This window comes from Martes martes (assembly GCF_963455335.1).
Source record: "Martes martes genome assembly, chromosome: 13".
NCBI classification, from domain to species: Eukaryota; Metazoa; Chordata; class Mammalia; order Carnivora; family Mustelidae; genus Martes; species Martes martes.
Genome location: NC_137901.1, coordinates 93,294,123 through 93,363,016, shown reverse-complemented (window position 1 = coordinate 93,363,016; position 68,894 = coordinate 93,294,123). Strand labels below are relative to the sequence as shown.

General features: G+C 44.8%; 2 protein-coding genes across 3 annotated transcripts; both read right to left on the bottom strand.

The window, feature by feature from the left end:
• Positions 1 to 11,169: 11,169 nt before the first annotated feature.
• On the bottom strand, positions 11,170 to 46,114 carry ZNF268 (zinc finger protein 268). The gene is made up of 6 exons (XM_080821226.1): positions 45,867 to 46,114; positions 45,628 to 45,709; positions 31,559 to 31,759; positions 21,881 to 22,007; positions 21,478 to 21,570; positions 11,170 to 16,844 (listed from the first exon to the last, which is right to left on the bottom strand). Exons 2-6 carry the CDS (start codon positions 45,658 to 45,660, stop codon positions 14,407 to 14,409), a joined length of 2,892 nt encoding a protein of 963 aa, XP_080677352.1. The 5' UTR covers positions 45,661 to 45,709; positions 45,867 to 46,114; the 3' UTR covers positions 11,170 to 14,406.
• Positions 46,115 to 52,253: 6,139 nt separating this feature from the next.
• Positions 52,254 to 66,548, bottom strand: ZNF10 (zinc finger protein 10). 2 transcript variants are annotated; one of them, XM_080822294.1, is made up of 5 exons: positions 65,680 to 65,788; positions 64,832 to 64,921; positions 62,534 to 62,660; positions 62,077 to 62,172; positions 52,254 to 56,649 (listed from the first exon to the last, which is right to left on the bottom strand). In XM_080822294.1, exons 2-5 carry the CDS (start codon positions 64,862 to 64,864, stop codon positions 55,190 to 55,192), a joined length of 1,716 nt encoding a protein of 571 aa, XP_080678420.1. In that variant the 5' UTR covers positions 64,865 to 64,921; positions 65,680 to 65,788; the 3' UTR covers positions 52,254 to 55,189. The 2 variants fall into 2 exon arrangements, with proteins under 2 accessions (XP_080678420.1, XP_080678419.1); XM_080822293.1 differs by having other exon boundaries at positions 64,832 to 66,548.
• Positions 66,549 to 68,894: the final 2,346 nt, after the last annotated feature.

Genomic DNA, 68,894 nt, shown 5'->3' with positions numbered 1-68,894 from the left:
CAGGAGGCCCCAGATCCCGCGTCCCTCGAGGGGGCCCAGGTTCCGGGGCTTTGGTGGGGAGGGAGGGGGAGGGCTCCTGGCAGGACCCGGCTTCTTCCGGCGCAGCCCCCCCCACCCCGCCACCCCGGCCCCAGCACTGGCTCTAGGAAGAGAGGCCAGGCCGGAGGTTAAGAGCCAGGCTTCCGCGGGTGGGACCTTGGCGTTCAAGAACCAAGTGGCCTCTTGGGGGGGGATACCCAGGACACGGAGGGGCCCCAGGCAGGGATGGAGGAGACCCGGGGGAGGGTGGCTCTGCCGGTCGCCCTGCCCCCGGCACCCCCGGCCTGGCTTGGCCCACCCCCCGCTCCGGTACCTTTCGGGGTGCGCCGCTCCGCAGCAAAGCCCGAGATTCCTGCCCAGAGGCGCCCGCCCTGCCGCTCGCCGCGCCCCACTTCCGCGCTCGCCGCACGTGCTCTGCCCGCACCGCCGGGGAGGAGGCGCGGTGGCAACAAAGTATCGAGGCCGCGGCCAATCGGGCGAGGGCTCCGCCCGACGACCCGGGCCTCTGGGCCTGCGCCCCGGCGTACCCCTGCGCGGGGGAGGTCCGCCCGGTTTTACGCAGGTTCTGGGGAGACTGAGAAGCTCCGGGGGGGGGGGGTCGTGGGGGCTCTGGAGTAACCGGGAGTTTCTGGGGCTTTGGAGGCACAGTCGAGCCTCTGCGCATCCTCAGGTGCAAGAAGGAGTGGGGCCAGGGCCTGCGGGGTCGTGGGCTGCGCAGAGTCTGGTTGGCGGTGGAGGAGGAAGCACCACGACCCTCGTGCCCGCGGGGGCAGGAGAAAGCTGTGACCTTCGAGTGACCCCACACCACCTGCCCGGGTGCACAGCGGAGCCAAAGCCCAGCTGAGTTCACAGTTTCTGGGCAGACGTCCCCCTCCCGTGCTGAGATCCGCACCCCACCCTGCCCCCGCGGGAGGAGGGCACCTTTCAAATCCAAAAGCCCCCCCCAAGGAGGCAGGGTCTGAACAGAGGCCCCCGCAGAGGGCACAGGGGTCTGCGGTGCAGGTTCACCTACCCCCACCCCTAGAGCGGCCACCTGGGACAGCTCGGGCTGACCTCCACGCCATCCTGACGGCGTGTTCCACCCAGAGATCGGAGCCAGGGTGGCCCCGGGGCGGGTCCCGAGTTCTCACAGACCCGCTAAAAGATGGATGGAAGCCGCTCAACTGCCCACCTCCCGGCTTGGACACGGCCTAGCCTCTGCCCAGGTGGTGGTTAAGCTGTGCGTTCTGACACGCAAGTGCGCTCCATACATGAGGGACCAGGATGACTTCGAGGTGGTTTTTAACGGGCGGTCAAGGGTCCAGTTCTTCCTGGAAAGGTTCTCTGACGCCCCAGCTTACGTGCATAAGCTGATGCAGAAGACCTGGGCAGAAGGATCAACACTTCAGCGTTTGTTCAAGAGCAAATCTGGAAACAAGCCAAGCATCTGGGGAAAGATTTGTCCAATAAATCACACGTCCCAAAGAGGACGGGCTCCTGGGAGGTTATTGGTAATCATGCTTGGCAAGAACGCTGACCTGCCCGTGATCGTGACGCATTGTACAAAGAAAACGGCGTGTAACAAGAGTTTGAGTGATTTGAACCTGTTTGAAAAGTGCAGACGTAAAATATGTGCCACATTGTTAAACCCCGGTTGGACATAGGTGATAGAATTATTTTACTTCATTACTTTTCTTGGGCATTTTAATTTTCTTTTTGGCCTACCCATGTCTTTACTACTTTTTATAAAAAGAGGATTCTGGTTTTTTGTTTGTTTTAAAGATTTTATTTATTTATTTGACAGAGATCACAAGTAGAGAGAGAGAGAAGGGGAAGCAGGCTCCCCGCTGAGCAGAGAGCCTGATGCGGGGCTTGATCTCGGGACCCTGAGATCATGACCTGAGCCGGAGGCAGAGGCTTAACCCACTGAGCCACCCAGGTGCCCCAAAAAGAGGATTCTGTTTTTAAGTTTCTTTTCAAGGAGTGGAAAGAGAAAAGAACAGGGGTGTAGGGAGCAGCCCTGAACGACCAAGTACAGATGATCCTTGACCAACACGGGTTAGAACTGCATGGGGCCTTGGGCACTGGGTGGCTCAGTCCCTTCAGCGTCTGCCTTCGCTCAGGTCATGAGCAGGGAGTTGAGGCGACAGCCGCTTCTCCCTCTCCCTCCACCTGACGCTTCTTCTGCTTCTGTTCCCTCTCATTCTGTCAAATGAATAAATAAAGATGTTAAAAAAAAAACTACATGAGGGGCGCCTGGGTGGCTCAGTGGGTTAAAGCCTCTGCCTTCGGCTCAGGTCATGATCCCGGGGTCCTGGGATCGAGCCCCACATCGGGCTCTCTGCTCATCAGTGAGCCTGCTTCCTCCTCTCTCTCTCTGCCTGCCTCTCTGCCTACTTGTGATCTCTATCTGTCAAATAAATAAATAAAATCTTAAAAAAAAAACTACATGAGTTCCTTTATACCTGGACTTTTAAAAATAAATACAGTACATTAAATATATTTTCTCTTCCTTATGATTTCAGTAACATTTTCTCTTCTCTACCTTAATTTATTGTAAGAATACAATATAAAGGGGCGCCTGGATGGCTCAGTGGGTTAAGCCTCTGCTTTCAGCTCAGGTCATGGTCTCAGGGTCCTGGGATCAAGCCCCACATCGGGCTCTCTGCTCAGCAGGGAGCCTGCTTCACCCCCTCTCTCTCTGCCTGCCTCTCTGCCTACCTGTGATTTCTCTCTCTCTCTCTCTCTCTCAGAAATAAATAAAATCTTTTTAAAAATAAAATAAAAATAAGAGTACAATATAAAATACATGTAACATATAAAATACGTTATCAGTGAGGCTTCTAGTCAACAGTAGCCTATTAGCAGTTAAGATTTGGGGGAGTCAAAAGTTCTATGTGGATTCTGAACTCACAGGGTTGGCATCCCTAACTCCTGCATGTTCAAGAGTCAACTTCACAGTGAGGTTGCCGCAGCCCTAATTTGGGTGAACGGGGGAAATGAGACTTGCTGCATCACGCCCTCCCCTTTACGGCGAAGTCTTCCTGTCGGTGCAGTCTTGGCTCTTTCTCTGGGACACACTAGATCCTCAATCAAAACATCCCTGATTGCTCTCCAGTGAACTGAAAAGCTCGATGGAATCAGAGGAGCCCATGGTGATGAATGTAATTCCCTGGAGGGAAGAGGGGTTCAGGCTGAAACAGGGGTTCTTAGGAGGCTGATCTAGTTTGCCTCCCAGGCTTCTGTGGATCAGGGATTTAAAAAATGTATTCAGCTAGCGGGGGGAAATGTAAGAATCATCAGAAACTTTTACCCCTCGAAGTTACTTATTTTTAGTAATCTCTATACCCAATGTGGGAATCAAAACCATGACCCCAAGATCAAGAGTCACATGTTCCTCCAACTGAGCTGGTGAGGCGCCACCATCAGGTTTTTCTAAAGAGTAAATGTAATATGAATGAATCTACCTTACCAGATTTTAAATGTGTCACAAATAGTGTACAAATTGGACTGTGATATGGTGTTCAATGACTCATTAGTTGCATTCTACGCTTCAGTGTCCTCTTCTGTAAAATGTGGATGTCAACCTCACAGGACTGCTCTGAAGAGGAAATGTGACAATAAATTCGAGAACGTTTTGTCAGTGCTCTTTAAAAGAAAATAGTGTACTTGGGCGCCTGGGTGACTCAGTGGGTTGAGCCTCTGCCTTCGGCTCAGGTCATGATCTCAGGGTCCTGGGATCGAGTCCCACATTGGGCTCTCTGCTCCGCAGGGAGCCTGCTTCCTCCCCTCTCTCTGCCTGCCTCTCTGCCTACTTGTGATCTCTGTCAAATAAATAAATAAAATCTTTTAAAAAAAATAGTGTATTTAAGTAACGATGATTAAAATGAAGCACTTTTGGAGTATCAATGAACTGTGTCAGTCACAGGACTAGCAGGAGCCAGTCTCCCACGGAACACCCCAGGAAAGAGACCACTGACAGAGAGAATCTGGGGTGGGGGGCACCTGATGTTCTGGGTAAAGTTCTGTGAAGGACTAAGGGAACATAAACAAGAGGATGAGCGTGGTTCAGCCACCATTGCCCTCCTGAAAGTAGGCAGGAAACGGGAAAACAGGACCTTCATATTAAAGCACCTTCCCAGGGAACACTGGAAATGGCTCCTGGTTTTGCTGTGACAGAAATAGTTCAGACTAAGCCCTGCTAAAGGGGCGAAGACTTTTCTTTCAAAAACTCAGTAAGTGACGAGCTGCATCTCCAGCTGGGCATCTTCCAATGGGTCAAAGTGCTGCAGTGTCCTCTTCTGGGTCATGGTCCAGAAGCCCACCAGCGCCACCGAGGCATGCCTCCATGCTTGTGTCCTCTAGCTTCCTGCCTCCCCATGTCAGGGCAATGACACAGCAGATGGGGAGCCCACACTCCATGCAGTCTAGATCCTTCTAGACTAGTTCTAGTCTAGAAGCTACTATTAAGGTTCAGGCTGTGTTACAGAGCACTTTATTTTCCAAATAAGGCCAGGACCAGGGTGAGGCAAGTGAAGCATAAACAAATTCCATAATCAAGACAAACAATAATTTGATACAATATTTTAAAAATATAAGTTAACACTGGAGAATACACAATGAACAAATAACAAAATTGTTGAAAAAGACGAGATGGGTATTACTGAGTTTTCCTGTGCCTCAGGCTGAGGTGGCTGGGCAGTCGTGCTGTGCTCAATGAGGCCCCTTCACCTGCTACAAACCTTCCTGGCCTCTAGGGGTAGGTCAGGTGGAGCAGGGGTCAGGGACTGGGAGGGCCAGTACTAGCTACATTCCTAATGAGTCTGTCAGGTGGGCATTTTATTGTGGTGTAGACTTCTGTGGTTTCATTGTATCACAAATTGTCTATCCATTCGACTGTTGGAAATTTTAACTGTTTGCTCTTCATATATTATCAGTAAAAATGTCATGACTATTTTTTTAACATATAATGTATTATTTGTTTCGGGGTAAGGTCTGTGATTCATCAGTCTTACACAATTCATGGCACTCACCATAGCACATACTGTCCCCAGTGTCCATCACCCAACTACCGCATCCCGCTCACCCCCTTCCACTCCAGCAACCCTCAGTTTGTTTCCTGAGATTAAGAGTCTCTTACGATTTATCTTCCTCTCTGGTTTCATCTTGTTTCATTTTTCCCTCCCTTCCCCTATGATACTCTGTATTGTTTCTCTAATTCCTCGTATCAGTGAGATCGTATGATAATTGTCTTTCTCTGATTGAATTATTTTGCTTAACATGATACCCGACAGTTCAACCCACATCATTGCAAATGGCAAGATTTTTTTGATGGCTGCATAATATTCCATTGTGTGTTTATCTACCACATCTTTATCCATTCACCTGTTGATGGACATCTGGGCTCTTTCCATAGTTTGGCTATTGTGGACATTGCTGCTATAAATATTGGGGTGCACATGCCTTTTCGGATCATTACATTTTTATCTTTGGGGTAAATACTCAGTAGTGCAAATCACTGGGTCATAGGGTAGCTCTATTTTCAACTTTCTGAGGAACCGCCATACTGTTTCCCAGAGTGGCCGCACCGGCTTGCATTCCCACCAGCAGTGTAGGACGGTTCTGCTTTCTCCGCATCCTCGCCAGCATCTGTCATTTCCTGACTTGTTAATTTTAGCCATTCTGACTGGTGTGAGGTGGGATCTCACTGTAGTTTTGATTCGTATTTGCCTGATGCCGAGTGATGTTGAGCACTTTTCCATGTGTCTGTTGGCCAGCTGGATGTCTTCTTTACAGAAACGTGTGTTCATGTCTTCTGCCCGTTTCTTGGGGATTATTTGTTCTTTGGGTGTTGAGTTTGATAAGTTCTTTCTAGATTTTGGATACTAGCCCTTTATCTGATACGTAATTTGCAAATATCTTCTCCCATTCTGTCGGTTGTCTTTTGGTTTTGTTTACTGTTTCCTTTGTTGTGCAAAAGCTATTGATCTTGATGACGTCCCAATAGTTCAGTTTTTGCCCTTGCTTCCCATGCCTTTGGCGATGTTTCTAGGAAGAAGTTTCTGGGGCTCGGGTTGAAGAGGTTGCTGCCAGTGTTCTTCCTCAAGGATTTGGATGGATTCCTGTTCCACATTTAGGTCTTCCATCCATTTTGAGTCTATTTTTGTGCATGGTGTAAGGAAATGGTTCAGGAATTGGTCCAGGAAATGTTTTGTTCTTCTGCATGTGGCTGTCAAATTTTCCCAGCACCATTTGTTGAAGAGACTGTCTTTTTCCCATTGGATGTTCTTTCCTGCTTTGTCGAAGAGTAGTTGACCAGATTCGAGGGTCCATTTCTGGGCTCTCTATTCTGTTCTACTGATTTATATGTGCTTTTGTGCCAGTACCATGCTGTCTTGATGATGACAGCTTTGTAATAGAGCTTGAAGTCCGGAATTGTGATGCCACCAGCTTTGAGTTAGGGTTAGGTTTAGGGTTAGGTTGTAATTTGCTCCAATATACCTTCTGCTCCCCCCTCTCTTTCTTCTTGTGGGATCCCAATTATTCTCATATTGTTTCATCTTATGGTATCACTTAGCTCTCAAACGTTCCCCTCATGGTCCAGTAGTTGTTTGTCTCTCTTTTTCTCAGCTTCTTTACAGTCCACCATTTGCTCTTCTGTATCACTAATTCTCTCTCCTGCCTGACTTATCCTAGCAGTGAGAGCCTCCATTTTTTATTGCACCTCATTATTAGCTTTTTTTATTTCAACATGGTTGGATTTTACTTCTCTTATTTCTCCAGAAAGGGATTCTCTAGTATCTTCTATGTTTTTTTTCAAGCCCAGCTAGTATCCTTAGAATTGTCGTTCTGAACTCTAGTTCCGACATCTTATTAATGTCCATATTGATGAGGCCCCTGGCAGTTGGTACTGCTGCTTCTTTCTCTTGAGGTGAGCTTTTCCATTATGTCATTTTGTCCAGAGAAGAACAGATGAATAAGAGAACAAAATGCTAAAAGCATAGCAATGACCCCAGAAAAATATACACTAAACAAATCAGAAGAGACCCAAAACCAGGGGGAAAATTAAGGGGAAAAAGAGAGTATGATCATGTTGGTGAATAGAACAGAGCCACACATTAGATTTTGGGTGTATTTTGGTCTGTTAGAAGAAACTGCCTCCCAAATGCAAAAAAAAAAAAAAAAACTTTCATATATACAAAAATAAGAGCAAATATGATGAAAGGATGGAATATGACTGTAAAGATTGAAATTTTAAAAGATTTTTTAAAAAGAATTGATAACAAGTTGGTTGAAAAAGAAAGAAAATTAAAAAAAAATAGGAGAGAATGTGATCAGGCAAGAGACTAGAACAAAGCTGTACACTAGATTTAGGGTATATTTTGGTCTGTTGGAAGAAATTGTATCCCAAAATTTAAAGAAAGACTCATATACATACAAAAAAATAAGGGTAAATATAATTGATAGAATATGACTGTTAAAATGAAAATTAGAAAAGACACCTAAAAAGGAATTGATAAGATGTTGATTGAAAAGGGAAAGCCAAAAAAAAAAAAAAAAAGAAAGAAAGAAAAAAGAAAAAGAAAAGGGAAAGAAAAATTCAAAAAAAGTAGAAAAATAAAGAAAATTTTAAAAATTTAACTTTGAAAAACTAAATCATTGGAAATCATGGGAAAGAAGCCATGAATCCTATGTGTTGCTTTCCCCTAGCTCTGGAGTTCCGCAGTTCTCGTTGATCAGTGAACTTGGTCTCGGCTGGATGTTCTTGCTGATCTGGGGGAGAGGCCTGTTGCCCGTGATCCTCTAGTATCTTTGCCCAAGATGGAATTGCACTGCCCTTGCCAGGGGCCGGGTAAGTCATCTGCTCGTGTTTGCTCTCAGGACCTTTTGTTCCCTGAGCGCTCTCCGTAGGGCTCTGGAGGACGGGAATGAAGATGGGGGCTGCCCAGTCCCCCGGGAGGAGCCGAGAGCTCAGGGCCCCGCTCCCCTGTGCGCCCTCGGAGAAAAGCCGTCAGTACCTCCCGTCTCCCTGGTCTCCGGCTGCGCTCCGAGCTCACCCGGACTGTGACTAAGCATTTCTGTCCCTGGCGCATGGCCCCGGTTGGAGTCTCCGAACCCAGCAGATTCCTGCAGCATGTTCCTGCACTGTTCCTCCTTGAAGTCCGGAATTGTGATGTTGAAGTCTCCCAAGATCTGCCATTTGTGCGGTCCCTGCTCAAAGAGCAGTGGCGCAACTGTGCCTCAGATCACAGTTTAAGGTAAGCCCAAACTGAGAACCAACTCTTCGGCTCCGTCTCTGGAGCTGGCTTCCCCGCTCTGATACCCAGCGGGTCTGCCACCCTCAGACACCCCCGGTCTTTCGGTGACCCCGTGGGACCTAAGACCACACTGTCCCCGCAAGGGCTCCACACCCTGCTGAGCCACTGGAGCAACGTCCCTCAGTGGAGCTGACTCCAGAAGTTCTGATTCTGTGCTGCGCTGCTGTGACTTGCTGGAGTCAGCTGATGGAGGCCCCCTGCCCCAACCCCGCCCCCATGGTCTATCTTTCCATAGATTGCCACACATTCACTATTCCGCCTGTCCTGCCTTCCAGAAAGTGGTTGCTTTTCTGTTCATAGAATTGCTGCTCTTCCTTTCTTCAATCTCCTATTGAATCTGGAGGTGTTCAGAATGGTTTGATAACTATCTGGCTGAATTCCTGGGACCAGATGGAATTTAGGTCTCCTACCCCTCTACCATCTTGCTCCTCCCCCTGACATGAATATTCTTGTGACCTTTTAGAGTGAACACATGCTCTCAGTTCTCTTGGGTATACAGCTAGGAGAGGAAAAGCAGAGTTATAGTCCTATGTTTAGTTTTCAAAGCTGCCAGCTTTCAAAACTGTGTGAACTACCACCTTGACTCACTTGGAGCTGGACAGCTTCGTAGGTTGGTGAGGCCTCTTTGCGTTTCAATTCCTATCATTTCCAAACTCCCAGAGATGTTTCAGCGCTACTTCTAGTCTCTGGCTCATCTGAGGACAGTACCCCAGTCCTCTGGGAAGGTCTACAATGCTGTGGAGTCTCTCAGTTCTCCTGACCCTTCTCCCATCTTTTCTAATAGAATGATCTGAGTGCCTGTGATGGTTCTCTTATGGGGGGGGGGGCAGGGAAGGGAGAGTGTGTTCTCAATTCTCTATCCTTCCCTCAGCCAAAAGTCCAGAAAGCTTCTAAGGGATCTCCCTCAACTGTTGCCCTGTCCACCTTCCTGCCTTCAGTAGTATCCACCTTAGAGGAGGACCTGGCATCTTGACAAGATTTTTTTTAAAGCTTTCTCTACCAAAGGTTCCATGAAGACCCATGGCAAAGAATTGGCTACACACTTCTTCAGAGCTAGGGCTTTGGGATTCTTTTTTTTTTTTTTTCCCTCTTTTTTTAGGATTTTCTTTATTTGACAGCAAGGGGATTGGAGAGAGAACAAGCACGGGGAACAGCAGGCAGAGAGAAAGGGAGAAGTAGAACCCCCAATTAGCAAGGAGCCCGACGCGAGGCTCAATCCCAGGACCCTGGGATCACAATCCTGAGCCAAAGGCAGACGCCTAACCAACTGAGCCACCCAGGTGTTCCCAAGGGGCTTCAGAATTCTAATGTGTCACCCCAGTCCATAGTCAACCATCTGCATGTCTCACCCCCCGATGCCATGCTGGCCCTCTTCTCTTCCTGCATTTCACTGAGAATGAGAGCAGCAACTCTCCTTTTCTTACATAAAGTGTTCCCTACTCTCTACTGCTATGTTCATTTGGGCTTGGGTTCTGTTTTCTAGGGGGCTGTAGATTATGCAGTTTAACCAGAAGCTGAACATCACAACTGATTCTTGAAAACTGGGTATATGTCCAGTACAAGTCCTACTCTATTTGCAATTCTAAATATTTGCCTGAAACTTATTTTAGCTTTCCTATAGAGGCAACATCTCCAAACAATGGAACTTTTTTTCTCTGCCCTCATCTCCAATTCCTTACTTTCTTTTCACACATTGGCTAGAATGTTCATACACTGTTCAAAAAGTCATGAGCACCAGTGTAATTTTCTTAATATAAAGTGTGTGTACACACACACACACACACACACACACACACCATTAAGTGCAACATTTGTCAGTTTTTGGAACATACTCCTTGCAAAGGTAAAGGACTTAATTTCCATTCCTAATTTTTTTTAAAAGATTTTATTTATTTGACAGAGAGATCACAAGTAGGCAGAGCAGCAGGCAGAGAGAAGAGGGGGAAGCAGGCTCCCCCGCTGAGCAGAGAGCCCGATGTGGGGCTCAATCCCAGGACCCTGAGATCATGACCTGAGCCGAAGGCAGAGGCTTAACCCACTGAGCCACCCAGGTGCCCCTCCATTCCTAATTTAATATTTAAAAATAACCTATGGGTACTAAATTCCATCAAATGTGTTATCTACACACATTGAGATAATCATATGGCCATCTTTTTAAATCTGGAAGTGTGGATAATTTTATGGTAACATTTTCTATTATTAAATCCCCAAACATCATAATGTATTTTTATAGGGTCACATTCCACTGCATATAACAGAACCAACTCTCTTCCTACCCAACAAAAGGAGGATTAAACAAGACAGCTCATTTCCCCTTACATAGCAGATACGTCAGTGCTGGTGGTGTGGGGCTGGTATACCAGATAGCCCTGCAGCAGACGCCTTCTCTCTTCCCGACGCACCAGGCTCCACAGCGGTTGCTCAAGCTCCAAGCACCACGTGTGCTGGGTATTGAAGTGAGGAATGATTACAGGACACTGAGAGGCTTTCCCAGCTCTCTTCTTGACAACCTTCCCATTAGACACTGCCAGGAATCTCTAATTCATTACTCAGAATTTAGCAGTAAGATCATACTTTGCTACAAAGACAGTGGAGAAATGTGGCTTTTAGGCTGGGTGCACTGGCATTATGAAAAGTACAGTGATGGGGCGCCTGAGTGGCTCAGTTGGTTAAGCCTCTGCCTTCGGCTCAGGTCATGATCTCAGGATCCTGGGATCGAGCCTCACATTGGGCTCTCTGCTCGGCGGGGAGCCTGCTTCTCCCTCACCCTCTGCTCCTTGTGATCTCTGTCATATAAATAAATAAAATCTTGAAAAAAAAACAGTCTGCTACACTTACTATTGTCATGACTTTAGAAAAAGAAAACCTCCATGTTACTCATTTGTTTTGCTATAATAACATTTAGTTTATTTTCTGTGATGTCCATAAATATGAATTGCGTCATTTATCCCCCACACGTCAATTTTTGGGAAAACCTGTAAAATGCTAGTTATTGTTCCTTGACTTTTCCTGAGAATTACCGACTATTGCCAGACGTCTGTGGAATTTCTTTCTGTTCTGGCGCTGGGGCAGGGCTAGAAAGACTTGAGTAGATTTTCAAGCCAGGAACCAGCCAGGGATTCAACCTTTACTTTTCCTTTTTGTTCACTAGTCACAGGTCTATTCATTTTGTTAAATGTCAAACTTTTTTTCTTTTCTTTGCCAAGGCGGGGCTCAAACCCACAACCCTGAGATCAAGAGTTGCACACTCGAAAGACTGAGGCAGCCAGGTGCCCTAAATTTTCTTTTTCATTGCAGATTAAGACCTTAATGTTAGCATTAGCCTTTCCCACAATATTTCATTTCTGTCTTCAACATTACGTCACCATTTCTGGCACCTACTGGGTAACATGTCGCATGTGGATTTGCCTCACACAATCAGAAACCTTAAAAATCTAACTGACACGGGGTAGTAATACACTGAATGTAGACTTTCTCTGAGGTATTCACTCTTTATTATGTGTGAATCATCCTCAGAACATGTATGACAAAACACATACTCATGTTTTCCAGATTTGGGGGATATACTTTACAAATATCTGGCATTTCCTCTTTATACAACTTTCTCTTCCCTTCTGTGAACCATCCTTCTTCACCCCGCGTATCTTTAGACCGGATCTTGTATAATGAACTGAATATTATAAGGACCAGCCATTCAGAAATCACTAAATATCTCCTCCAAAGAAGCAACAGTTTCTTTGGGTAAAAGATGGGACTCCCTCCTGAAGTACAGAGAAGAAAGTGGAGGGTGTTTTCAGAAATACTTGCGGTTTGGAACAGTCCTATTCCTCCAAAACAGTCCCAAATGCTATGGTCCCAACTCTTTTCAGGTAAATGCTCTTTCATGTACACAAACTGGTGAGGAAAACGGACTTCGTAAGAAGGCAAGTGGCAGAATGACTTTTTACTACCCTGACTCTCCAGCTATACAAACAGGCATTAATTACCTTGGAGATACTGCAGGGCCATTCCAGACCACCACAATGAAGCAAATGAAGCAATAAACCGAGTCAAATGAATTTTTTTTTTTTGGTTACTCAATGCATGTAAGTTATGTTTACACTACACTGTAGTACTGTAGTGTATTAGGAGTGCAAAAGCATTATGTCTTTAAAAAAAAAAAAAGGAACGTACACACCCTATTTAGGAATATTGCTAAAACACGCTGAGCTTTCAGCAAATCACAAGCAGTAATGAGAGATCAACATAAGAATTAATGAAAAGTGAGGAAAATTGCCAGAATTACTACCATGTGACATAGAGGCATGAAGTAACAAATGCTGTGGGAAAACTAACCCACTGGCTCAATGCAGGGTTGCCAAAAGCCTTCACTTGGCGGGGAAAAAGAATTCCCTGCAAAGCACAGCCAGTAAAGTGTGCCTGCACACATCTCCGCGGCATCACGTACATGTCTGCCTAAGACACATACCGGGGACTCAAATAAAAAGACAAGTGTGCTAGAGTTGTAAAGTGACAATAACTAAAGCTACCATGGGTAGTCTGTATAAAAGTCTGTATAATTAATAATTGCAGGAAAATGTTACCAGAAAACAAAAGTTCAGTTTTCTTTCTGGTACTTACGGAGTCCATCAGAAATCTGAAATCTGGAATGAATATCTTAGCCTACCTTAATGATCATGCCGACTCCTCCGCAGGGCACCACGAGTGATGAGCCCACCATGACCTCCTACGCTCAGAGATTATCTTCAAGAAAATCAAGATGTTCTAACTGGTGGGGGCAGAACACATTCCAGCTACACAAGCACCTGATTTGGCACTATACCGACGTACGTAACTAAAGAAGTCATTGCCAGGCCCACTTACAAAGGCTACAAAGTAGTAGGGAAGGTTTGAAGTATTGAAGTGGATTTTTAATAAATCGTATCATTCTAGTAGCAAGTTGTATTTGTTAAAAACAATGTTGCTATGCAAAGTACAAGTCCCCAGACAATGGCATGTATCTACCTAACTTACCTCTCATATGTGACATTCACAGGTAAAATGCCAAACTACACAAAACTCACACAGTACCAAGGAAGATAACATCTAAATATCCCTGTAGGTCTTTCAATGTATTTCTGGTTATTGTGATTGCATTTATTTACTTGGAAAAATATATATATTCCATTTGGGGCATGCCTATCATTTATAGTTGAGGTTTTCTCCAACCTTTCCTAACAATTTGGAACATTTGGAACACAATTTCCCTCACATTAATTTGTAAAGGAAATTAATTTTCCAAATTAATCAAAATAACAGTAAGGGGAAGCTTTGTATTGAGACTTTTGTTACCAACACATATTATTAATTTTTTAATGGAAGTTTGTCTTTCCTCTATCAAGAACTTCCCTAATTGATAGTATAGTTTCTCCAAAGTATGAGCTTCTGATACATAAAGTATATGTGATTTTGATAATTCTGCCATTCGTTGGTTTCCATTTTTCTCATTAAAATACTGTTTTAAAAAATCCTCCTGTTTAATACGAATTTCAAAGCAGTGTGTTCCATATTCACTTGTTTTATGAAACTTCCTCTTTGCAAATTTATCACAGTAAAAAAATAACTTTCCAATATTCACTTCATTGTTATGGTTCCTCATCTGTACATGCTTTAAAAAGCGTATGACTTCGGGCGCCTGGGTGGCTCAGTGGGTTAAAGCCTCTGCCTTTGGGCTCAGGTCATGATCTTGGGGCCCTGGGATCGAGCCCTACATCAGGTTCTCTGCTCGGCGGGGAGCCTACTCCCCTCCCCCCCCCCGCCTACTTGTGATCTGTGTCAAATAAATAAAATCTTAAAAAAAAAAAAAAGGTATGACTTGCTGCTGAAAACTTCCATGGGGTTCACTGAATTCATAACATTCCTGTGTGTATTTACTGAGGGTGGGGGTGGGGAGGGTGTGTGTAAAAAGCAGCTTTCTGTGGGCGTCCCTGTCCATGCTGTGCATTCACAGGTTTCTATTCAGTGTTAGTTTCCTGGTGTACAATGAGATGATCTCACAGAGTTTCTCTTCTATATGATTTGCTGGCATTTCCTATGAGTTGACTTTTGGAAGAAAATTTCTTACATTTAACTCATCAACACGTTTTTCATCTGCATGAGTTCTCTGATGCATAATGAGCTGTGACTTCCAACAAAAGGCTTTCCCACATTCAGTGCATTTACAGGGTTTCTCTCCCGTGTGAGTCCTCTGATGCGCACTGAGGATAGACTTCTGCGAGAAGGTTTTCCCACATTCATCGCATCCATAGGGCTTCTCCCCTGAATGAGTTCTCTGATGTACAATGAGCTGAGATTTCCTAATGAAAGCCTTCTCACATTCACTGCATTCATAGGGTTTCTCTCTTGTGTGCATTCTCTGATGTACAATGAGCCGTAACTTTCCACTGAAGGATTTCTCACACTGGCTACATTTATAAGGGCTTTCCCCTGTGTGAGTTCGCTCATGTACAATGAGTAGTGACTTCCAAATGAAGGCCTTCCCACATTTGTTACATTCATACGGCTTCTCTCCTGAATGAGTTCGCATGTGTATAATGAGATAGGACTTGCTACTAAAGGCTTTCCCACAGTCACTGCATCCATAAGGTTTTTCCCCTGCATGAGTTCGCTGATGAGAAATGAGCTGATCTTTCCTGTTGAAGGCTTTTCCACACTCGCTGCATTCATAGGGATTTTCCCCTGTGTGGATCCTCTGATGCACAATGAGCTGTGAATTGAAACTGAAGGATTTCCCACATTCATTGCACTCATGTGGTTTCTCTCCTGTGTGAGTTCTCATATGGATAATGAGGTACGACTTGCTCCTGAAGGCTTTGCCACACTCACTGCATCCATAGGGTTTCACTCCAGTGTGACTTCTCTGATGCACAATGAGCTGCGACTTCAAACTGAAGGCTTTCCCACACTGATTACATCCATACGGTTTTACCCCAGTGTGTGCTCCCTGATGTACAATGAGCTGCGACTTGAAAGTGAAGGCTTTTCCACATTCACTACAACCATACGGTTTCTCCCCTGTATGGGTTCTCTGATGTACAATAAGGTTTGACTTTGTATTAAAGGCTTTGCTACAGTCGCTGCATTCAAAGGGTTTCTCTCCTGTGTGAGTTCTCTGATGTATAATGAGCTGTGACTTCAAACCGAAAGTCTTCCCACAGTCACTGCATTCATAGGGCTTCTCCCCAGCATGGGTTCTCTGGTGTGAAATGAGCTGGTACTTCCGACTGAAGGCTTTCCCACATTCATGGCACTCATACGGACTCTCTCCTGTGTGGATTCTCTGATGTATAACGAGTTGTGAATTGAAACTAAAGGCTTTCCCACAGTCACTGCACTCATGGAGTTTCTCTCCTGTGTGAGTTCTCATATGGATAATGAGGTACGACTTGCTCCTGAAGGCTTTGCCACATTCACTGCATACATAAGGTTTCATTCCTGTGTGACTTCTCTGATGCACAATGAGCTGCGACTTCAAGCTGAAGGCTTTCCCACACTGGACGCACCCGTAGGGCTTTACTCCTGTGTGAAGCCCCTGATGTACAATGAGCTGCGACTTGAAAGTGAAGGCTTTTCCACATTCACTACAACCATAGGGCTTCTCCCCTGTATGAGTCCTCTGATGTACCATAAGGTTTGACTTCGTATTAAAAGCTTTCTGACATTCGCTACATTCAAAGGGTTTCTCTCCTGTATGAATTCTCTGATGTATAATGAGCTGCGACTTCAAACCGAAAGTTTTCCCACATTCACTACAACCATAGGGTTTCTGTCCTGAATGAGTTCTCTGGTGTGAAACGAGCTGGTCTTTCCTACTGAATACTTTCCCACACTCGCAGCACTCATACGGACTCTCTCCGGTGTGGATTCTCTGATGTATAACGAGTTGTGAATTGAAACTGAACGCTTTCCCACAGTCACTGCACTCATGGAGTTTCTCTCCTGTGTGAGTTCTCTGATGGACAGTGAGGTAGGACTTGCTGCTGAAGTCTTTCCCACATCTCTCACATTTGTAGGGTTTCTCTTCTACATGAGTTCGTTGATGCACTGCAAGGTAGGACTTACTGCTGAAGGTCTTCCCACAAAAAGTGCATTCGAAAGGTTTTCCTCCTATGTACGTTTGTTGGCATACGAGTTGTGACTTCTTGTTGACAATTTTTCCAGATTCATTACTTTCACTGTATTTTATTCCAATAACAGTTTGCTCATGTTTAGAACGGTGGAATGATTCCCTATATGCATGAAACTCATTACGATTATTCTTTCCAGCATGATTACTATGGAAATCTGTATTATATTTAAAACTCATTCCACGTGTGACGTATTTATGAAGGTTTTGTCCTGAAGAAACATAATTTGTACTAAGAAGGCACAGTTTTCCAAATGTAGCACATTCGTAGCCTTTGGCCACACTTTCCAGCTTGCCTTGATTTTCCTGACGCCATTCCATACGATCAATTCCCCCGACTTTTTCTAGCAATGAAAACAGTTGTACGTTAAAAATAACATGAACCTCGCAGAGTATAAAATTACCTTTAAAATGCCATGTCAAGAGAGTATACTTTGAGTTTCATATATCGGCTCTGAATATAAGTAAAATCTCAAGTGTAAATGTGCCAAAACTCCTGGCCAGGGAGAACAAACAAAATGAAAAATGAAGATAGGCACAGAAAACTGACAATGACTAGGGATGGTTTTAAGTTTTAAAATGTTGGTAAAGAAGGTAAAATACGCACAAGTAAAAATAAGAAAGATATAAACCAGTTGGAAGGCACCTCGGCATTATATTCTTTCAACAAAAAATTGTTGAATCCCTATTATGTGCCAAACACTGTGTTGAACTCAGGAGAAACTCAGAAAACATGGCAAATCACTTTACAGTCCTCTTGGGAATGAAGTTCTACTGCATACCCAAATACATGAAAATAAACACCCAAGAAAAAAATCAGTGTGATGTTTCAGAACACTGAGGACAAGCAACAGGGAATAAAGTTTCCAGAGAAACAAAAAAAAACTGTTTGGTATAAAGGATCAAAGTGAGAACAGCATCTGTCTTTAATCTAATGCCATCAGCATCATTAGGGGACAAAACACAGAGCATTCAGGAGTAAAGCATAAACCTCTTCAGAGACACAGGTCTCAAATTTTATGTTACGTGCACTCTTTCACAGGAAGCTACTCAAAGAGGTGCTCCAACAAAACAAACCAAGAAAAAAGATAACACAGAAGAAATATGGAAAATAAAATCTAAAAGGAGACTCCAGGATAAAACACTGTAGTACAGCCTGGGTATGAGGTCAACTAGGGTCACGCTGAAGCACATCAAGAGACAATGAAGCGACCTCATCAGGAAGAGCCAGAATCATTAATGCGGCTGAACATAGCACAGGGGTTAATGATAAATACACAAATGTTAAGAAGAGAGAAAACTCAGCAGGCAAATAGAACAACTCAAAAGAAAAAACTGACGTGTGAACAAAAATTAGCCGTTGCATATCTGCATGATTCACCTGTGAATAGGAATGACATAGTTATAAAAATGTAAAACTGAAGACTGATCTAACAGGAGTCCCCACTCTGGGGGAGCAGCCACAGCGAATGCCCCACAGCAGGCACCGGCTCACAGCGGGCTGACACCTGGTTGCGCAAGGACTTCCTGCTGTGCCAGTGGCCTGGTAAGCCCTCGGTTCTGCTCTCTGAGCATAGTTCCCTTTCCCGTTGTCTTCTGCAGCTACACTCAAGATGGCTGTTTGGGGCGGGGAGGCGCCTGGGTGGCTTAGTGGGTTAAAGCCTCTGCCTCCTGCTCGGGTCATAATCTCAGGGTCCTGGGATCGAGCCCCGCATCGGGCTCTCTGCTCAGCGGGGAGCCTGCTTCCTCTCCTCTCCCTCTGCCTGCCTCTCTGCCTACTTGTGATCTCTGTCTGTCAAATAAGTAAATAAATAAATAAATAAAATCTTAAAAAAAAAAAAAAAGATGGTTGTTTGGGAGAATACTATTCTATAGCTTCAGAATCTGAATTCTGTCGGTACAAGTGGAGTTTCCAGGGATTACTTTTGAACCACAGCCAGTAATCATCTTCAATCATGGTTAAACAATATTTAAGTAAAGAAAATTCTGTCTTCCATTCATTGGCTTTGGTATCATTTCCTGATTTCTGGAATTCTCTGAAATTTCCCTTAAGATACCAACCATAATATCATTATCTGCCATTATTGTTGCAAAGAGAATGCTCAACAGAAAATGTGTTAAGGTTTCCTAGGAAATCAAGACGTCAGAGCTATGGCTAAGCAGGGAAGTAGGAGGGTTATGTTTCCAGCCACAGAAGGGTTACAGGGTAGAGTGTTAGGACAGATTTAGCGTCCATGAGCTCTGAAAGTCTACAGGATAAGACTACTAGCCAAACGCATGAGCAAATCTGATTCCCTGGCAAAGATTTATTGCTCTCTGGCCTATTTTCTTCTTGATGGAAACATTTCTGAGTTTAGAACCACAGAACAGCCAGTAACACTCCCTCTCAAGCTATGATGATAGTCCAAAGTTCCCAATGTTCATTTCTCAGAGCATCTAGGTGAAGTAACTCCCCCACTTGGGAACTGGTGCTTGGGAAAATACAATCTGGACGCTCTTTACAAAACGAAGAGGGATCAGACTTGAGAGGCAGGAAAACCTGGAATGAGGTATTAAGGTCCTCTGATCTGCCACCTCCAAGCCCGACTTGCGGCCAAGTTCTGTTCATGCTCTTTCCTATCTGTTGCCTTGGTCAGCACATTACTTGAGGACGTCTAGATCGGGTCCACCCAGTCTCTCCTGGTCAGCCCCCAAATACTTGACATTGTGCCTGAGGACTGAGTACTGTGTCTTGTTGCTGCTCTACTTTCTAATTCTGGCTTTTGGGTTTTGTCGTCAGCAGCATTCTGTTCACCCTGCCCCCCTCAGTGTTCTATTCCCGCAGGAAAAACCACCTTCATCCCCTTTAGCTCTTTTTTATGGTATCTGCTTCTGTATTTCAAAATAACCAGCTTATTCTACCGCACCTTGACTTCTCCCCCAGTGATGATTATTCAGAATAACAGTGCGGCGAGTTCATTCTCCTTCACCCCACTCCTTCACCTTCTTCCACACTCCCCAGCATATACACACTGTCTCTCCTTACACCCCAGTCACTCTACTGAAAGTTACTTCATTGGGGTTAGCTCAGTCTTCAGTTTTTTTCAGTGTTTTCTACACTACACGTGTCTCTCCCACTGTGGACTTGTCTGGCTGGTTGCACATAAATAACTAATCTTTAACTGCACGTTACCAGATGTTACCTGTGAACGAGGATCCAAGACTTCCGCTAATATAGCACAAAAGGAAAACCGGAATGGTGGAATATTTTTGAAAATGTACGGACTGGAAGAAGAGTCTGACGGGGAGCCGCCCGGCCGAAGAGGCAGATGAAGGCTGCCAGCGCCGCCTCCAGCGATCCTTCCTCCCCTGTCCCAACTGGCAGAAACCTGACTGTTCCTCCAAACCCATCCTTAAGGCCATGTGCCTCACTCGGGGAACTGGGGACCCTTCTCCATTGCTATCTCTACCCCCACCCCAGAAGATGAAGCACCACTTATCTGAGGCAACAGTGCCGGGCCCATTTCCCTTGCCAGAGTCTTCTGCAGACCGGGACCTGGGACAAAAACCTAGCCCACCAAGCACAAGTTTGCTGAGACTTCCTGGCATAGGCTTTACCACCTGATTAGAAAGAAAGAGCCGTGTGGGAAAAGCAGTTCTTCTTGCGCTCCTGGCCGCTGGTGTATCTGCAGGTGTTGGCTTGAATGGTAACAGCCATCAGTGACCACGAGGGGAGTGAACCTGAAGGAAATGCTGGGGTACTCGGAGTGGCAGGGCAGAGATGGACCTTTGGTGATTTACCGAATCACTCAGTCAACCCTACAGCTGCCCCACTTCAGGACTTTTTGTGATGTGTCGCAATAAATAACTTCTGTTTCATAGACTGATTTAGGATTAATCGGAAATGCAGCTGAAGCAATCCTAGCGACACAACGACTAACTGGGCCCATTATGGCATGCCTGTGACGGGGCGACCACGTCAGGGAAACCTACCCTACAGCAGTACCAAGATGAACAAAAGGAGGCAGATGTGTACGTTTGGTTAGTAACTAGAATGATCAAGAAATGAGATATTGGCCTTGTTCTGGGTGGGAACTGGGACCATGGGAGCCTTAAAAGACTTCTTCTTAGGAAATATCCTCATATTAAGAGATTTCAACAACCCTAGTGAAGAAAATTGTGTACAAAGGAGATTTACGCTGACTCTCCAGTGCCAAGAGAAAGAGCTAGAAGCAGAGCAGAAAGAATAAAGGATGAGAAAGGTGAGAAGAAAGTTCGATGTAGCTACTGAGCAATGCGACCAACAACTCCAGTTTCTGAAAATGAGACAAAGGAGTGGCACATGCAGGGAAGACACCCGGTGCCAAAGGCCGGATGAAACAGGGCCAGGCTGCCAATTGCCAAAAGAGAAAAATAGCTCAAAGCTTCAGAATGGATGTCTTCCAAGGTTACAATATATAGAAAAGTAGTGACTATGAAAAGTGCCTTTGGACTCAAAGGGGAGAACAAGAGAAGCCAGTAAAGCATGGAAAGAACAGCACTTGGTCAAGCTGTGTGTGAGGGGGTTCCGTGGGTGTCCCATGAGGGAGGCGAAGGGCTCGAGAGAGAGTAACTAATATCCAGGGGGCGGGAGTGCACTTGGAAGGGACAGTGATGACTTCGAGTAGATTTGAAGGACAGGGAAGGACATTGGGACTATGGTTGTTGATTGTAAGTGTAAAAGATTTTAAAAATGTAATTTAAAAGAAAGAAGGTAGAAGGAAAAGTGAAAGTCACACCAAGAGAGATACAGAGAAAAAGCCTGTTCGACTGCATAACAAGATGAGTCTACTCTCCTGGGAAAGTACGCAGGAAACAGAGAATGCCACAGGGAAAGAGATGAACTATGAAAGAATGGTTATGAACGAGACAAAAAGTACAAACACGAGGTGGATGTCATGTCAGAATTCACATCAATTCTGGAAAGGAAGAGAAGATCTAAATATCCTCATCACTCACCTGGATGGCCTTGACTAGGGATTTGGGCCGGCATCATCCACGGTTCTTCTTGCTCCAACTTGAAGATGATGTCGGGTTTGCTGTCTTGATACCCTATAAATGGAAAATCACAAACAACCTGGACCAAAACTACCTCGAACCCTGTTCACAAAGGGAGAAGAGTCACGAAGTTCACGAAGTGGGTAGAGTTTTGAGGCAGCATGATAAAGCTGCCCTTCTGCCCCATGGCAAAGTGAAGACCATTTTCAACTAGCACATTCTGATGCCAAAAGGAGACTAAGAAAATCTGGCCTTTAAATATAAATCCAAAATCACTAAGAACATTGCAAAAGCCACCCAGCTTTCAGCAACCAAGGGGAAGCCTGGAGATTAGACACAGTCCTTTCGGGGAGGGAGTTCCTACCCAGGGACACCAGGTTGCTGTAGTTCTCCAGCATCACACTCCGGTACAGGTGCTTCTGGGAGGGGTCCAGCAGCCGCCACTCTTCCCAGGTGAAGTCCACAAACACATCCACGAATGACAATGGTCCCTGAAAGAGCATATTCCTATTTAATCTTCAATTCTTTCCTGAGTTTCTGGGAAACAACAAGCTGCCTAGGATGCCCATTGTTTATATTCTACGTTGTGAAGAAAGCAAACATTTATTGAAAACATTCCATCGATGTATATTCAGTCAGTCAGCCTTTCACTGAACATGTGAGAAGAGCAGGCGCCAGATAGTCAGCGAGGTCCAGGGGACAGAACTTGAAGGAAGGGACATCTGGGTGGCTCAGTCATTTAAGTGTCCATCTCTTGATTTCACTCAGGGCATGATCTCGGGGTTCTGGGATCAAGCCTCGTGTCGGGCTTCACGCTCAGCGGGGAGTCTCTTGAGGATTCTCTCCCCCCATCTCCCTCTGCCCCTCCCCCTGCTTGTGCGCTCTGTCTCTCTCGCAAATAAAATAAATCCTTAAAAAAAAACTTGAATGAAACACAATCCTGTCCACAAGAAATGTTCACCACTGCACAGAAAAGCGAACTTAAACATCTGTGAATGCAACTGGGACTCAAAGAAGCTAAGACAAAAGAACGCACAGAGTCTAACAAGGGCACAAAGACGGAAGCAGCGATGCTACTCATTATAGAGACATCTTCGAATGTTTATCCTAGGAACCATCTACACACGGTAACCAACTGTCCCAGGTTACCCAGGACTAAGGGATTTCCCTAGACATGGGACCTTCGGTGCTAAAGGCAGGCCAGCTACAGGCCAACAGGAATGGTTGGTCACCCTCCTTCTGCAACACGGCCTTAGCTCCAGCTGCCCGGTATTCAAAAAGTGCAGGTGACATAAAAAAGGATGAAAGACACTCCTGCCCGAGAGAAGCGTTTAGCACTGCAGAAGAAAGAAAAGTTGAAAACATACAAACACAACAGGAGATCAGAGAAGCTAAGATGAACAACAGGGAGAGAAAGACGGGGGCACAAAGGAGGAAGCCAGCAACGCCATGGGACGTGCGAGGCTGAATCTGTGAAAGGGTTCCGCAGGAGCAGCCACTGTGAGAGAAGACGCGCCAAACCTTCAGTGGCACGAAAGCGCAGAAGCTCTAAGTAGCAGCCAATCTGTGGGGTGAATGATCTGAATAAGAAGATAAACAGATGGCAAATAAGCATATGAAAGACACTCAACATCATATACCATTAGAGAATTGCAAATGAATAACACCCCATTACATACTTATTAGAATGGCTAACATTGTAAAAATAGTAATACCGCCACCCAATTTTATGAAAGACATGAACATAAACATCCAAGAAGCTCAAAAGAATCCAACAAAGATGAACTCAAAGGAATCCATGCCAAGACCTATCAAATTTTCTACAAAAACAAAGAGACGATCTTGAAAGCATCAAAGAAACAATTAGTCACATACAAGGGATCCTCAGTCAGTTTATAATCAGATTTCTCATCAGAATCTTTGGATGCCTGAAGGCAATGGACCCTTATATTCAAAGAGCTAAAAGAAACAAAATTGTCACAGAAGTAGGGGGGAAATTAAGACATTCCCAGAAAAATAAATGGGAGTTTATTACCGCTAGGCTTGCCTGAAAGAAATGTTCAAGGGAGTCTTACAGGTGAAACAGAAGGACATTATAAAATAATTCAAAGCTGTATGAGGAAATAAAGATCTTAAGAAAGGTAGATACATGGACAATGATAAAAGGCAGTATTACTTTAACTTTGGTTTCTAACCCCACATTTTGTCTTCTTACATAATCATATGAGACTAACACATTTAAAATAATTTATTAGTTTGTGTTTAGGGGCATGCAATGTACAAAGATGTAATTTTGTGACATCAGTAACCAAAATGGGTGGGGACAGAACTGTAGAGGAGCAGAATCTTTGTAGAGTAACAAAGTTAAGCTGGTATAATTTCAAATAAGAATGCTCTAACTTCAGGAAGCTGAACGTAATCCCTGATAACCACAAAGAAAATATCTATATAATTTACACAAAAGGAAATAAGAAAGGAATTTAGATATTTAACTACAAAAAAGAAATTAAACACAAAAGAAGACAGTAATATAGGGACTGAGACCAAAAAAAGCTATAAGGTATATAGAATTCAGATAGAATGAAAGAAATAAGTCCCTCCTTATCAGTAATTACTTTTTAAGTGTAAATTGATTAAACTCTCATATCAAATACAGAGATTGGCAGAATGCCTTAAAAACCATGACCCAACTGTAAGTTGTCTAAAAGAGACTCACTTCAGATCCAAAGATAAAAACAGATTGAAAGTGAAAGAATGGATAAAGATACTCCACGCAAATAGTAACGAAAAGAGAGCAGGGAGGATAATACCACCATCAGAAACAAGAGACTTCAAATCAGAAAAGGTTATAAGAGGGGGTGCCTGGGTGGCTCAGTTGGTGAAGCATCTGCCTTGCACTCGGGTCATGATCCCAAAGTCCCAGGATCGAGCCCCACACTGGAATCCCTGGTCAGCAGGGAGTCTGCCTCTCCCTCTTCCCCTCACCCCATTGTATCCTCTCTTACACGCTCTCTCTCAAATAAATAAAATCTTGGGGAAAAAAAAAAAAAGGTTATGAGACCAAAAGAGACATTATATATTATTAAAGATTTAACACCACAAGAAGCTATAACAATTATAAAGTTATACATGTAATAACAGATTATTGAATTATATGAAGCAAAAACTGACATAATTGAAGGGAGAAAGTTTTATAATGATAACTGGAAATGTCAATATCCCACTCTCAATAATGGATAGAACAATTAGACAGAAGACAAGAAAACAAAACACTTAAACACAGCAACTAGATCTAAGAGACATATACAAAATATTCTACCCAACAAGAGCATACACATATTCTTCAAGTGCACATGGGACATTGTACAGGATAGACTATGTGTCAGCCCATAAATTAAGTCCCAACAGATATTAAAGGCTAAAGATCAGGGCACCTAAGTGTCTCAGTCAGTTAAGCATCTGACTCTTGACTTTGGCTTAGGTCATGATCTCAGGATTGTGCAGCTGAGAGCCCTGTGTTGGGTCCATGTTGGGCACGGAGCCTGCTTAACATTCTCTCTTCCACTTCCTCTGCCCTTCCCTTACCACTCATGTGCGCTCACTCTTTCATACAAAAAAAAAAAAAAAAAAAAAAAGATAAAGATCATACAAAGTATTTTCTCTGACCAAGTAAGATAAAGTTAGAAATCAGTAACAGAAGGGAAAACATTGAAAAATCACAAAATCAGAGAAATTAAACAACATATCTTAACCAACAGATCAAGGAAGAAATCAAAAGGTAAATTAGTAAATACTTAGACCTGAATGAAAACAAAACCCAACATACCAAAATTCACAGGATCCAACAAAAAGCAGTTTAATTAAGGAGAAATTTTACTAGATGAATAAAGAGTACACTAGAGGAAGCAAAAAACAGATCAGTGATCTGGAGGACAGAGTAATGGAAATCAAGCTGAACAGCAAAGAGAAAAAAGAATAACGCAAAATGAAAAAAGACAGGGAACTCAGCAATACCATCAAGAGTAGTTAACATTTGCATTATATGGATCCCAGAAGGAAAACAGGGAGAAAAGGGAGCAGAAAATTTATCTGAAGAAATAATAGCTGAAAACTTCCTGAATCTGGAGAAAGGAACAGAAATCCAGATCCAGGAGGCACAGAGAACCCCCAACAAAATCAACCCAAAGAGGTCCATACCAAGACGTGTAGTAACTAAAATGGCAAAAAAGCAGTAGTAAAGAGAGAATTTTAAAGCAGCAGGAGAAAAGAAAGCAGTTAAATACAAGGGAAACCCATTAGGCTATCAGCTGATTTTTCAGCAGAAACTTGGCAGACTAGAAGAGAGTGCCATGATGGGCACCTGGGTGGCTCAGTGGGCTGAGCCCCTGCCTTCAGCTCAGGTCATGATCTCAGGGTCCTGGGATTGAGCCCCACATTGGGCTCTCCACTCAGCAGGGACACTGCTTCCCCCTCTCTCTGCCTGCCTCTCTGCCTACTTGTGATCTCTGTCAAATAAATAAATAAAATCTTAAAAAAAAAAAAAAAAGGAGAGAGAGAGTGCCATGGTATATTCAAAGTGGTGAAAGAAAAACACCTCTAGCCAAGAATATTCTATCCAGCAACGCTATCATTCAAAAAAAGAAAGATGAGTTTTCCAAACAAAAGTTAAAGGAATTCATATGACCACTAAACCAGCCCTACAAGAAATACTAAAGAGGACAACTGAGTGGAAAGGAAAGACCTAAGAAGGAGTAAGAAAAGCAGGAAGCAAAAAAGCAGTATAAATGAGTATCTCTATAAAATCTTTGAAGGAACTCACAAAATAAAAGGATGTGAAGTATGACACCATATACCTAAAATGTGTGGACGGGGGGAGGGAAGAATGGGTTCAAACTTAAGCAACCATCAACTTAATACAGACTGCCATATGCATAAGATGTTATATTCAAACCTAATGGTAACCACAAATCAAAAACCACTAATACAAAAAAATAATAATAATAAAGAGAAAGAAATCCAAGCACATCACTAAAGAAAGCCAATAAGCCATGAGAGAAGAGAGCAAGAGAAGGAACAGAAAAGAACTACAAAACAAGCGTAAAACAAGTAAGAAATGATGGTAAGTACAAATCTATCAATAATTACTTTCAATGTAAACAAACTAAATGCTTGAATCCAAAGACACAGAGTGACGAAATGGATAAAAAAGCAATACCCATCTATATGCTGCCAATAAGAGGCTCATTTTTTTTAAAGATTTTATTTATTTATTTCACAGACAGAGATCACAAGTAGGCAGAGAGGCAGGCAGAGAGAGAGGGAGAAGCAGGCTCCCTGCCGAGCAGAGAGCCCGAAGCGGGGCTCGATCCCTGGACTCCGAGATCATGACCTGAGCCGAAGGCAGAGGCTTTTAACCCACGGAGCCACCCAGGCGCCCCAAGAGGCTCATTTTTAACCTGAAGGCACAGATTGAAAGGGAAGGGTTGTAAAAGCATTTCTCATGCAAACGGACATCAAAAGGCCAGGGTACCAATACTTATATGCAGACAAAACAGATTTTAAAACAAAGACAATAATTAAAAAAAAAAAAAAAGAATGACCGCATATAAGCACAAAGGGAACAACCCAATAGGAAGATGTAGCTATTGTAAATATGCACACAGCAGAGTAGCACCCAAATGCACACAGCCGCGAAAAGCAAACAAGAGGAAGTCATCAACAGTAACACGGTAACAGGAGGAGGTAACTTGCATCAACAGACAGAATATCCAACAAAAAATCAACAAGGAAACAGTGGCTTTGAATGACATGTTGGATCACACGGATCTAACAGATATATTCAGAACATTCCATCATAAAACAGCAGAAAACACATTCTTTTCAAATACACATGGAACATTCCTCAGATAGGTAACATATAAGGCCACAAAACAAATCTCAACAAATTAAAAAAGATCAAAGTCATACCATGCATCTCTTCTTTTCCTTTCTTTTCTTTTTTCTTTTTTTCTTGAGAGAGAGAGCACAAGAGTGCATGAGCAAGGAGGGGCAGAGGGAGACAGAGACTCTTAAACAGGCTCTATACCCAGCACACAAGCCCAATGTGGGACTCAATCTCATGACCCTGAGATCAAGACCTGAGCCAAAATCAGGAGCTGAACACTCCACTGACTGAGCCACCCAGGCACCCCATTAAGCATCTTTTCTGACCATAATGCTATGAGACTAAAGATCAACCACAAGAAAAAAATCTGGAAAAAAAAAAAGATACATGGATGTGAAATAACATACTAGTATGCAATGAACGTGTCATCCAAGAAATCAAAGAGAAAATTTAAAAATACATGGAGAAAAATGAAAGTGAAAACACAATGGTCCAAAATCTTTGGATGTACCAGTGCTGTTCTAAGAGGGAAGTTTATATCAATACAGGCCCCACAAGAAACAAGAAAAATCTCAAATAAGCAATCAAACCTTACACAGAACAGAACTAGAAAAAGAAAAAACAAAATCCAAAACCAGTAGAAGACGGAAAGTAATAGATTACAGCAGAAATAAATGAAACAGAAACTAAAAGAGAAAGAGAGAGGACTCAAATAAAATAAGAAAAGAAAAAGAAAAATGATAACCAACACCACGGAAATACAAAGGATTGTAAGAGAATATTATGAAAGACTATATGCCAACAAACTGGACAACCTAGAAGAAATGTGTGAATGAATAGAAGTGGTGAAAGCCAGCATTCCTGCCGTGTTTCTTATCTTAGAGGAAAAGCTTTCAGTCTTTGACCATTGAGAATGACATTTGACTTTTGTTTCTTGGGAGTTTTTTGTTCAAGTTTTCTATTTCTTCCTGATTCAGTTTTGGAAGGTTATATGTCTCTAGGAATTTAAAACCACAATGAAATACCACCCCACACGTACTAGTATGACAAGCTTTACAGACCTGACAATACCAAGCACTGGCCAGGACGAGAAGCGGCAGGAACCCTCATTCACTGCTGCTAAGAGCGCAGAATCGCACAGCCACTTGGGCAGACAGTTTTTTACAAAGATAATACACTGTTACCATACAGCCCAGCAATCATGCTCGTAGGTATTTACCCAGCTGGTGGGAAAACTCATGTTTACATAAAAACCCATATGACGGACACTGGGGAGGGCATGTGCTACAGTGAGTGCTGTGAAGGGTGTAAGCCGGATGACTCACAGACCCGCACCCCGGGGCAAATAACACATTCTATGTTAATAAAAATAATTTTTAAAATAATAAAATTTTAAAAACCCATAGATGAATGTTGACAGCATTTGTAATCACCAAAAACTGGAAGCATGTGGATATCAAGACTTACTATAAATAAAGACAGTGTGAGGCCGGCACAAGGCCAGAAAAGCAGACCACGTGTGGAGAGCACGGCGGGATCGCTCGTGTCCAGTGGCAACACAAGCAGACAAGGGCACTGCCGGGAAGACCGGTTGTCACGGAAACCAGCGTCCAGAACCGAAAACCAGCAGAACAAGAAGAGGCCTGCAGAGGTCTAAGGCTGATTAAACTCCTTTAACGATTCATAATACATATTTGAGAGAGAGCGCGAACACGGAGTAGAGGGAGGGGCGCGGGAGGGAGAGAGAATCTCGAGCAGCTTCCCCACTGAGTGTGGAGCCTGATGCAGGGCTCGATCCCACCACCCTGAGATTGTGACCTGAGCCAAACCTGAGTCGCTTAACCTGCTGAGCCACCCGGGTGCCCCTGATTAAACTGCTTTAACAAGGGAAGATTTTGCTACACACCGTCAGACTCCTCAGATGCTGACTCGTTCGTGTCCGAAAATATCAGGAAGGCAACTGCCGCCGCAGGCTCTGCCCAAGCGACCTCTGGGCAGAACAGCTTCTCCACAGCTTAAAACAGCCAGAAGCATGTGGCAAGAGCGACCAGACCGACCGTGTCCTCAGCCCAACTCATGGACACTCGTGGACAGACTTCGCATTTGGTTTGTTCAGCTCTTACCCCTTGCTACCTCTTGTCTGCTGCAGGACTTTGTACGATGCTCTGCTCTGTGTGATGTGTCCGAAGCCACATTAAGTGAAATGTCATTGACTTTGAAATCCTGAACCGCTTCGCGATTTTGTTAACCTTGTTTTGTAACTGAACAAACCAGACACAGCGCGTGTGCACCTTCACAGCATGCTCGTGACACCGCCGGAACGGAAGAAAGAGTTGGGAAACCAAACCACACATATGGACACCTGACACATGACAGAGGCGGCATTGCTGGGCCAGAGGCAGAAACCCATCGCTTCACTGAATCAGGACCACTGGACAGCTCTGTGAAAAAAACAAATCTTGACTTCTACCCACACCAACGTACAAATTCGTTCTAGATATATTATAAATCTCGACGTGAAAGGTAAAATAATAACAAAGAAAAACATCTTCCTGAGCTTCAGATAAGAGAAAAAGCACTGAAATTGGACACGAAAAGCACAAGCAATAAAAAAATGTAGAAATCAGAATAAGTTAAAATGAGAAATATCTGTTCATCAAAAGACAGCACTAACAGAATGAAAAGGGAAGCAAAACCAAGAAATATTCAACAAGAGTTAATGCTATTCATACTGAAATATTTAGACAAAGCATGATGATACCTGAAATACGTTAAGAAATGCACCAAAAGTAAGATGGCTTAAAGGATGCAAAGAGAGACAGAGACAAAGGCAGATACTGTGATAGCGCAAGTACAGGAAAATGTTAATGGCAAATTCTGGGTGACGGGTACACAGAGGTCCACCAACATCCTTTCAACCTTGCCCTGTTTGAAAATTTTTGTAACACAGTATTAGAGGTAAAAGAAGAACCCCACGTAAAATTTGAAAGTGGATTTGGTATCAAGTAAGTTTTGAACTTTCATGTGCATGAATCACTGAATCCTGTGAAAATGAAGAGTCAATTATAACAGGATTGAGGTGGGACATGGTATTCTGCATTTCTTTCTTTTTTTTTTTTTTTAAAGATTTTATTTATTTATTTGACAGACAGAGACACAGGGAGAGGGAACACAAGCAGGGGAATTGGGAGAGGGGGAAGCAGGCTTCCCAAGGAGCAGGGAGCCCGATGCGGGGCTGGATCCCAGGACCCTGGGATCACGACCTGAGCCATACCCAGCCGCTTACTGACTGAGCCACGCAGGCGCCCCGATATTCTGCCTTTCTAACAAACTTCCAGAACACAAAAAATCCATGTAAACCAGTAAGAAAAAAGACAGAAAAACCAAAGGCAACTAGATGTCAAATAAAAATGACAAAAGGTATTCATTCCCTTTAGCTAGCAGGAAATGCAAATTAAACCCATAAAGAGACACCACCATAACCATGGCTCAAATGCAAAAGACTAACAATAGAAATTGTTGGCCAAGAACTTAAAGCAAAGGGAACAGGCAAACACTGCTGTCCCAGCATGAGTCTTAAATAGAAGAGGATGGGTATTTAATGAAACAAAGTGCTGACTGAGAAACAGAAACAGTAAACCAGGACAAACCTGCCACACCTGGGTGGCTCTGCAGGTTAAGTGTTTGCCTTTGGCTCAGCTCATGATCCCGGGGTCCTGGGACAGAGCCAGAGAGCCTGCTTCTCCCTCTGCTGCTCCCCCTGCTTGTGTTCTCTCTCTCTGACAAATAAATAAATAAAATCTTAAAAAAAAAAAAAAAAGATACAGGTGTCACACCATTAACATAAACTAAAAATGCATATATAGCAATAACAATACGTATTTTGTGAACACATACACACAAAAGAAATCCATGGAAAACAAAGTAATCGGGGTGGGGGGGGATTGAAATTGACTATGGGAAATCAGAAAATGTGTAAATAAAGACAGATAGGGACCTTACACAGACCGTGATGATAAACAGACTACGAACTAAAAAGTGATTAACCTAGCCCTCTGGCGTAAGGAACCCCATCCCTCCCCAACCAAAAAAAAAAAAAAAAAAAAAAAGAGAGAGAACTAAAGATAAGAAGCAGGAATAAAGAAGCAAACAACTCACCCGAGACTGGGTGGTTCTGGGCTGCTCCTGGGAAATAAACAGCCACTCTAGAACCTGCTCTGTCCTGTGATTCTTGTGTCTTTGCCAGGGTCCTCCAGGGAGAGGCCGGTGGTCAGGGGTCCCTTGACCCAGGACGGCTTCCTGACCTTGCGGCTCTCCGGCTCTGAGGCGTGAACTCTCTCGTTCCTGGAGAGGTGGGACCTGCGGGCACAAGAGCAAACTCACGTTAACGACCAGAATTCCCCTAGGCCCCAACCTCAGTCTCCTGTGCTGGAGAACACACTCGCAGGCGGCCGGGCTGGATGTTCTGCCCGCTGTGCTCAGCGTCACTGTGGGGCAGACCCCAGTGCAGTGACGACAGTCCCCGCCCAACTTCTGCGCACAACCACCCTAGGAGTTGAACAACCGCAGGCGGTCACTCAAATAGAGAGCGACGACGGCGCTTAGGCCGGGCGTATGCAAGCCACAGATTTCGAATGGGCCACACTGCGTTAGAGTCTCTTCCCTCGTTATCTAAATGCCCATCAACAAGTCACTTCGTCTCTCGCGCGGAGTCTTACTTTTTGCTGCGGTGAGAACATTGGCACAGGGTGGCATGAGGTAGCAGTGCAGTTTTTTATTCTTCCGAAAATTCCCAATGAATGCAGACGAGCCCAATCACAATGGTAGAAGAAAAAGCCCATAGATGTCCACACCAAACCAACACAGTCTAGGTGACAAAGTCTCCTCACAAACATCAAGATAGAGGCAGAGGTGAGCTCAGAGCACAGGACAGATCCCAGGAGAGAAGAGTGAACGATGAGGGAATATTCTGATGGGCCACACACTGCAGATCCCCAAAGTAACCAATAATGTGTGCCCCCAATCAGAAGACAATCCCGAAGTCACTAAGTGACCTGATAGCGCTGTAGCCACCTAAGCACACGGGAATTTGAAAAATAACTGGCCAACAGTCCTTTCCAGACACAAAGATCTTCGCTCTGAGGGAAAAGTGCTAAAAATCATGCCCAAATTGCTCAACACAGAAGATTAAGGTAGTGAGAGGAATGACAGAGAGACAGAGACAGAAGAGGGGAGGGGAGAGGAGCAAAGAGGGCGGGAGGGGAGAAGAGAGGAGAGGTCCAAACAACTAGAGGGAAAAGACAGAGAAGGGAGAAAGGCTACCAGACAGTAAGAGGGAAGCATTCAGGTCTTATTCCAGAAATTAACCACAAAATACGTAAATGTGAAAGAAATGCATTAGAAGACAAGGCATGCTGAAGGAAGCCGAGGGCTAGAGGCCAAATAAAGGGCTTCCTGATAAGGCGTAGCACTGAAGTATGAGTCTGTTTCTGTCTGCAAAAGAATCACTGAGAAGATGAACTAGGAACAGTAAAAATGGTGACTTCTGCAGGAGGGACGGAACGGGGCAGACGGAATGGAAGCAAAGTCAGTTTCCACTTTTGAATCATGTATAAATATCTTACATAATCGAAAAGAGGGAGGGCAATCCTTAAAGCTGCAAGTAAGTGTCAACAAATATGTATTTATCAAACTGAAAACAAAACTACAAAAGAATAATTTTTCTAACTGATCTTTAGATAAAATGAGCTACCAAGACAAACTGAACTTCATTTAGCATCCCTGTTAGTAAAAACAAATTATAATTTTAAAACCATTCTATGGACATTGTAGGATATGACAGTTCTATTACCATTATTTTTTTTTAAGATTTTATTTATTTATTTGACAGACGGAGATCACAAATAGGCAGAGAAGCAGGCAGAGAGAGAAGAGGAAGCAGGCTCCCCGCTGAGCAGAGAGCCCGATGCGGGGCTCGATCCCAGGACCCTGGGATCATGACCTGAGCCGAAGGCAGAGGCTTTAACCCACTGAGCCACCCAGTCGCCCCTCTATTACCATTATTAAGAATGAAGATATCTGAATTTAACAGATACATTCATCACATTCCATCATAAAACAGCGGAATACACACTCTTTTCATATACACATGGAACAGTCTCCCGAGCAGATCACACAGTAGGCCGTAAAACAAATCTCAACAAACTCAAAAAGACTGAAGTCATTCCAAGCATCTTTTCTGACCACAATGCTATCAACCAAGAAAAAAATCTGGAAAAAACACAAATATATGGAGGTTAAGTAACGTATTACCAAACAATGAATATGTCATCCAGGAAATCAAAGAGAAAATCAAGAAAACACATGGAGAGAAAAAGGAAAATGAAAACACGGCAGTCCCAAATGTCTGGAATGTTCTAAGAGGAATGTTCATAGCAATAGAGGCCCACCTCAAGAAACAAGAAAAACCTCAACCAACCAACCATACACCTAAAGGAACCAGAAAAAGAACAAACAAAATCCAAAACCAGGAGAAGGAAGGAAATAATAAAGACTAGAGCTGAAATAAATGTAAGAGAAACTAAAATTAACCACTGGAACGGACCAGTGAGACAAGGAGCTGGTTCTTTGAAAAGATCAACCAAACTGATGAACTTTTCACTAGACTCATAAAGAGAGACAGAGAGAGACAGAGAGAGGCCTCAAATAAAATTAGAAAAGAAAGAAATAATAAGTAATACTACAGAAATAAAAAGGCTGATAAGAGAATTATAAGAGAATACTATGAATATGTGAATATGAACATATGCCAACAAACTGGACAACCTGGAAGAAATGGATAAAATCCTAGAGACATACAACCTCCCAAAACTGAATCAGGAAGACACAGAGAATTTGAACAGACTGATTACCGGCGATGACACTGAATCAGTAAGCAAAAAACTCCCAACGAACAGAAGTCACCTCACAGGCAGCGTCACGGGTTAAGTTCTACCAAACATTTGCAGGAGAGTTAATATCTATTCTTCTCAAAGTATTCCAAAAAAGAGAAGGAAAAGTTCCAAATTCATCCTATGAGGGCTGCATTACCCTGACCCCAAAACCAAATAAAGACACTACAAAATAACAGGAACTTGGGGCACCTGGGTGGCTCAGCCTGTTAAGCCTCTGCCTTCGGCTCAGGTCATGATCCCACGGTCCTGGGATCGAGCCCCGTATCGGGCTCTCTGCTCAGCAGGGAGCCTGCTTCCCTTGCTCTCTCTCTCTGCCTGCCTCTCTGCCTACTTGTGATCTCTGGCTGTCAAATAAATAAATAAAATCTTAAAAAAAAAAGAATATGCAATGGAAAAAGAAACTCTTTGACAAACGGTATTGGGAAGACTGGAGAGCAACATGCAGAAGAATGAAACTGAACCACTTTCTTACACCACACACAAAAATAAACGCAAAATGGATGAGCGGCCTAAATGTGCACCTGAAACCTCAAAAATCCTAGAAGAGAACACAGGCAGTAATTTCTCTAACATCAGCCAGAGCAACATTTTTCTAATATGTCTATCGAAGCAAGAAAAACAAGCAAAAACAGACTGCTGGGACGTCAGCAGAATAAAAAGCTTCTGCACAGTGAAGGAAACAGTCACAAAATAAAAGACAACCTGCGAAATGGGACAAGATATTTGCAAATGACATATCCAGTAAAGGGTTAGTACCCAAATATATAAGGAACTGATACAACTCAACACCCAAAAACAAATAATGCAATCAAAAAATGGGCAGAAGACATGAACAGACATTTTTCCAAAGAAGACAAGTGGATGGCCAGCAGAGACAGGAAAACATGTTCAACAGCGCTCGTCAGTAGGGAAATGAAAGCCAAAACCACAATGAGAGATCACCTCACACCTGTCCGAATGCCTAAAATCAACACAAGAAATAACAGGTGTCAGCAAGGATGCGTGCAGTAATTACACCACTAGGTATCTACCCAAAGAATACGAAACCACTAATTTGAAAGGATACATGCACCCCTAAATTTATAGTAGCATTATCTATAATAGTCAAAGTATGGAAACAGCCCAAGTGGCCATCAACTGATGAATGGATAAAGATACGGTGTACACACACACACACACATACACACACACGCACACATGAATATTAATCAGCCATCAAAAAGAATGAAATCAGGCGCCTGGATGGCTCAGTGGGCTAAGCCTCTGCCTTCAGCTCAGGTCATGATCTCGGGGTCCTGGGATCAAGCCCCGCATCAGGCTCTCTGCTCAGCGGGGAGCCTGCTTCCCCCTCTCTCTCTGCCTGCCTCTCTGCCTACTTGTGATCTATCTCTGTCAGATAAATAAGTAAAATCTTAAAAAAAATAAAAATAAAAAATGAAATCTTGCCATTTGCAATGACAAGGATGGAGCTGGAGAGTATTATGCTAAGTGAAATAAGGCAGTCAGAGAAAGACAAATACCATATGATTTCTGTCATATGTGGAATTTAAGAAACAAAACAAAGGAAGAAAAAAAAGAGACAAGCCAAGAAAGAGTGTCTTAGCTACAGAGAGCACATGGTCAGCAGAGGGGGCGGTGAAGCAGGTCAGGGGACCAGGCGTACACTTCCACGAGGAGCGTGGAGTGATGTGTGGGAGTGTTGAATCACCACCCCGCACGCCCGAAACCAACACAACATTGCACGTTAATACACTGGAATTAAAACGGTAACTTCATAAAATAAAAACAAGATACCTAGCACGTGACAAAAAAGATTCAACAGTAAGTTAAACACTTGTACACAAATGTTTGTAGCAGTAGCTCATTATTGGAAACAACCCAGATGTCCATCAATGGATGATCGGATAAACGAAATGCGGCCTATCCAGCAGAGGCTACTGAGCCATGCCGAGGAATTAAGTACTGATAAATGGTACCACAGGGATGAATCCTTGGAGAGGAAGCGCCCAGCAATTAGCTTTTTTTGACGGTAATTTAAGTGTCTGAGGCAAGCTTTATATTGTCAAGCCATCCAGTTTGAAGACACTCATCTTGGACCAACACATCGCCGGCTACACCAAAAGACGAAAAACCGGGCTGCGCCCCCCCAATGGCGTCCCCCTTTTGGAAAGCGCTGGGTGACCTAGATAACTGCTCGATTGAGTGATCCTGGTTGTCCCTTTCTGTGCTCTAATTCCCACCCTTAAATTTTTAAATTCACCAATAAAAAGTGAACCTGCAAAACACAAGGCACCCCACCCTCAACCCCAATAAAGGCACAAGCCCAGGCCTGAGTGCACACTTCCCCGCCCCACGACCTCGCTGTGTGGCATACCACGCGCCCTCCAGGGCTTATGAAGCTCCAGAACTTATAAACCTCGTTTTTCCGACATGCCCTGACGGTTGCTGACGAAGCGCATCTTGCCATCATAGGACGAACCTCAAACGCCAGTCCAGCCGCAACTCCGCCTCCGGTCGGAAATGTCTGGATGCTCACACGGGCCCAGGGGAGTGCCGCAGGCCTTCCTACTCGCTAGCATCCCGACTGACGGGTGGAAACCAACGCAAAGCAACCCTTAAAAACATCATGCCCCAAGAGGCCAGAGAGTAAAGGCCACATACGGTACAACTCTATGAAATTGGTAAATTCAGAAAAACACAAAGTAGATTAATGGTTGCCAAGGAAAAGGGGGAAGAGGGAAGAGGGAGGGACTGCAGATGGGGACAGTTTCTTATTGGAGTGACAATAATGTTTAGAATTAGACAGCGGTGACGTGTACAACTCTAAATACTAAAGATGACCAAGTTGTACATTTTTTTTTAAGATTTTATTTATTTATTTGACAGACAGAGATCACAAGTAGGCAGAGAGTCGGGACGCCTGGGTGGCTCAGTTGGTTGAGCCGCTGCCTTTGGCTCGGGTCATGATCCCACGGTCCTGGGATCGAGTCCCGCATCGGGTTCCTTGCTCAGCGGGGAGCCTGCTTCTCTCGCTGCCTCTGCCTGCCTCTCTGCCTGCTTGTGTGTACTCTCTCTCTCTCTCTGGCAAATAAATAAAATCTTAAAAAAAAAAAAACAAGTAGGCAGAGAGGCAGGCAGAGAGAGAGGAGGAAGCAGGCTCCCCGCTGAGCAGAGAGCCTGATACGGGGCTTGATCCCAGGTCCTGGGATCATGACCTGAGCCGAAGGCAGAGGCTTTAACCCACTGAGCCACTCAGGCACCCCGACCAAGTTGTACATTTTAAGAGTGAATTTTCCAGTACATAAATTATGCTGCAACGAAACTTTTATAAAGAGAGAGTATGTAACTTCAGTGACTTTTATTAAATTGAAGGCCTTGCGGGAACCCTCTCTGTCCAGGCTGGCGCCGACGCCGCCCTGGATACTCTGCGCGCTCCCCTGAAGCCGCCTTTGGCTCCCACGCGGCTCTCGCCCCGCTTCTGTGTCTAAGGAACTGCCTCTCCTGGCGGCTCCTATAAATGGGGCCATACCCTGTACTGTGTCTGGCTTGTTTCACTTAGTAGAATGCCTTTGAGGGTTATTGTTGTCCTAACACAGACCCAGTGTCCCCTTTCCTGCTAACAGTAGCCCATTTGGCTATGCATTCCCCAGTGACTCAACACGGACAGTTTTGAGCTACTAAGAATACTCCTGCTACGTACATTCACCTACAAGTCTTCACATAAACATCTCTTCCTTTATCTTGGATAAATTCCTAGAGGTCAAATGGCTGCACCGTATGACAGATTTGTGGATCACGTTTTCAAGAAATTGCCAAAATCTTTTCAAAGTGACTCAACCACTTTATATTCCCACCAAGTCTATAAAGACCCCAATTTCTCTACTTTCGCTGCCGGCCTTTCATCTGAAAGCCATTCCAGTGGGTACAGATGGCACCTCGTTATGATGAAATCTGTATTTCCCTGATAACTAAGGGTGGTAAATATCTTTTCATGTCTTATTTACCATCTACAGATCTTTGGTGAAGTGTCTTTTCTGATCCTTTGGCCGTTTTTACTGAGTTGTAAGTGTTCTTTATATATTTTGAATACAGTCCTGTACTGGATAGACGATTTGCACATATTATCTCAGAGTCTGTGAATTGCCTTTTCATTTTCTGAATGAAATGACTTTGAAGCACAAAAGTTTTTATTTTGATGTAATAGTCCAATTCACAACTTCAAAAGCAGAATCTACATACAAGCTTTCTTTTTATTTTTTTTTTTTTTTTGGAGACTGATGGTATTGGAGGTATACCTAAGAACTTTGGCTTAACCCAAAGTCACAAATATTTTCCCATATGTTTTCTTCCAGAAGTGTTATAGCTTTAGCTCTTAAATTTTAAGTCTATGTTCCATTCTGAGTTCATTTTTTTGTACTGTGTGAGGTAAGAGTCAAAGCTCATCTTTTTGAAAAATTTTTAATTTTGGTAAAATACACATAACATAAAACTTATCTTAAGCATTTTTAAATGTACAGCTCAGTGGAATTAAATACATTCACAGTGTTACAGCATCATAACCACCTCCTACCTCCAGAAGACTTTTCATGTGTAAAACTGCATCTTCTGGGCAATAAACCCTCATTGTCCCCTCCCCCCACCCCCATCTCTGACAACATCACTCTACTTTCTATGAATCTGACAACACTGAAAAACTCCTATCAGTAGAATATCTGTCCTTTTGTCACTAGCTCATTGCACCAAAGATAATGTCCTCAAGGTTCATCCATGCTGCGGTACATAGCAGAATTTCTTTTTAAGGCTGAATCGTATGTCGTGCATATCCGTATCAGCACACATAGAGACACATTTTATTTATCCATTCATCTTTCAGTGAACACTGGGTTACTTCCACCAAAAAATAGTAATTTTAGAACAGTGAAAACTCCGTAATTTGAATTGGAAATACCAATATGAGCCATACTTTTTTTCCTTTCAAAGATTCCTAGGTCTGCCTGGTGAAACTGCCTAGAAGCAACGACATTCTGGTCTTCATTGTGGTCTTTGAGCACGTTAACCTACGAAAAGGGATCAGATTCCCAGGAGGAAAAGCTGATTCCAGATTTGGGACAGGAAATACTCAGATGAACCTAGAATATCTTGTTTGGCCCAAAAGCCAGGAAGCCAGGAAGCCAGGAAGCCAGCTAAGCCTGACAGAGTCACCTCAAGAGAGCTCAGGACCGTGTGGAAGAGGCTCCTCCGGCCACAGCCGGGACACCGGAAGCCTCTGGAAGAAAAAGGGCTGCAAATGGCTGAAACGAACGGAACACCACAAGATTTAGGAATTTCTTAATCATACTCAAGTTAAAAAAAGAAAAAATCCAATAAAAAACTCATTGCTGTCCAGCGGAGGTAACTAAGGCACCAGCTCCCTGGTGGCCCCTGGCGCTTAATGGGGAGGCGTTGAGCACGCATCCTGCCGGCCCGACACGGGTTCACGTGTAAGCCAGCCTCTGGCCGTCCTGCAGCCGGGGCTCACATCCAACCCCTACAAGGGGAACATCTGTCCTCAGCCGTACTCAAAAGCAGATGGGAAAAAAGCAAAACTATATGCACATCTAGAGTAAAATACCTTCATCCTAGGCCTTAACTTTTTCCTTCAAAGAAATTGTTTCTTCTTTTTTTACTTTTCAAGACAGAGCGTGTGTACATGTGTGAGCAGGGGAAGGGGCAGAGGGAGAGAGAGAATCTCAAGCGGACTCCAGACCCCAGACTCTGCCCAGCGCAGAGTCCCACGCGGGGCTCAATCTCGAGACCCTGACATCATGCACTGACCCAAAATCCAGAGTCAGTCGCTTAACTGACTGAGCCACCCAGGCGCCCCGCTTGAGAATTTCCAAGTACAGTGACCAGCACCAAGATAATGAAACTTTGAGAAAACAAGAGGACATAAACAAAATTAATGAAAGTCAACACATAACAGAGAGAATCCCTCAAAGACAACAGCCAATGAACGGGCTCCATGACCACTGATCATAAAGCACCTTATTATAGTCAAAATGAAGGCAAACTTCATCATTTGGCCTAGAATTAGACAAATGACTTAGCAAGCATCCTTTTTCAAATAGAAAAAGGAAAAGAATTAATAGAATTAATAGAAATTAATAGAAATTAATAGAATTAATTAAAAGAATTAATTAAAAGAATTAATAGAAATGGATGGGGCGCCTGGCTGGCTCAGCCGGTTAAGCGTCCCTTGATTTCTGCTCAGGTCATGCTCTCAGGGTCCTGAGACGGAAGCTGCGCGCGGGGCTCCACGCTCAGCAGGCGGCTGGAGAGTGTCTCCCTCTCTCCCTCTGTCCCTCCCTCGCCGTGCGGATGCACACTCGCTCTCTCTAATAAATAAATCTTAAAAAAAAAAAAAGGAAAAAACTTTTAACCAAAATATTTTTAATAGCATGTTAGAAATAATTAATTAAAAGACAAATTATAGGAAATAATCCAGAAAGCACCCATTAAATTTTAAAAAATGTTAAAGCAATAAAGAATGTGTATCATGGCCAAACCTCTGTGAAAGAAAAAACACAAAGGCAAGAGCGGAGAAGAAAAAACAAACACAAAACCCCAGATCAAGTACAGCAGACAGAAAGCACACAGTGAGGAGGCAGATTTAAACGCAGACATATCGGTAACTGCACCAACCATAAACGAAGTGCATCACTTAAAATAAAAGGACTGACTGATGAAAAACTTAGGCTGTTTAAAGAAGGCACATCCAAAATGCAAAGACTGAAAAGATACAAAAGCGAAAGACAAAACCAGCAATTCACCAAAAGGAAGCTCCCACAGCTTATGAACATAAAGTAGACTCGACGGCAGAAGAGCATCCCTGGAAATCAAGGCGGACGCCACAATCACTAAAGGCTCGACTGGTCAGGAAAACGCGATCTTAAACTTGTCTGGAGGACGAGCCGCCCGCCCGGCCGGCCGCGGAGGCAGCTGAACCGCACAGTAGCCGCCAGAGACGCCGTCGGCCTCCCCGAGCCGCGGACCCCGGGGCACAGCCACGGGCGCTGCTTGCGTCATCTGCTGGGTCCAGAGAGCTGAGAAGTGACCCGTCCCGGGTCGGTAATGACCCCCCGTAGGGCCCAGGACGCCGGAATCTGTGCGCTGAGGACTCCCAGCCACGTCCCGAGGCGGCGGGGGACACGGACCGGCGGACGCGCGGGAGGCCACGCCCCCCGACCCGCTCCCGACTCGGCCCGACGGGGGCGCCTCGGCTCCTAAGCGGCGTCGGCGCGAGGCCCCGCACGCACCCTCCGCGCCGCGAGCGCTAGGGCCGGCGTCCGCGTGGCGGGGTGAGGACCGCGGACGCCCGCAGCCCGCAGCCCGCTCGGACACGGCATCTGGCGGCATGAGGCGTCCGCGCTCCCGGAGGGACGACTCTGCTTTCGGATGGCCCCGGTCTGCCCGGTTTCTCCACTTCGACCGCCCGAGAGAAGCCCCGCCCCTGCCGTCGCGGCCCTGCCGTCGCGGCCCTGCCGTCGCGGCCCTGCCGTCGCGGCCCTGCCGTCGCGGCCCTGCCGTCGCGGCCCTGCCGTCGCGGCCCTGCCGTCGCGGCCCTGCCGTCGCGGCCCTGCCGTCGCGGCCCTGCCGTCGCGGCCCTGCCGTCGCGGCCCTGCCGTCGCGGCCCTGCCGTCGCGGCCCTGCCGCCGCCTCCTCGGCCGCCCCCGCCCGCGCACCACCACGCCCGACGCGGCGGCCGCGCGGGGCCTCGGACCACCCTCGGGGGGCCGCCGTCCCCGTCTCGACAGCTTCCCAGCCCGCCCGGCCGCCGGCCGCCCTGGCTCTGCTCCCCTCCGCCGTCCCCGCAGCCACGCGGGCGGCCTCCCCGCCGTCCCCGAAGCGCCCGGCTCTTCCACCCCACGGCCCCGGCGACGGCCGTCCCCGCGCTGCGCTCCCAGGCCGGCCTCCCCCTGCAAGTCAGACCTCGGCGGACCCCTCCGGCCTCCTGCTCTCACCGGCCTCCAGCGCTCTCTGCTGTCGTCCTCGGGGTAACTCAACTCTGACCTTCTCTTTCCGCCTGAGGCGCTTCCTCACCATCATCTGTCGCGTCCGCCCCGACGGCAGGCAGACGGGCCAGAGCGCGGATTCGGCCGCTCGCCCCGCCGCGCATGCGCGGGACCTGGAGGGGACCCGGGGGGGACCTGGGAGGGGCCCTGGTGCGCGGCGGGTGCGCCATAAATGCCTGGAGAGTGAGAAAACGGGCAAACACTCCCAAAGCCAAAGCGTACGGCTCCCGTCTCATCGGACGTGCTTCCTCGGGCGACGGTGAACACCGTCACGTTAGAGCCCGGAGCCGGGAGCCGACGCGCGTGGCCGTGAGTTCCGTCTCCGGCCCGGCGAGCGCCCGGCGCCTTGGGTCGAGCGCTGTGCTCTGTCCCTGGCCCACTTTCCTCTTCTTTCAAAAGGGACCAACACCGGCGCCTGCCTCCTGGGGCCGCGTGGGGAGTAAGGCCGGTGAGGCACGGGTTCTCCCTCACGGCCACCCACGGCTCGGCTCCCGTGTAACTGTCAACTACACTACTGGCGCCGGAAAGCTCTCTCCATTTTTTTTTAAGATTTTTATTGACTTATGTGAGAGAGAGTAAGAGACATCAGAGGGAGGGGGAGAAACATCACGGAGAGCGAGCGGGCGGGAGAAGCAGATCTGCCGCTGAGCAGGGAGTCCGACGTGCGGCTCGATCCCAGGACCCCAAGATCATGACCTGAGCCGAAGGCAGACGCTTAACGGACAGAACCACCCCAGCGGCCCTGGAAAGCTCTCTTTATAGAAGTCCTCCACATTTTTCTAGGTTTATAGCAATTTTATTTAACTTATTGCCATTGCAAATAGGATACTTTCTTTCATGGAATTTCCTAAGCAGATTAACCATTTGTAAGTAGGAAACCTATTGATTTCTAGACCGATTTTGTACCAAGATACCTTACTGGATTCTCCTCAAACTCTTCCCACTGCAACAGAACAACTTCCTTAATTCTCCATCACGGTCCTCCTGCCTCATTCCCATTTCTGCAGCCGACTGCTGTTCCCATCGCTCCACTCTTCATCTTCCTTCCCTCCCTAACACACATACACACCCACACTCTGTTCTGGAAGTGTTAGCAGTAACACCCACCACCACCGTCATCACTAAATCCAATTTCAACTTTTTTTTTTTTTTTCAGATTTTTTTTATTTATTTGACAGACAGAGATCACAAGTAGGCAGAGAGGCAGGCAGAGAGAGAGGGGGAAGCAGGCTCCCTATTGAGCATGGAACCCGATGCAGGGCTCGATCCCAGGACCCCGGGATCATGACCTGAGTTGAAGGCAGAGGCTTAACCCACTGAGCCACCCAGGCGCCCCCCAATTTCAACTTCTATGACCTAATATTACTTGACCTCTGTGGCACATCTCACATGGCAACTGGTTTGAGGTTCCTTTTTCTTGAACTCTGGAACACAAGACTCTTCTTTACTCTCATCTCTACTGGGCTCTCAGTATTCAGCCCCTCTTCTGCGGCCTTCCCTTGCCAAATCTCTGAGAACTATCCCCAGTCCTCTCCTCATTCTACACACTCTCCTAGCTCTTCCGTCTCCCTCACAAACAGCACCCAACTAGTTACCAAATCCAGTTGCTTCTGCCCCCCACCCTTTTTTAAATTAATGTTTTCTATATATTTGACTACCTTATTCACTTATCTTATTAAGGTACAGTTGATTGCCAATGTTCCATTAATTTCAGGAGTACAACACAGGGGTCTATTATGTCATGCTCACCATAAGCCCAGCTACCATCTGTCACCTTACAACATTATTACAATACCACCGAGAACATTCCCTATGCTGTACCTTTCATCCCGGCGACTTGCTCCTGCCTCTTTACCTTCTCTCCTTTCTCAAAACTACTAGTTTATTTAAACCCTCGTCTTCTCTTGCCCACTGCAGACTATTCCAACCAGAAGTCCTTCGGGAAATCACTTCAATAAATCTCTCTTCCCTAGAGAATAAAATTCAAGTTTCTTTTTAAGATTTTATTTATTTGTTTATTTGACAGAGAGATCACAAGTAAGCAGAGAGGCAGGCAGGGGGAGAGGGGGAAGCAGGCTCCTGGCCGAGCAGAGAACCCCCTGTGCAACTCGATCCCAGGACCCTGGGATCTTGACCTGAGCCGAAGGCAGAGGCTTTAACCCACTGAGCCACCCAGGCACCCCTAAAATCCAAGTTTTTTTGTTTGTTTGTTTTTTAAAGATTTTATTTATTTGACAGGCAGAGACCACAAGTAGGCAGAGAGGCAGGCAGAGAGAGAGAGGAGGAGGAAGCAGGCTCCCCGCTGAGCAGAGAGCCCGACGCGGGGCTCGATCCCAGGACCCTGGGATCATGACCTGAACCGAAGGCAGAGGCTTTAACCCACTGAGCCATCCAGGTGTCCCTAAAATCCAAGTTTTTAAGGTAATCCTCAAACCCCTCTATGACCTGGTCAGCCTGTGGCTCTGGCCTCCTTTCTTAACATACATTCCAGCATCACCTACAAACCTTCAAACTCCACATTTCAGCAACCCTAAAATGATCAAAGTTCACCAACAGACCAGGGCACTTCAAGCCCCTCAGACCTGCACCTTGCGTCCTTTCCCCAGGCTGACCTTCAGTCCCTTACTCACACTCACCTTCCAAACCTCAGTTAAGAGCGTCTTATTATCACCCAAGCGTTTCTTGGAGGACCCTCATCTCCCAAACTGACCCTGTGCTGTGCGTCCGCATGTACTTCCGCAGCCTGTTCTGAGTACCTACTGTCACTGTCCCTATGGGTTTGGGTTTCCTTGTCCACCGGCCCCACCAGACCTCTGCTCTCACAAAACAAGGGCAGGAACAACTGATCTTTGCACTCTTAGCACCTGCCCCAGGGCCCAGCAAGCACAAGACAGTAAAAACTGTCGAATAAGGGAATAAACGAGGACCTCATTTCCCACATGAGGTCCAAAGAGCTTAGAAAGAGACGGCGAGAGACGAATTCAACCCCTTGCTGAACTCAACGTTCAGGGTACAAAATTGGCTGAAAAGAGACGGAAAGTTAAAATTAAAAGTTTGATGACAAGAAGTGCTTCCGGACGGTCTACCGCGCTCTACAGGAGTGTCTCGAGGCGGAGTGGGCAGCGGGGGCGCACGATAAACTCCCGCCCCGCGGAACACGGAATGCGTCCACCCTGGGGCTCAGGGAGAGCTTTTCCGAAAGGAGAGAAAAAGCGCTACTCACCCAGATGGCCGCTGTCCGGACCCTGGTGGCCATCCCCACGGCCGGGTCTACGCGTCCCGCGGGTGGCGGCAGGACCCTAGGGCTGCCGGAGGGGCGAGAAACGTGAAGGAGGCGGTCTCGCCGCCGCTCCCACCCTCACGCCGGGGAAAGCCTCCCGCCCCCACGGAGGAGCCCCGGCGGAGCCGCCTTCCCCCTCGCAGCCCCGCGCTCCCCGCCGCCCCCGCCGCCCCCTTCCCAACACCTGCGCGACCGGGTCAGGAGACTGCTCCACGTCTGGGCAGGGGGCCGTGAGGTCCCGCGAGTTTCTACCGTCCCGCCGCCCTGAAGCTGAAGGGACTGGGCGCGCCGGGCTCCACGAACCCCGCAGCCGCCGGCGGGGGGACTCGGGGGACGGGCCGCCTCCACCTCCCGGACCTGCCGTCACATCGGCTCCGGCCTCCCTTTTGAGTGGGCGGCGCCCGCCGCGGGTGCTTCGGCCACGGCTGTCGGGGCAGACGTGGTCAGCCACCTCCAGCTCGGGTCACCGCGACGGGAAACTGACACACACCCCGAAGCAAGGTTCTCTAGGCCGGGCCCAGCCCATGGCGGCCGTTAGGGACGCACAGGAAGCGCGTCGGTGCGACCTCAGGGCGGAGCGAACTACAACTCCCAGAAGTCCCTGCGGGAGCCCGCCCGGCACGCGGTGGGCCGGGCGCTGCAGAGAGCAGCTCCGGTTCTCCGCGTCCGGACGGTGCGCGCCGCCGCCGGGTGTCTCAGTGCGGCCGAGAACTGCAGTCGTGGACCGCATTAGCGCGAAGGCGGGAGTGGTATCCACGGAGCTAAAAAGGTTCTAGGTATGGACCCTGGGGAAACTATATGCTATGGTGAGTGCTAGGAAGTGTGTAAACCTGGCGATGTACAGACCTGTACCCCTGGGGCTCATAATACATTATATGTTAATAAAAAAATAAAAAATTTAAAAAAAAATGTTCTTGATTCTCCGCTTTCCCGAAATAGGGCATGTCCAGATTTACACGATAAAAACTCAGAAATTCATAATGACATGTTAACATAAATGACACTTTAATGAATATTAGTTAAAAAAAAAATAAATAGGGGCGCCTGGGTGGCTCAGTGGGTTAAGCCACTGCCTTCAGCTCAGGTCCTGATCCCAGAGTCCTGGGATCGAGCCCCGCAACGGGCTCTCTGCTCAGCAGGGAGCCTGCTTCCTCCTCTCTCTGCCTACTTGTGATCTCTGTCAAATAAATAAAATCTTAAAAAAAAAAAAAGTAGTGAAGTGACATTGTTTGACTTCTCGAGCGAAAAAATCTTTTAAATGTCTGGCTTCACAGAAAATAGCTGGGTTCTCAGGTCTGCCCCTGCATCCAATCTGTCGCAGATGCTTCTGTGGAAGTATTTAGAGAAGAACCCGCCTCTCACAGGTGTGTGGCTGGAAGAGAACCGGGTATTTCGATATGCTTCTCAGATAAGTGGATAATTGGATTAATTGGATAGCAATTAAGCAAGAGACACTTTAGTTGCAGCGTGCAGTCTGAAACCAGACAGGTGAACTTCCACTCTGTTACATTAAAGTCTGTTTGTCTGTCTTGCGCTTCGGATGGTTTTATTATCATGCTTCTCTACCATCATGAATTAGTCGTGGGTAAATATCAGTTCACTGACTTATGCAGATATTCCAAATGTTGACACATTTCGCTTTACAATATGAAAAATCCTATTTAATAATATTATCATTGATCTTAAGTATTGGAAAACTTTGAGAATCCGTGGCAGATACAAGTTTCCCAAAATTGTACTCTTAATGTGAGAACGCTAATTTTGGCAGGCACCTGGGCGGCAGTCCAGTGGGCTTTTGATCTCAATTCAGGTTTTCACCTCAAGGTCGTGGTTTCAAGCCCTGCCTTAGGCTCCACACCTAGAAAACTTGAATTTAATTTGCCAATAAATAAATACGGTCATTTGTTTCCCTTGAAGTGACAAGCTCACTTGATTTTTGAAACAATGTCTGCCACATCCATAAGAGTGCCTTGTCTTCAGTCCCTTTTTAGCAAGGTGAAGCCCCCAAATCAAACAACCACACAAGTGCTTTTTCTAGAGAGAACTATGGAATTTCAGTATGGAGTCAGAGTATCTGTCGCACAGATATTAAAAATATATGTACTTGAGTTGATTTAATACTTTTACTGCTCTATCAAGGACTTCATAAAGTGAAATAAATCCTAAATACTAAATATGGAAAGGAAGAGTCTAAAAGTTTTACACTGAAATGGAGAGTTAGCATCTTTTGCCAACTACTGATTGGTTAAAATAATTTCAATCATATACTAGTTACTCATATGCTATTAATTTTCTACGCTTCTGTAACAGGTTACCACAAACTTGGTGGCTTAAAATGATACAAATGTATCTTACTGTTCTGTAGGTCAAAAGTTCCACACAAGTCTTACCGGGCTAAATCAAAGTGTTGGCAGGGATCCTTCATTTCTGGAGGCTCTTGGGAAAGGATTCTTTCCCTTGCCTTTTCCAGATTTTAGAGGCCACATGCATTTCTTGGATCATGGCCCATTTCCTCTGCATCCAAACCAGCTACAGAGTTGAGTACTGTTCACTTCTCTCTGGCCTCCTTGGTCTCCCTCTTCCGCTTTAAAGCATGTATGGATTACATGGGCAATGTTTGGATGATGCCGGATCGGCATACTTCATTCTCCTTTGCCATGTAATATATTCAGAGATTCTAGAATTAGGATGTGGACCTCTTTCAGGAGCCGTTATTTTGCCTACCATGTATATGTGGGTCTGTCTCTAGTCTTTATTTCATTCCACTACAATGGAACTACATTAAGTTGCCTACAATGAGGGTCTGCAAACTTTTTCTGTAAAAGTCCAGTGTATTAGTATGATGATGATACAGTACCACAGACTGGGTAGCTTGAACAACAGATTTATTTTCTCACAGTTCTGGAAGCTGAAAGTCAGAGATCAAGGTGTGGACAGAGTTGGTTTCTTCTAATCCCTCTTCTCATCTCCCCATGTCCCCACATGGTTGTCCCTGTGTGTGTGTGTGCCTGTCCCCACCTCCTAAAAGGACACTAGTCAGACTGGATTAGGTCCCACCCTAGTATCATTATTTTAACTTGTAATGTTTAAACTTGAAAGACCCCAGTCAACATTCTGAGTTACTGGGGATTAGGACTTCCAGCATAGGAATGTGGGGAGGGAGATAACTCATCTGATAACAATGTGTACATATTTTAGGTTTTGTGCACCACAATTACTGAACCTTGCCATTGTAACACAAAAGCAGCCACAGATAACACACGCGTGAATGAGCCTGGCCATGTTCCAGTAAAACTTTAATTACAAAAGTAGACAGAAGGCCAGATTGTCCTATGTCCATTGTTCGCTGATTCCTGGTCACCACCATGCCGGTGCACCAGTCTTCTTATTCTATTAGAGTAAGCCTGGATAAGTAGTAGATCAAAACCTTTTTTGTTGTTCTTTAAAATTGTTACTTTTATTCCTTGGTCTTGCATGCATATTTTAAGCTTCAATTACCGAGTTTCATGTAAAACCCTTTATAACAAATTCTGATCTATTAGGGTGTCATCTCCATGTGGCACACACAGTTGCTTCACTGTCCGATAACTATCCTCTCTCCTTCTTCTTTGCTACAACTGTGTATGTTTACGTATTAGTTGGCCATAAGTTTATGGCGTTCCCCTTTCTAGATTCAGTGAATGAATGTTCAGTTCTTCAATTCATTCAACAAGTATTTATTGAATGCCTACTCTGAGCTAGCCACTGTACAGAGGATACATCAGTAATTAAAACTAGAATCCTTGGGGAGGGGCAGCTGGGTGGCAGTCAGTTGAGCATCCGACTTATGATTTCAGCTCAGGTCATGATCTCAGGGTCACGAGATTGAGCCCTGGCTCAATCTAATCTCCGTGCCCAGCATGGAGTCTGCTTAAGATTCTCTCTCCCTCTCCTGCTAATGTACTCTCAAATTAATTAATTAATTAGTTAGTTAATTTTTAGAACAAACAAACTAGGATCCTTGAGGCATCTGGGTGCCTCTATGGGCTAAGTGTCCAACCCTTGACACACAAGGTCATCTTAGGGTGGTGAGAGCTAGCCGTGCATTGGGCTCCATACACTGCAGGGAGACTAAGATCTCTCTCTCTCCCCCTCTGCCCCTCGCCCATGCTGTCTCTAAAATAGGTAAACCTTTCAAAAAAGAAAACCCACTAGGATCCTTTGTGAAGCATTTATTTTATCAAGGGAAGACAGATGACTGATTGGTTGATAAATAGGAAAGGAGTACTACTGATAACATGAAAAGAATAGGATTAAGGAATTAGCAGTACCAGCGGGCTGGCTGCAATTTTAAATAAAGCAATGTCGCAGTCCTAGGTCACCGGTAACAAACTACCACAGAGTGTTGCCTTCAACAACAGAAATTTGTCTTACAGTTCTGGAGGCTAGAGGTCCAAAATCAAGTTGTTGGTAGGGACTGGTTCCTTCTGAGGGCTGTCAAGGAAGTATCTGTTACAGGCCTCTGTCCTTTAACCTGTAGACCCACCTTCTACCTGTGTCTCCTCCCCACATCATCTTCCCTTTATATGCATCTATGTATCCAAATGTTCCCTCCCCCCTTTTTTAAATAGAAGTGCACCATGGATACTGGATTATAGCTTGCACTAATGACTTAACTTGATGACCTCCATGAAGACCCTTTCTTCACATAAAATCACATTCTGGTAATAGGAATGGCTTCAACACAGGAAATTTGGGAGCATAAAGTTCTATCCAGAACAGATACAGTAGAACTTGTTTGTAAGGTAATGCACCCTAAATCTTTTTTCACAGAGCTGTGTGATAAGAGAACTTTGTCAATAAAATAACTAAAATAAAATAATAAAAAATAAATAAATAAATAAAATAATAAATAAATAATAAATAAAATAATAATACATAATAAATAATAAAATAAAATAAAAATAAAAAAACTAACGGCTGAATTTCTAACGTGTAGAGCAGAAAGCAGTTGGGTCTTTCCAACTCCCTGAAGCCACAAATCTACGGACCCTTGCAATCTCCTCCTAAATTGATCTCATTACTGGGGTATCTTGCCAACCTCAACCAACACCCATTTACACACACCCTTTCTTTCAACCAATTCCTATACAGCTGCCAAGACACTGGGCACGTGGTCACCTTGCAATTTATTTCACAGCAAAGTTAACGAAATAAAAAATTTTCACCTTTTTGCCATCTAACAGGAAAGGCAATTCCGCAAACTGATCGGTGTATGCTTAATTCATGGATGAATGTTAAGAAAATACTTTCTGGAGGGACGCCTGGGTGGCTCAGTTGGTTAAGCGGCTGCCTTCGGCTCAGGTCATGATCCCAGGGTCCTGGGATCGAGTCCCAGGTCCCAGGTCCCAGATCGAGTCCCGCATCAGGCTCCTTGCTCAGCAGGGAGCCTGCTTCTCCCTCTGCCTCTGCCTGCCACTCTGTCTGCCTGTGCTCACTCTCTCTGACAAATAAATAAATAAAATCTTTAAAAAAAAAAAAAAAAGGTTTATATATGTTAAAAAAAAAAAACTTTCTGGGGCACCTGAGTGCCTCAATCAGTTAAGCTGAGCTGATCTTGGTTTCCGCTCAGGTCACAGTCTTGGGGTCGTGGGATCAAACGCTGCGTCAGGGAGTCTGCTTGAGATTCCCTTTCTCTCTTCCTCCTCCTTCTGCCCACCCCCACATGCTCTCTCTCAATAAATAAAATCTGTTTAAAAAAAGAAAAAAAGGAAGAAAGAAACTGCTTTCTGAATCCCTATGAGCCTGTAACAGTGGAGACTGAGGATACTGGGCCTTTAAAATTCCTGTGTTTTCCCATTACCCTTAGGACAGCGCCAGGATCCTTAGCCAGATGTGCAGGCAGCAAGTAGTGGACACACCGCGTGTGCTGGAGCCAAAGGGATCTGGGTTTCAACCTTGGGCCTTCCACGTCTTACTGTGCAACTTGGGGCAGTCACTGTGAACTCAAAGCGGCACTAATCTGAAAACTAACTAAGACAGTACATGCGACTTGGAGGCCACTACTCGTTTCCACAGTAATCTACTTTCTTACCTTCAGATCCTAATTTCCACTCAATGTCCTGTCTCCCTGTATAGTGTCATGTGCCTGTCTTAAAATGATGCAGGTATTAATTCAGTGAGTTTGTCTCTGGAGAAAATAAATCACAATGGTAGTGTCTATTTTTCATATTGGACTGGCTAATTTTGCAAGATCCTCTACAAAGCCCCAGACACTACCTTGCTTGAGATCCGCCCCACACTTGCTAGTTACTTTTAATGTGAAGCTTCACTAGCTATGTAATTGGGGCAAATTACCTAAAATTTCCAAACTCTAGTTTCCTTAAGCATAAGGGTGAGAAAATGTTCCTCATAGGGCTATAGGTAGAAATAATCTATTGTACTAAAAGGCTTAGCAGATTGTATTAAGCTGTCTATAAATGAAGATGAATTATAAAATCAGCAAATAATACTACTGTTACTACCTGTCACGTGAAGCTGCAGATTTTCTCGGATTTCCCAGAAATTCCTGTTCTGAATATTTTCAAAAAATCAATTTTATTGAAGTAAAACTTACATACAACAAACTGGATCCACTTCAAATGTATAGTGTGATGAGTTTAACAGACAAGCGCAGTCACGGAACCACCACCAGTCAAGACACAGATCATCCTCGGTGGTTCCCCGGCCGTCACACCTGCTGTCCGTTCTCTCCCATCCCAGACCACCAGCAACCTCTGAGTTACCTGCTGTTGAATTCCCTTGTTAAGGTTCTAGTAATTTATCTGTATATGAAAACTTTGGAAGAGAAAATATTTCCTTACTGAAGAGACTGTTTTCCTGATCCTAGAAGTGATATGTATTTGTTGAGGAGACTTTGGAAAAAATAGAAAAGTACAAAAAAGAAAAAAGGAGAAAGAGAAAGAAAGTAGGTTAACTGTCACTAATCTTTTGACAAATTTCCTTAAGAGTTCTGAGCAAGATTCATTTATTTACAATTCATTTATTTTTACATCTGAGTTTACTCCATATTAACACTTATTTATCATGCTTTATTCAAAACACATGACAGCATCAACATTTCTGTTAACTTTGTCTGCATAATTTTAATGTCTGCATAATATTCCATGACAATGGATATGCTATAAATAACCATTTTGCTACTATACATTTTATACTGCAAATTTCTGGACTATTGTAAGTAATATTTCAGTGATCATCCACAGACATTTCTCTCTTCCTACACTCCTTAGTGTGTTAGTGTTAGTAGTAGTAGCTAACACATACAGTACTTGTGTGCCAGGCACTGTTTTAAATACTTTATACACATTACCTCACTTAATCCACCCAACAACCCTCTGAGGTAGGTACTAGAAGTACCTCCATGACACAGTTGAGGAAAGTTGAGCCACAGGTTAACAGAAACCAAGTTAAGGGGCTACTCTTCCACTCCCATAAAGAACCGCTGCTTATCATGAAAACTGACAGGAGCATATTATGCGTGTCACTGGCATAAATGCACCAAGGACAGCAGTAGTAACTGAGGGACCAGAGGTCTAGTTCTGGGCCTGACTTCACTCAAAATGTGAGACCTGCGCCAACTCACCTTTTCTCAACCGTATGATGAAGAGTACGAGTTAGATGGTCTTATGTTCCCTGTGGATCCCAAGTCTCATGACGCTAGCAATCATTTCTAGATCTTTCCTGCGAGACTGACATCAAGATCTTTGTCCTCTTGCTCTCAAAAATATTTAGCTTTCAACCCTCAATCATTAAGCACCTAACATATATCCTGTTATATGCAAATGGAAGATGATGGCTAGTCCCTACACACAGGAGATCCATTTACAGAATGAAAGAGAATTTAAACAAGTTCTCTTGCTAAATCTTTTTAGCATGAACTTTTAGCATGAACTTACCACAGAATCTGAAGATTAGGCTCCTCTCCCTAGAAAAGAAAACCTCTATACAAACAAGATGATTTTGCATACAATACTACAAGTTGTTTACTGCTCCTCAGAAATGAGTCTACACACCCACTACAGGCAGGGCTTTCCTCAGGCTAAGTGCTGACGGAGATAAGAGGGAAACCTGTGGCTGGGAGGGAAGCGAGAGCACTATGAGCTCCTACACTCAGGCAGGTTTAAATTCAATGGCACACACCACGGTGGGGCCACGACAGCAACACCAAGCACCACAGCTAGCGATCATAAAGCACTTCATATACATCAGGCATTGTTCTAGGCTGCTTATGTGTTTACCCACTTAATACCCACCACAATCCTACCAGGTAACTAACATCCCCAATTTACAGAAGCAGATTCTGCAAGTTAGGCACAGAGACATTAGGCAGCATGCCCACGCTCACTCAGCAAGATAAGGACAGAGGTGAAATTTCGATGTGGGTAGTCTACCTCAAGCTTAAGCTCTTTAACCACTATGTTCCCTTTATAAAGATGAAGGACTACCTTGGAAAGAGGGGGCTTTGGGCAGAGCTGTTTATTTCATGATCATAGTTGCTCTAAGTATGGCCCACGTACCTGCTCCCACTCAAATGGGGACCTTCCCCGGTGTGCTGAAACACCTAATCCTCCTCTAGATCCCAATGTCCACAGAATCACGGTTTCTAAATTCCCAGAAGCATTTAGCACCCTGTCTCAAAGAGTGCAACTCTATGTCCCAAAACAACACAGAATGGGAAAGTCTGCTAACAGATGATTCTTGAGCATCCCTGATGATAGAATAGAGAAGCTGGATATCCTTTTCTTACTATTTAAAAATATCTTCAAATAATTATCAGAGTAACATGGAATAAACTATAAAACTCACTCAATCCCATTACCTAACAAATCATTTCTGGTCATTTATCCATGAATACTTTTCCAATTCTTGCCCACATGCAAATATAATTAAAGTAAGTACCGTTACTAGTAAATGTGTTCTTTTTCTGCTTTACATTATAAACATTTTCCCTGCTGCTAACCAAAATGTGGTTTAATCAGACACATAAAACAGAGTAAGCACTACTAAATGTCCCAGAAGAGGACAATTAAGTAAAAAAGGGGGGGCGCTGGAATACTATTTTTCCAATTTTTTTTTCACTTTTGTATATCAATTTTTTAATTCGTTGCAGTAGCAACACTCACTGATTTACCTTTTTGAAGAAGGTAACAAAGTCGGTTAATCTCTCGCCAATTGACCTAATGAATGGTTCCCTCTCAGAGTTTAGCGTTTTAAGGCTTGGTCAAGAATGCTCCAAGGACAACTGCTTTTGTAGGAATTTGTGGAAAGAAAGGCTGATGTATTTGTGTACTAAAATGACATCTGTGGGTTATTTCCCCTTCTAGGACCAGCTCTCGAGTGCACAAAAGGAGTAACGAGACTGACAGCATTTCGGCACAGATTACATCTACACAGCTTCCTTCCAGAGTTTCCAATGCAAAATAAAGTTATTGCTCTTTGTAAAGAACTCTCTACATTCACTATACTAATAAGCATTTCCTCCAATATGATTGGTCTGGTATCGAACAAGGTTAGGGCTACTGACGAGCGCTGCCCCACACTGGTTACATGTTGAGAACTGCTCTCCAGTGCGGGCTATCTGATGGACGATCAGTGGAGAGTTCTGGCCGAAGATGATCCCACACTGATCACACTTATAGGTCTCTTCCCCAACGTGAACCCGCTGATGCTTAATAAGGTCGTTCTTCCGGATGAAGGCTTTTCCACACTGGCAACACTCATATGGCTTTTCTCCAGTATGAATTCTCTGATGCACAATGAGGGCAGAGCTCTGGCTGAAAGATTTCCCGCAATCGTGGCATTCATACGGTTTCTCTCCAGTGTGGGTTCTCTGATGGGAGAACAGGTGAGAGCTTCTACTGAAGCATTTTCCACAGTCTTTACACTCGAAGGGCTTCAGTCCCGTGTGAGTTCTGTGGTGCACCACAAGGTGAGATCTCTGGCTGTAAGATTTCCCACACTCATGACATTCATAGGGCCTCACTCTCACGTGAGTTCTCTGATGCAGAATGAGATGTGTGCTCTGTCTGAAAGACTTCCCACACTCGGGACATTCATAAGGTTTCTCTCCAGTATGAGTTCTCTGGTGCCTAATAAGCCTGGAGCTGTGAACAAAAGATTTCCCACACTGGCTACATGTGTACAGTTTGTCTCCTGTGTGAGTTCTCTGATGCGTGACAAGGTGAGAAAACCAGCTGAAGGACTTTCCACACTCTTTACATTCATAGGGTTCTTCACCAGTGTGAGTCTTCTGATGGCCAATGAGGTGAGAACTCCGGCTGAAAGATTTTCCACACTCTTTACACTCATAGGGTTTTTCTCCAGTATGAATAAGTCGGTGCCTGGTAAGATTAGAGCGCCAGCTGAAGAATTTTCCACACTCCTTACATTCATAGGGTTTCTCCCTATGTACACCCTTTGATATACCAAGGGATGTACCACCGGTAAGAGAGTTAACAGGATCAGGGCATTTGTAGGACTTATCTCCTGGCTGGGTTCTTGCAAACTGAATAAGGTGAATGTTTTGACAGAAGGTTGGACCACATTCACTGCTACCTGCATAGCTTTCCTGATGACCACTGAAAACTAAGTTCTGTTTTAAACTTTTAGTATGTGAGTCATGTTTGTGGAAATATTCTCTCAGTACCAGCTGAGTAGGAAGAAGACAGTTTCCCCCATATTTACCATTTTCACAAACTCTCTCCTGAGTAAGTACTTTCTTTTGGGTGAATGCCACTTGCCTCAAATGTCTCTCCTGGTTTTCCTGATACTTGTCCAACTGGTCTTCACATCTCCAGACTTCTTCTAATGACAAATACCAGAGATCATTCTTTGCAATTCCTTCCATTTTAATGCCACAGGACTGTTTATTTTTAGAAATGCTCTTACTGGAAATTGATTTAATTTCAACTGCAGTCTCCAAATCTGGAAAAAAAAAAGAAAGAGAGAGAGAGAGAAACCTTTGAGTAAGTAAAGCAACATTGAGGTCTGAATGGTGGGATGTGGAAACAAGTCTGTAGGCCGTTCAGAGCTGCCGTCACGGACAGTGAGAAAGGGCAGAGGAGAGCAGCAAACAGGGAAGGCACTGGGCTGTGTAAGAGCAGCAGTGAGGGCCAAAAGACACAGGACTGGGTAGGACACATGGGATCAGACATTCAGTGCTGCGGGGCAACAGGGAAATCCCACAAAAAGGCCTACACTCCCATGATCTCATCTACTAATGACACAGGAACCTCACATGACTGACCGTTGTCAGGCCCTTCTCCTGGCATGCATTCTTCCCAGCTGCAGCCGATCTCACATTCCTAAGCCACGAGTCCAACCACATGCTGAGCCACTCCCTGTTCCTGACACCACTAACGGACTACAGAATAATGCCTAGATAACTGACACAGGAACCCCTCAGAAAGGCCGTGCAACAGGTTGGAAAACCAACTGGATATACAGGTTCTAAATCGAAGCTTTAATGCTACTCGTGGTGAATTTAGACAAGTTGTTAAACTTTTCAAATATCACTTTGCTTATCTGTAATCCAAGAGACACAGTATTTGTGGTGCAAGATTATTATGAAGTATTATAAGATATGAGCTCATCACAGACTCACACATGTATGGTCAAAGCAATACCACAGTAATCGTTATTAATATTCTCCTGGTCTTGTATTTTGATTCCTTTGTTGTGATACATCAAGACTTAACAACTGGGACCCCTGGGGGGCTCAGTCAGTTAAGCATCTGCCTTCAGCTCAGGTCATGATCTCAGGGTCCTAGGACCGAGCCCCATACTGAGTGGCCTGTTTCTCCCTCTGCCCTCTCCCCTATTCACATTCTTTCTCTATCCCAAATAAATAAATAAAATCTTTAAAAAGAAAAAGGACTTAACAACTGATAGGGACTCATACCACAGGATACTATATCACAACCTAGCCCCTAACTCATATTCTCCTGGACTTTTCTGCCCTTTTGCTTATATCTGTGTGTATTACTGCACATTATTTCCCCTAGTTAAAAGCTTGTTTGTCTCTCAATGCCTTTTAGGTAAAATGTTAGGTTCTTTTCTTAAGATTTTATTTATTAAAGAGCACGCACGCACAAAAGCGGGCAGGGGCAACAGGCAGAGGGAGAGGGAGAAGCAGGCTCCCCACAGAGCAGGGAGCCCAATGCAGGACTCAGTCCCAGGACCCTGGGATCACGACCTAAGCTGAAGGCAGATGCTTAACTGACTGAGCCACCCAGGAGCCAAAAATGTTAGGTTCTTAACCTAGGGGGGAAAAAAAGCCATGTTTTTTAAATGATCAATATGCCTAACATGGGGCTTGAATTCACAACCCCAACATCAAGAGCTGCATGCTCTATCGACTGAGCCAGCCAGGCACTCCTGAAAAACACCATCTACAAAGTACCACCACTCCCTACACAAGAGAGGTGATTTTCTATTCTTACCTGGAGTATGGGTTGAATTTTGTGCCCCAAATAAGACACGTTGGAGTCCTAACCTCCAATATCTCAGAATGCAACCTTATTTGGAAACAGGATCATTGCAGATGTCGTTAGTTAAATGAAGCAGTACTGGTGCAGACTGGGCCCCCCATCCAATATGAATGGTGTCCTTACAAGCGGAGAGGAGACACAAAGACGCACCAGGAAGACAGCCATGTGCAGGGGGCACTGACTGGAATGATCTGCTCATAAGCCACAGAACACCTAGGACTCCCAGAGCCACAAGAGGCCAAGAAGGGTCCTCTCCTAGGGGCTGCAGAGGGCGCGTGGCCCTGCTGACACCTTGATCTCAAGACTTGCGACCTCTGGAGCTTTAAGAGGGCACACTTACACCACCCAGTTTGTGGAGCTTTAAGAGGGCACACTTACACCACCCAGTTTGTGGAGCTTTAAGAGGGCACACTTACACCACCCAGTTTGTGGAACTTTATCTCAGCAGCACCAGAAGAGTAACTCACCTGACAAGGATCCCCATGCCAGGCTCCTGACTCCTGCCTTCTTTGTGGGAACCCTAACATTCCCAATCTTCTTTTATTACGGAGTCACTAGCTTCTTCCCCAGCCTGATCTCTTTTTCTGTTTTAATTTTAAATGTTTTTGAAAGATATTTGTGGGGGACAGATGGAGAGGCAGAGAGAGAATCCTAAGCAGACTCCCTGCTGAGCACAGAGCCGGACACGGGGGTCAATCCCACAATCCTGAGGTCATAACTTGAGCCAAAATCGAGAGCTGGGCACTCAACCAACTGAGTCACCCAGGTGCCCCTTTTTTCTATTTTAAATTGTGGTAGAATAGGCATAACATAAAATTTACCATCCTAACCATTTTTAAGGGCATACCTCGGGGACTTCACACATTCACATGGTTGTGCAGCTGTCCCCGCATCTCTTCTCATCTGTAGACCTGAAACTTGGTACCTCTTAAAAACTAAAGCCCTGTTCTCCCCTTCCGCCAGTACCTGCTAAGCACCATTACACTTTGTCTTCACGATTCTGACAACTTTAGGGGTGCCTGGGTGGCTCAGTGGGTTAAAGCCTCTGCCTTTGGCTCAGGTCATGATCTCAGGGTCCTGGGATCAAGCCCCATATCGGGCTCTCTGCTTGGCGGGGAGCCTGCTTCCCCCTCCCTCTGCCTGCCTCTCTGCCTACTTGTGATCTCTATCAAATAAATAAATAAATAAATAAATAAACAAGCAAACAAACAAAAAACCAATTTTGACGGCTTTAAGTAACCTCATGTACTTGTCCTTTTGTGTCTGGCTTATTTCACTAACAACATCCTCAATGTTGATCCATGTTGTAGCAGACAGCAGAATTTCCTTCCTTCTTAAGGCTGAATACCAGCCTAGCGAGTGTGTGAGTGTACTGCCATCATGATTTCTGACAGGAAGTGCACCAGCCTTTCCCTCTCTTCCCCTCCACTCAAGACATCAAAATCCCATGGAAAGTTCTTCAAACCACAAATGCCAACTGGAAAATTCTAAAATGAACCTGTGTGAGGAAGAGTGAGGGCCGGGTACCAAAGAGAACAACCCTGAGTGGCATGCTTAAACATGTGAGTAGGCTGCTTTCCTTCATCAAAATCCTAATCCACGTATCATGTAGTACGACACTCAAGTGCGTAATACTTAAAACATACAATATCCATTCATCAACTCATCATCTGCATTTTTTTTTAGAGATTTTATTTTATTTAAGTAACCTCTACACCCAATGTGGGGCTTGAACCTACAACCCCAAGATTAAGAGTCACACATTCCTCCAACTGAGCCAGCCAGCTGACCCCCCATTTGCATTTTTAGAGCCACCACTCATTATCCTTTCCACTTTGATCCACTTTGATAGCCATGTGTTTTAACCACATGGAGCTTCAGTATTTCTTTTTTTTTTTTTTTTAAGATTTTATTCATTTATTTGACAGAGAGAGAGAGATCACAAGCAGGCAGAGAGGCAGACAGAGAGAGAGGAGGAAGCAGGCTTCCCGCCAAGCAGAGAGCCCGATGCGGGGCTCGATCCCAGGACCTGAGATCATGACCCGAGCCGAAGGCAGAGGCTTTAACCCACTGAGCCACCCAGGCGCCCCTCAGTATTTCTTTTGACAGCAAAGCCTCAATAGAAATCTAAACTGCTGATCTAGTTAGTTTTAGATAGTTGTCAAGAGAGTCTAGGAAAGCTTCCTAGATGAATGGACACAGGAATGGAAAAAATGAAATAAATAATGGAGAAATGAAAGAAAACAGGACAATCTTTCCTCCCAAGGCCCCAAAGCAGCTGGCTGATCAAATTCTTAACAGCGTATTGAAGGACTTGCCTTTGAGGCAGTCACCTATAAGACCAAATGTGAAACAGTGAAAAATAGTTTATGATATTTAAAAATACACTTCAGTGGAAGCTCGGAAAAGGAAGGGACCTGCACCTGATGAGGAGCCATAAGAGGTTTCACCGAGGACAACTAGGACGGACAGACCTTCTTCACATCCTACTCAAAGCTCAAGATGCAGGGAAGCACCAGACACGTGTGCGTGTGGACACGGGGGATCAGGCAGAGGCAACACAGGCCCCCCCAGCATGACTAGGCCGCACTGGAGTCACATGGAGCCACATGCCCCACCACACACCAAGAAGGCCATCTGCAGTGCGACCCAGCAGCGCCCGAGGCGGCTGGGGAGGAAGACGCCGGATGACCTGAGCCGAAGGCAGAGGCTTCAACACGGAGCCGCCCGGGCACCCCGACCCGCTGCTCTTCTGAGTTTGCAGAAGGCTTGCGAGTTCCTGCTGGCTGAATTCCTCTCTCCAGAACTGCTGCTCCCAAAACGCCTTTTTCTTACTGTATTCTAGCTCTTTATTTCATGCTTTCTTAAGTTATTCCTATTTTGTTTTCATCTTAATATCTCTAAAATGCAAATTATGTGGATTCCAAACATCCTTTCTGCAGCCTCCCTGTGCACTGGAAATCTGCTTCCTAGAGGTTAAGAAATAGAAGGTTGAAGCAGCACCTGGGGGGCTCGGTCGGTCGAGCATCTGCCTTCAGCTCACATCATGATCCCAGGGTCCTGGGACTGAGCCCTGCATCGGGCTCCCTGCTCAGTGGGAAGCCTGCTTCTCCCTCTCTCACTCCCCCTGCTTGTGTTCTCTCTCTCACTGTCTTTCTGTCAAAGAAATAAATAAAATCTTTTAAAAAAGATGTCTTGAGTGTGTAATGCTCTGCAAACAAAAAAGTAAAGAAGAAGAAGAAGGAGTGGCCGGCGACCGAGCCCCGCTGCATGGCTCAGAGGGGGAAGCCACAGAAAGCCACGCAGAAGGGGCCACAGGAAAGGGAAAAGGCGGGCAAGGAGGAAAGAAAAGACTGTATGACAAATGAGAGAATGGCGGTGTGAGAATCAGTGTGAGAATCAGGAAAGCAAGACCAACAGAGCGGAAACCAAGCACATCGACAGAAAGGTAATTTTCATGAAGAACACATCTTTGTCTCCAAACGCAAATGGCGTGTGACAAGACTGCAGAAAGACTGGTCATGGGGAAACGGAAGGTAAATAAACTCAGTGTTCTCTACAAAAATGCACACAAGGGCGCCTGGGTGGCTCAGTGGTTAGCCCTCTGCCTTCAGCTCGGGTCATGATCTCGGGGTCCTGGGATCGAGCCCCGCATCGGGCTTTCTGCTCAGCAGGGAGCCTGCTTCTCCCTCTCTCTGCCTGCCTCTCTGCCTACTTGTGATCTCTCTCTCTGTGTCAAATAAATAAATTAAATCTAAAAAAAAAAAAAAATGCACACAGCTAGTGACCACTATGGCCAGGGATTCCCACCCCTAACAGCTCATCCGGACGCTGCGTGTAGTGTCTCTTGACTGGTGCTCACCTGGCTGGGCCTCCTGGTGAACCCCTCTCTCCACCAGCCACGGCTCTTCTCCTTTCTCCAACTGGAGGATCACGTGTGGTTTAGGAAGTTGATGCCCTGCGCACAGCAAAAGATAAAGAACTGGACAGGGGTTGGGGAACTCTGGGCTGGACACAAAGAGCAGCCCAGATTCAGCCCCAACCCCTAATCCCTTCTTAGTCCTGAGGGGACTCTGAAGAGTAGGCAAGGGGAGGCTGAAGAGGCAACAAAATGTGCATTTTTAAAAATTCAACAAATCAAAACAAAAACACCTTTTTTCCACAAAAGCAGAATTGAGTATGAAACCCTCTTCTATGCCCAAAAGAAATTAGGTCCCTAACCCCAAGCTCACGCTCTGATATATGTCTCCATACCTTCTGATCAATGAAGAATCAAAATCGTCATAGGGGGTATCTCTGAGAACAGAAGTTAGTCTTACCCAAGGAAACCAGGTTCTTATAGTTCTCCAGCATCACATCTTTGTACATGATCTGCTGAGCAGCGTCCAGCAGCTTCCACTCCTCCCTGGTGAAGTTCACAAGTATATCCCTGAAGGTCACCAGTGTCTACAACGTGGAACAAATCTGTAGTAAGCCAGAAGTGTAGCTTGGCCCTCCCCTTCTTGAGTACTGACAGAAAGAGAGATTAGGCAGGCAGCATTGGTGTAGGAAAAGAGGATGGACCAGAATTTACTTCAAAAGTGAGTAGTACTTATTTGGGTTCTGGTCAAGTCCTAAAAGGAACGGCTACTAGATACCTACTGTCCAAAAACCAGTTCCATGCTATGCTCTAGGTTTAGACACTGTCAGAAGAACATTTTTTTGGTCTGTTTATTTATTTTAGTGGGGAGGGACAGAGGGAGAGAGAGAAAGAGAACCCATAAGAAGACTCCCCACTAAGCACAGAGCCCGATGTGGGGCTCGATCCCAGGACCCTGAGATCACAACCTGAGCCAAAACCAAGAGTTGGACACCCAAATGATTGAGTGGCGCCACCCAGGCACCCCAAAAGAAGTTTTATTTAAATCAAGTTTGTTACGAACAGCTATAGCAAGGAGTATCAGACACCAAAGTTACTCTACATTTATATTCTGCAAAATAAAGAACCTAATTTAAGGCAGTAAAAAAGTCTTCAGTCCAAGTACAACTTAATGCTTAAAAGACTGTCAGGGCACCCAGGTGGCTCAGTAGATTAATCTTCCAACTCTTAGTTTTGGCTCAGGTCATGATCTCAGGGTCATGAGACTGAGCCCCATGTCAGGCTCCACACTCAGCTGGGCATCTGCTTCCCTCCTTCTCCCTCTCCCCCTGCCCCCCCACTCACACACACATGCTCTAAAATAAATAAATCTTGGGGCACCTGGGTGGCTCAGTGGGTTAAGCCTCTGCCTTCGGCTCAGGTCATAATCTCAGGGTCCTGAGATCGAGCCCCGCATCGGCTCTCTGCTCAGCGGGGAGCCTGCTTCCCTCTCTCTCTGCTGCCTCTCTGCCTACTTGTGATCTCTGTCTGTCAAATAAATAAATAAATAAAATCTTTTAAAAAAATAAAAAATAAAATAAAATAAATAAATCTTTAAAAAAAAAAAGACCAACTTCACCATGTTTTCTGATCTAAAATAATTATCCAAGACATTTTTCCTAAATGATGAATGGCATTTTTTAATGGAGATTATATTTTAATAGTAACAAATTAATTTGACAAAGAAACAATAGATAAAAGAAGCAAAGCTTTCTTAGCTACATCAAACAGAAATGCTGATTACACAAAGAAACACCTACTTGAATGAGGATTTTTCGTCAAAGACTAGGAAGGTCAGACAACAGTGGAATAATAATTTTTTTAATACTGAAAAAAAGAACTGTCAAGCCATTTCTATATCCAGTGAAAACATATTTCAGGAATGAATGCAAAATTCACTCTCAAATGAAGTAAAAGAATTTGTTATCACAGCATGCCTGCTCTAAAAGAAATACTAAAAGGAGTTATTCGAGCAAAAAGGAAATGTTACCAAAGAGAATTTAAAGAGTCCTTTAAATCTCAGGACTGAAGGATGAGCAACAAAAACAGTCAATTATCTGGGTAAGTATAATGGGCTAGTTTTCTTAAGTCCTTAAAAACAGGTAGCACTGCTAAAAGCGAAAACCAAACACTTTCTGGTGGGATTTTTCAATATACCAGAGGTAATACACGCAGGACGCTCCAGCAGAAGCTGGGCCCAAACGGGACCCAGTCTCCCCGCCTGGACACTCCCAGGGGTTCCACCCTCCTCCAAGCTCCTCGTGGCTGGGCGGCAACTACCCCTGAGTAAGTCTATAACTTGTGCCTGAGCTCCCCATGGAGGCCTCACATAGCCAGCTCTACAGCTAGGACAACCAGGGACCAGAGAGACCCTCAAGGCACAACATTCCCAGTTTCCACATCATTTCCATGAGAGGAAGTATGCTCTGGACCTCATTCCCTAGTGTGGATCAAAGCATTTTCTCAGAGTGCTCAATATTACCCTATTTGACTCCTGCCCACATCACTGTTAAACCTGCACTTCTTTTTATATAAAAGGTATATGAATAGTATGTATTTTAAGAATAAAACTACATCTACAAATAAAACAAACGAAATAGTGCTAGTCTCCCAGAGGAGAGTGTCCAAGATGTAATTTCTGAAGTTCCTAGGCAAAGGAACTCCAGAACTTAAGTAAAAAGGAAAACAGTTGGAAAACAAAGAAGGCAGCGTAACTTACATGGGACCCAGCAGTTACTGACTCGGCTTCCATCCCCTTCTTGTTCCTGATGATGCTTTTTTGAGTAACGGAGATCCTGAGAAGAGGAAGCTGGAGAGAAGAAAGAAACATGAGGGAAGGCGGCTGTGACAGGGAGGTTTTATAAATCATCAACCTAGACTCCCTCACACCTGGCCGGGTATAATGCAATACCCACCACACAACGAGGAACATCAGAGATAGTCCAAAAATACATCTACAAGGTCTGAAATTCCCAGGAGTATGAAGAACTATATAGATTGCCATTTCCCCCTTAGTCTCTAGAGTTCCGTGCAAAATCTCATTTGCAATTTAACGGTTCTGCTGCTACAAATCCTTTTTTGAGAAAAACAAACCAAGACACAAAACCTGCCTCAATCTAACACCCTTACTTTACAGATAAGAAAACAAGTGTTTTCTCCAACTGATCAGAGAATGGAAGTCAGAGATTGGAAGCACAAGAAACATGTGTTGCGCCATTACTGGCCTGCCCGTGGATGGTGTCACAGGGCAAGGAATGGGGGCAGCCTCTGGGAGCGAAGAACAACACCCAGCTGACAGCCAGTCCTCTCAGTCCTCTCAGTCCCACAGCCACAAGCAACTGAATTCTGCCAACAATCAGAGCCTCCAAATGAGAATCCAGGGCAGCCAATACCTTGAAAGCAGATGTTGCATATCTGAGCAGAAAACCCAGCCAGAGAGGCTCAGATTTCCACCTACAGAGCTGTGAGCTAGTGAGTGAGTGCTGTTTGAAGCTACTACATTTGTGATAGTTTGTTACCCAGCAATAGGTATTATTCTTAAACAATAAAGAAAAATATCATATTTACCTACGTAGTTACCATTGCCACTGCTTTTCATCCTTTCCTGTAGATCCAGATTTCCACTTGGTCTCATTTCCTTTCTCCCTGAAGGCCATCTCTTAACATTTCCTGCAATGTGGGTCTGCTGATAATGAATTCTTTCAGCTTTTTAAGTCTGACAATGTCTTCATTTTGCCTTTTTTTTCCAAACAGCTTTACTAAGATATAATTCACATACCACACAATTCATCCACTCAGAGTATACAATCCAATGGTATTGGGCAATTATATTATCTTTAAAATTGTAGTAAAAAATTAACTTTGCTATCTTATTGTTAAGCGTACAATTCAGTGGCATTAATTGCATTCACAATAGTGTACAACCATCACTAATAATTCCAGAACTTTCTCATCGCCCCAATGGAAACTCTGAAACATTAACCAAACTCCCCACTCCTGGATCCTCTCAGACACCAATAACCTATAATCTACTTTGTCTCTCTGAATTTGCCAATTCTTGAAAATGCATATAAATGGAATCATACAATGTTTGTCCTTTTGTGTCTAGCTTATGTGACTCCACATCATGTCTTCAAGGTTCATCCATGCTGTAGCATGAATCAGAACTTCATTCCTTCTAATTGCCAAATAATATTCCATTGTATGGAGAGACCACATCCTGTTCGTCCCTCCATCTGCTGATGGACCCCAGGGTTGTTTCCATCTACTGGCTCTTGTGCACATGCTGCTGTGAACACTGGCATACAAGTACCAGCTTGAGTCTCTGCTCTCAATTCCTTCCAGGCTATACCTAGAAGTGGGAAGTGCTGGGTCATATGGTAATTGTCTGTTTAACTTTTTGAGGACCCACAACTGTTTTCCACAGTGGCAGTGTCACTGTGAGTTGTGATGCTGAGATCCAATTTCCCCACATGCTTGCCAAAACTTGTTATTCCATTTTTCAAATTATTATAGCCATCCTAGTTGGTGTGAAGTGGTATTTCATGGTAGTTTTGATCTGCATTATTTTCATGTACTTAGTGGCATTTGCATATCCTCCTTGGAGAAATGTCTGTTCAAGTCCTTTGCCCACTTTTAAATTGGATAGTTTGTGCTTTCGTTATTGAGTTGTAGGTCTTTACATATTCTACATGTGAGCACATACGTGTATTTATGTATCTTATATACATTAAACCCTTATCAGATATATAATTTCCAAATATTTTCTCCCATTCTGTCGTCTTGTCTTTGTTGCTGAAATATATTTTTGCTGAATTTAGAATTCTAAGTACTGTTAATTTTCCTTTCAGTGCTTTACAGAAACAGTTCCACTCCCAATGTTCCCGGAATTACAAGAGTTTGCCAGTCTGGCTAGTGGTAATAGGCAGTATTCCCCATGCAAATATCAGGACTATCCCCTCCAGCCCTGTAGAGGATTCTTTCCCTGGCCTCGTGGAGTTTCCTTACACGTATGTGCTGCTCTGTGCTCTTGAGTACGCGTGGGAGACCCTCTGCAGACCTCTCCTCTCTGGTGGTCTGTCCTACGAACTCCAGCTGCTTTGCTCTCCCCAGATCGGATTCTCAGATCCATCCTTGACTCGGGAAGTCTGCTGGGCTCCAGCTCAGTTTCACCTTCCTCTGCTGTAAACGGGAAACCCTCTCAAGGCAATAAACCGGAGCAATCAGAAGGCTTACCTCGTTGATTTTCCATCTCCCAGGGAGGACTGTCCTTTGTCATCGGATGTCCAGGGTCTTAGAACAATTGTTTCATGTATTTGGTCTGTCTGTCTGTCATTGTTGCCGTTGTCCCTGTTATTCCAGGTTGGCCAGAAACAGAAGTCTATGAACACTGCATGTTTAAGTTGTTTTAAATTTAGATTGTATTTTTAATTTCCACCTTTTGAATACCGAGCTTGAACATTTCCCACGCTTGTATTTACAGTTCTTTTGAATCTGTTTTCTATCGTTTTCCCCTTTGTCTTCTGGAGCTCTTATGGATTTCCATCTCAGTTCTACGCAAATTTACATGAATAAAGGCAGTATGGCTTCTGCCCTGCCACACCACTAAAACGGTTCTCACCAATGACATCTAATACAGAGGACACTGTTGGCCCTTTGATTGTTCTTGAAGCTCTTTATTTACTTGGTTTCCTTCCTCACCTAGCTTCCCTCTGTATATCCTGGTTCTCAGTCTTCTCTACGATTTACACGATGATGATAAACTTTAATGTAGGTTTCCCCTCGCTGCATCTCTCAGTCTCCACTTTCAATGCCCCCCAGGGCACTTTCAGGACACACAGTACACCTACTTGTTTTATCCCCACTGTCTATCCCACTGCCGGGCACACAACAGAACTATGCTTCAGCTACAGTGAGAACACTGTCTTCTAACCCAAGCGTGTTCCTCACCCTCAACTGCGTATTTCCAACTGTGGCTAACAGCATGGATTCTGCGGCCGGCCTCCCCACATTCCAGTTCCTGCTCCAATACTTACTAGGAGGTTTCTTAAACTTTCCCAGAACTTACTTTTCAGTGTCACATGAATAAAGGCTGAAATAATGAGGGATGTTAAGCTATATAAGAAATTACTTTACGGAACCAAGAGAATGGCTTTCATGTGTCTACAAGTCCTGTGGAACAGGGATATTTATTTTGCAATGCTCCAGAGGGCAGAATTAGAAGAGTAATGAGTGTAGTCACAAAAAAATCTATTACAAGTCAATATTATAATAATATGACACCTGGAAATAGATCAGGTTGTCTAACAAGGCAGGAAATCCTGGCCACCAGTAAATTTTCAGTCGGATCTTATTTAAAAAACAACTACAGCACAGCCTCTGCTTTATGTAAGTATCTAAGGTCCATTCCATTAACTCCCATTTAGGATTACATAAAATACAACAAGCCTGCAATTAGTATCATGTCATTTTAATTCCCCTTAACCTCCCCTTTTGAAAACTTACTCAAACCTTTATCTAAACAAGTGGCTTTCAGCCCTAACTGAACACTGGAAATGCCAGGTATATTAATAAATTATGACACCTGGGTCCCATGCCATCCTTCTCTGAGAGATGCTGACTTAAGTGTATGGGGAGTGGCCAGGCTTTGTTTCTTTTCAACAGTTCCCTGGGTGACTCAACTGTGTAGCCACGTTTGAGAATCACGGATATAAGCCATTATTTAATCTATGCAACTATTCAAATCTATTTGAACTAATCAATTAAATTCCACCACTTCTTAG

Bases quoted from the DNA above. Each gene is read 5' to 3' on its own strand.
- ZNF268 (XM_080821226.1), bottom strand. From the start codon at position 45,660: ATGGCCACCAGGGTCCGGACAGCGGCCATCTGG. The intron at 31,760-45,627 runs GTGAGTAGCGCT...TTGTGCCCGCAG, and splicing joins TCCGGACAGCGGCCATCTGG to GTCCCACCTCTCCAGGAACG. The intron at 22,008-31,558 runs GTGAGTTGTTTG...ATGCTCTTTCAG, and splicing joins CCAGAACCACCCAGTCTCGG to GGACCATTGTCATTCGTGGA.
- ZNF10 (XM_080822293.1), bottom strand. From the start codon at position 65,116: ATGGCAATCTATATAGTTCTTCATACTCCTGGGAATTTCAGACCTTGT. The intron at 62,173-62,533 runs GTAAGACTAACT...TGCTGTGCGCAG, and splicing joins TAAGAACCTGGTTTCCTTGG to GGCATCAACTTCCTAAACCA. The intron at 56,650-62,076 runs GTGAGCACCAGT...TTTTTTTTCCAG, and splicing joins TCACCAGGAGGCCCAGCCAG to ATTTGGAGACTGCAGTTGAA.